Raw genomic sequence first — 72089 nt, 5'->3', positions numbered from 1 at the left:
GGACCCTCACAGGCACCAGAATTGTGCCGACCCTCCTCTCGCCACCAACCCCTTCCTCAGCCCCCACCCACAATGGCCCAGGCCAGTGGTCGGCAAACCGCGACTCGCGAGCCACATGCGGCTCTTTGGCCCCTTAAATGTGGCTCTTCCACAAAATACCACGACCTGGGCGAGTCTATTTTGAAGAAGTGGCATTAGAAGAAGTTTAAGTTTAAAAAATTTGGCTCTCAAAAGAAATTTCAATCGTTGTACTGTTGGTATTTGGCTCTGTTGACTAAGGAGTTTGCCGACCACTGGCCCAAGCCATCGGTCGGCTCCTTCCGTGGAGAGCGGCCCCATCACCCGCAGGCTGGCGGCGGGAGGAAAAGCCCAGAGGCAGGACCATGTGGAATCACTTGCAACCAGCCACCCCCCTCTCCCCCCGCCCACCCGCAGCACAGCCCACAGCCGGGGACAGCCTCCCTCACAGCTGTGCACGCTCTGAACTGTGGGGCCTCCCCACGCTCCAGGTCAGGCGATCGGGAGGCCCGGGGGCTGCAGAACTCTAGGTCAGGGATGGATAGAACTCTGGGTCAGGGATGGATAGAACTCTAGGTCAGGGATGGATAGAACTCTAGGTCAGGGATGGTTAGGACTCTAGGTCAGGGATGGATAGGACTCTAGGTCAGGGATGGATAGAACTCTAGGTCAGGGATGGATAGGACTCTAGGTCAGGGATGGATAGGACTCTAGGTCAGGGATGGATAGAACTCTAGGTCAGAGATGGATAGGACTCTAGGTCAGGGATGGATAGAACTCTAGGTCAGGGATGGATAGGACTCTAGGTCAGGGATGGATAGGACTCTAGGTCAGGGGTGGATAGAACTCTAGGTCAGGGATGGATAGGACTCTAGGTCAGGGATGGATAGGACTCTAGGTCAGGGATGGATAGAACTCTGGGTCAGGGATGGATAGAACTCTAAGTCAGGGATGGATAGGACTCTAGGTCAGGGATGGATAGAACTCTGGGTCAGGGATGGATAGAACTCTAGGTCAGGGATGGATAGAACTCTGGGTCAGGGATGGATAGAACTCTAAGTCAGGGATGGATAGGACTCTAGGTCAGGGATGGATAGGACTCTAGGTCAGGGATGGATAGAACTCTGGGTCAGGGATGGATAGAACTCTAGGTCAGGGATGGATAGAACTCTAGGTCAGGGATGGATAGAACTCTGGGTCAGGGATGGATAGAACTCTGGGTCAGGGATGGATAGAACTCTGGGTCAGGGATGGATAGAACTCTAGGTCAGGGATGGATAGGACTCTGGGTCAGGGATGGATACAACTCTAGGTCAGGGATGGATAGGACTCTAGGTCAGGGATGGATACAACTCTAGATCAGGGATGGATAGAACTCTAGGTCAGGGATGCATACAACTCTGGGTCAGGGATGGATAGGACTCTAGGTCAGGGATGGATAGGACTCTGGGTCAGGGATGGATAGGACTCTAGGTCAGGGATGGATAGGACTCTAGGTCAGGGATGGATAGGACTCTAGGTCAGGGATGGATAGGACTCTAGGTCAGGGATGGATAGGACTCTAGGTCAGGGATGGATAGGACTCTAGGTCAGGGATGGATAGGACTCTAGGTCAGGGATGGATAGGACTCTAGGTCAGGGATGGATAGAACTCTAGGTCAGGGATGGATAGAACTCTGGGTCAGGGATGGATAGGACTCTAGGTCAGGGATGGATAGGACTCTGGGTCAGGGATGGATAGAACTCTGGGTCAGGGATGGATAGGACTCTAGGTCAGGGATGGATAGAACTCTAGGTCAGGGATGGATAGAACTCTAGGTCAGGGATGGATAGAACTCTGGGTCAGGGATGGATAGAACTCTCAGGGATGGATAGAACTCTAGGTCAGGGATGGATAGAACTCTAGGTCAGGGATGGATAGAACTCTGGGTCAGGGATGGATAGAACTCTGGGTCAGGGATGGATAGAACTCTGGGTCAGGGATGGATAGAACTCTAGGTCAGGGATGGATAGGACTCTGGGTCAGGGATGGATAGGACTCTAGGTCAGGGATGGATAGGACTCTGGGTCAGGGATGGATAGAACTCTAGGTCAGGGATGGATAGGACTCTAGGTCAGGGATGGATAGAACTCTAGGTCAGGGATGGATAGGACTCTGGGTCAGGGATGGATAGAACTCTGGGTCAGGGATGGATAGAACTCTAGGTCAGGGATGGATAGAACTCTGGGTCAGGGATGGATAGAACTCTAGGTCAGGGATGGATAGGACTCTGGGTCAGGGATGGATAGAACTCTAGGTCAGGGATGGATAGGACTCTGGGTCAGGGATGGATAGAACTCTAGGTCAGGGATGGATAGAACTCTAGGTCAGGGATGGATAGAACTCTAGGTCAGGGATGGATAGGACTCTAGGTCAGGGATGGATAGAACTCTGGGTCAGGGATGGATAGAACTCTAGGTCAGGGATGGATAGAACTCTGGGTCAGGGATGGATAGAACTCTAGGTCAGGGATGGATAGGACTCTGGGTCAGGGATGGATAGAACTCTAGGTCAGGGATGGATAGAACTCTAGGTCAGGGATGGATAGGACTCTGGGTCAGGGATGGATAGAACTCTAGGTCAGGGATGGATAGGACTCTGGGTCAGGGATGGATAGGACTCTGGGTCAGGGATGGATAGAACTCTAGGTCAGGGATGGATAGAACTCTGGGTCAGGGATGGATAGAACTCTAGGTCAGGGATGGATAGAACTCTAGGTCAGGGATGGACGGCTGGGAGAAGGCTCTGGGCCCGGCTCCGGGCGATGCCTGTGCCCTGCTTTTCTGATTGTGGGGAGTCCTCAGATCCTGTCACCCAGCTCCCAGCTGCTACCCCAGTGCTAACATGTTCAGTGCCGGGGGCTGGCTTCAGCAATGTGCTTAAAGTTAAAACCTGCCTAAAGTACACGTCTTCTCACGCGGTGACTGAGGCGTGAAAAGGAATCATGTGGGACGAGGACGTGGCAGCGCAGAACGAAGAAACGAGCCCAGCCACACGGGCGCGGGGCTGCGAGCGGGGGACACGCGCTGGAGGAGCCGTCCCGGGAGGCGGGCCTGTGTTGTCGCGTGTTCTGTTCTCCTCCACCACTTCCTGCTCCCAGGCGGGGCTGTTTCCTGCCTCGGCACCGAACAGAAACCGTGTGTTTTAATTTGAAGTGTGAATCCTGAGCCGCCTTGGAGGTGCGCGTCGGTGCGACAGAGCCGAGTCCCAGGCAGGCGACAGGGAGAGGGTTGGCAGGGACGCTGGTTCGGGAAGATTCGGGGTGCTGGGGGAGACAGGGGAGGTGGTGAGGAGTGAGTGGCGCGCTGGCCTGCTGCTGCTCGGAATCGGGGAGCAGTACGACCACCGAAATAGCACTAACCCAGGCCCCTGGGAAGGCAGGTGGCAGCAATTAACAAGAGAACAGAAGGGGGCTTCGCATCGATGTTTCTGGAAGAGACACTCAATGTTTGAGCTCAATTAAGAGGATTCTATTATTAACCGCTTCACTTGCAAGGAAGAATACGTCCAGCGGACAGGCGTGGGCCGCAGGTTGTGGTGGCTTTGATCAGGAGTCCGGTCCTTTAAGTGCGCAGTCGCATTTTATAATGCGAGGAGGGCTTCAATGGTTTTCCCAAGACAGCTATCCGACGCCTCCTCGGCTGCTGCTGCCACCGAGGGGCCTGGAGGGAGGGGACCGGTGGCTGCAGAGGTGCCAGACCCGCAGCCCGTCCAGCACAACAAGCTCCTTCTCTCCAGGTGACACTTCTCCAGAGTCAACAGCTGCTCGGGGCTCAAATGCCACTGGCTATTTGTGTTTTTAAAATTTGCCCTGACCGGTTTGACTCAGTGGACAGAGCATCGGCCTGCGGACTAAAAGGTCCCAGGTTCGATTCCGGTCAGGGGCATGTACCTTGGTTGTGGGCACATCCCCGGTAGGGGGTGTGCAGGAGGCAGCTGATCGATGTTTCTAACTCTCTATCCCTCTCCCTTCCTCTCTGTAAAAAAATCAATAAAATATAAAAAAATAATAATATAAAAAATAAAATTTGTCATTTCCTTTTGCTTTTCTTTAAAAAAGAAAAGAAAAGAAATTTAGTATCCTGGGAAGTACATTTTAATCTCAGTGGGGAATGGCTATATGTCATATGTTATCCTAACAATCTATACCAGTGGTCGGCAAACCGCGGCTCGCGAGCCACATGCAGCTCTTTGGCCCCTTAAGTGTGGCTCTTCCACAAAATACCACGGCCTGGGCAAGTCTATGTTGAAGAAGTGGCATTAGAAGAAGTTTAAGTTTAAAAAATTTAGCTCTCAAAAGAAATTTCAATCACTGTACTATTGATATTTGGCTCTGTTGACTATTGAGTTTGCCGTCCACTGATCTATACTAATAAAAGGGTAATATGCTAATTAGAATGGACAGCGGAACAACCTTCTGGATGACGCTGGGGCTGCGAGGGCCGAGGCAAGCCACCGCAGCTCCGAGGGCCAAGCCCCTTGCACGAATTTCGTGCATCGGGCCTCTAGTATAATAATAACAGCATTTGTATTGTCCAAGAGGCTCCCTCCTCAGCTCTACAATAAAAATCTGTTTTCAAGAAGAGACATGATTCCTGAAATGACAGTTCTGTTTCAGTTTTTACTTCAGTAGAGGAGAAAGAAAGTTGATTCCCAAGACCTCGCTGAGCTTCTGGGGTGGGTAGGGGGCGTAGAAGAGGGTGAAGGGGATCAGATAAATGGGGCCGAGAAGACTTGTCTGGGCTGGGCACACAATGAAATACACAGATGATGTATCATAGAAACATACACTTGAAACCGGTGTAATTCTATTAACTAACTAGAGGCCAAGTGCACGAATTTGTGCACCAGTGTGTTCCCTCAGCCTGCCCTGCGAGATCAGGCCAAAACCAGCTCTCTGACATCCCCTGAGGGGTCCCAGATTGCGAGAAGGCACAGGTCAGGCCGAGGGACCCCACTGGTGCATGATCAGGGCCAGGGAGGGACCACGGGAGGGCTCCAGGGCATGTCCAGCCCCATCTCGCCTGGTCCCAATCGGGGCCGATCAGGGCCAGCTGGCCAGGGAGGGATGCAGGAGGTTGGACAGCCAGGGAGGGACTGCAGGAGGGCTCCAGGGCATGTCAGGCCCGTCTCCCTCAGGCCCAATTGGCCGGACCCCAGCAGCAAGCTAACCTACCAGTTGGAGCATCTGCCCCTGGTGGTCAGTACACATCATAGCAACTGGCCAACTGGTCTACTGTCTGCCCTCTGGTGGTCAGTGCACGTAATAGCAACTGGTTGACCAGTCAACTGTCTGCCCCCTGGTGGCATGTCACAGCAAGGGGTTGAGCGGCCTTAGCATATCATTAGCAAATTACGCTTTAATTGGTTGAACGGTCGACCAGTTGACTGGACACTTAGCATATTAGGCTTTTATTATATAGAATGTCACCCCAATAAACTTAATAAAATAAAAGGGGGAAAAAGATTCCAAAAATGTAGTGGATGATTTTTCAAATCCTACCCTGCTGTGTGTGGACAGTGTATCTGACAGAGCGGAATGTATGGACTCCCCAAAACAAAGACACCCTGGGAAGAGCAGTCTGGAATAAAGAGACGAAGCATCCCCGGACAGCAATGGGCCAGCTGTCCCTCAACCAGGCTTCCCGTTGACGGCACGTCTGCTGGACCTTTTCGGTAAACGGACTCAATTATCTACTAACCTCTCCTGAACCTTTCCCGAGCAGCTTTTCACTCCTATCTGTTACTTAGGACAAAGTGAGACAAATAGCCCAACAGGAGAAAAACACTCCATGGAACACTCACTAAAACTAAGGACTTAGAACTTTTCTCCTAAAAATGAATTTCACATTTTTCACCTCGTGGCTTTGGTCATTTACTATTTTTATTTAAGAACAAAGTGTAGAGTGAGTGGCCAGATTATGATGACCTCTGAATGCATAATAATCTGGCCACTCAGTGTTTGTCCTATATAATAAAAGGCTAATATGCCAATTGTCCCCTCGACCAGGAATTCAACCAGCAGGCAGGCTGGCCAACCGCCCATGTCCCCTCCCCCTGGCCAGGCTGGCCGGACCCCACCCATGCACGAATTCATGCACCAGGCATCTAATATATATACACACACTGAGTGGCCAGATTGTTATGCGTTCAGAGATCATAATAATCTGACCACTCAGTGTATAGAATCTGAACAATGTGCATGTATGTGCAAGTGGCTCAGAAACCGCGTATTTAAATTCATAGGTTCGATCTCTTCAGTGTTTCACATATTTAAAGCTCACATACATCAACAAATCTTGAAGTTACAGGTTTCTAGAGCAACAAGAATTTTTCAGCTCCTCCAGAATGAATAGTTTATACTTTTAAAGAAATATAAACAAACCCAAATTGAGAGATATCCTACAAAACAACTGGTTTATACTCTTCCAAAATGTCAAGGTTGTGACAAAAACAGACTGGAGATTGTTCCAGATTGAAGGAGACTTGACAGTTGAATGCAATGCGTCCTCTTTTACCATAAAACAAATTATGGGTAAAATCAGCAATTTAAATACTGTAGATAATATTATTATATCAATGTTAATTTCCTGAGTTTGGTGATTGCATTGGGGTTATGTAAAAGAATGCCCTTGCTTTAGGAAACACACATGGAAGTATTTAAAGGTATAGGGGCATCATGTCTGTAGCTTACTCTTCAAAATGCAGTTCAGATAAACTAACATAATGCCTATATACATTATGCACACATACACACAGAACAGGGGAAGTATAAAGCAATCATGGTGCAATGTAAAAATCTGGAGAATACAACAGAAGGGTGTACGGGAATTCTTTGTACTATGCTTGCCAGGCCTCCGTAACTCTGACACTACTGAAACTATGTCAAAATAAAGAAAAAATAAAATTATTTTTAAGTAAAAAGATACAAAATTAAACTTTTATTATACACATGCCTATATGGCCCTTAGCACTATTTAACTAGAGGAACATGGTAAAGGGTCAAGGCCTCACTAGGGTGTTTTACTCTAAAAATATGTATGAGGGAGAACTACTTTTCCAGAAGGAAATATCTGACAATGAGAAGTTGTAGGAAAGCCGGGATCATTACATTCACAGCTTGATATCTGGGAAGAGATTCTAGAATATGGACAGGTTTCCACTGGGCTAGCAATAAGTTGTTATAAAAGCCGAGGATTAGTTATTTCAGAAGAGGGGGGAAAAAAGTTATTATCAAAGGAAAGAATTACCCACCCCACCCACCCCAAATATCAGTACCTTTGAAAAGAGCAAGCTATCTCCCCACTCCCTACAATGCTGAACACAGAGGAAGCTGGTGGAGAGGAAGTTGGTGGGAATGGAATGGCAGTAGCAGCGCCCCTCACTAATAGAAGCCCCCTCCCCCCCGCACAGACAGGCCTCCGCCGGGTCCTAGACGTGGGCTCCCTGGGTAACTGCTTTCACAAATGGTTTTCCAGGCGCACGTAAGAGTTCTTCAGCCTCCTTTGTAGCCCTCAGTGGGTCCCTCTTGAAAGGTGAGGTTCACTCTCCCTTCCTTTAACTCCAAACCATAGAACAGAGAAAAATAACCGTGCGGATGAATATATTTGGGACAAAAAGTCAAGTAATGGACCTAGACCGCCTATAAATTCTGTGGCAAAAGCTAGGAGAGCATGCATCGCCTTGGTTGTTTCATGTCTTTAATCTTAGGGATTCGGTCAGAAACGTTACGACTTCTTTATTGTCTTATTAAATGGACTAGGATGACATTGGACAATAAGATTACACAGGTTTCAACTGTACAATTCAACGACCCGTGACCTGTATATTGCCCTGGGTGCCCACCACCCAAAGCCAAATCGTCTCCTGTCACCTTATATTAGACCCCTTTCACCCTTCACTACCCTGCTCCTCTGGTAACAACCATACTATTGTCTATGAGCTTGTGTTTGTTCTTGTTTGCTCATTTGTTGCTCTCAGTTTTATATCCCTCATATGAGTTCTTAACGTTTTCCGACTGACTTATTTCACTTAGCACGACCTTCTCAAGGTCCATGCTTGCTGTCACAATGGCAGTATTTCGTCCCTTCTCATGGCCGAGTGGTATTCCAGTGTGTATGGACCACATCTTCTCTATCCAGTCCTCTATTGAAGGACACTTTGGTTGTTTCCATGTCTTGGCCACCATGAATAATGCTGCAGTGAACACAGGAATGAATATATCCTTGCAAATAAATGTCTTAGAATTTTTCAGGTAGATACCCAGAAGAAGGGTTGCTGGGTCATACGGGTTTTTTTCATCATCCCAGTTGTTACATTAATGTCTAGAAGAGTGGGTTGGTCTCCTCGCCCTCTTAGATAAAGTTCTCCAGACTAAAATAAGAGCTCATCATAAATATGAATACTATGGCCACATTACCAAGTCTATATAGTTTTGTTCAGTTTTAGTAAAATCCCAAAGTGCTTCATTTTCTAATCTAAACATTTTATTAACATAAATATTTGCATTTCATTTTATGAGAACAAAAACTCCTCAGTAAGGAACAAAGCAAAATTAAACGTGAGCTCCCATGGTCTCTGGTTTAGTCTCACTGAGGGTCTCTACAAGGCCTGGGAAGCGTCATGAACTGTCTGAACGCCTGGACAGGGGCTGACGTTTTAGTATTCCCATCCAAGGAATACGAAGCGCTTTCCTTCTGCTCTGACTGCATTTTCCTTGCTCAAGGAGACCCCTGCTCACATTCGGCTTGACGTTATGGCTTCAACTCTTTGAGTTATAGAAGCCCAAGAAGGTCAGAGCGCTTCTTTTAGAGACGAAAGTGTGTTTTCATCCTCACATGACTCAACTATGGCTAACGTGACCCGCGGAGCTTTAAAAAGACTCACCCACCAGGTGGTCTGGAAAGTTTTCACCTGAGGAAACGTAGTCTATAACCTAAAACAAGACTCCCTGTTCTCTGGTAACATATGCAACCGTTCCTTCAACTCGGACTCTTCAACTCACAGAGTCTAAGAATTTAATACAATTATTGCTTGATTTTGCAATACCCTTTCTAGACTTAAAAAAAAGGAATCGATTCATGTATCAATACATTGATGTTTTAAGTAAAACTGTGCATTTGAACAAATATGACCATTAGTCATAGAGCAACTGTATTTGATCCCCACTCTCCTTTATTTTCCCCCCTCTCTGTTAAACCGGCCCTGTCTGGAGCCAGCTCATCCACTTCTTTGGATGAAAATTGGTGCAGGTTCCATAGGTATCAGGACACACTTAGGTAACAGAAGTTCCTGTGTTGAGTCTAGTCCCCCAGACAGTCTCCGTTCATTAATGAAATGCTCACCCCTTGCTACCTGTCCAATTTCCCAACTGCTTGAAGGTAAGTGTCCTTCCTGGTTCGGGCTGGGTGGCAGCGGTGGCAGCAATGAGCGGATTGCCGTCTTCATTTACTCTCCAGCACTAGCCCTCCCTCCCACACACCCAACTCAGCTCCAGCTAAGCCCTCCGGCCTCAGGGCTGCGGGGGGAGCGGGGGGGCGGTGGCGAGGAGAAGGGACAGAGCTCTATGGCATGGAACCGTCCCTGGCCCGGCACGGTGCTATTCCTGGCTCCGTCACACTGCTTGCAGTTCTTATGCTCTGAAGTTTAATAAATATTTGCTGGATGATTGCATTCATCTCCTGCTCCATGGAAAAATAGATGCATGCTTTGAGAAAAATATATTCAACTAGAGGCCCGATACACAAGTGGGGTCCCTCGGCCTGGCCTGTGGGATTGGGCCGAAACCTGCTCTCCGACATCCCCCGTGGGGTCCTGAATTGTGAGAGGGTGCAGGCCAGGTCGAGGGACCCCACTGTTGCACAATCGGGGCCAAGGAGGGATGCGGGAGGTTGGCCAGTCAGGGAGGGACCACGGGAGGGCTCCAGGGCATGTCCGGCCTGTCTCACTCAGTCCCGATTGGCCGGACCCCCGCAGCAAGCTAACCTACTGTTGGAGTGTCTGCCCCCTGGTGGTCAGTGCACATCATAGAGACTGGTCAACCAGTCAACTGCCCCCTGGTGGTCAGTGCACGTCATAGCAAGCGGTTGAGCGTTCTTAGCATATCATTAGCATATTATGCTTTGATTGGTTGAACGGCCGACCGGGCGACTGGACACAGCATATTAGGCTTTTATTACATAGGATTCCATCATTACAGTTGGCCATGGCTTTCCCCAAGCCTCGGCCTTGAGTTGGGTGGGCCAGAGGGTCCTCTAGGGGGCGGGACTTGGCGAGGAGTGGCTGTGGTAACACCTAAGGACCCAAAGCCCAAAGGCTTTGACATAGATCCCTGTTTATCACACACACTGTTCCTTTAGCACAAAACCTGCCCTCGGGAAGTCCCTTTTCTGAGGCCAGCGCCTGCGTAGGTCTTCATTCCATCATTATCCCCGAGGTGCTTCAGAAATGGCCTCACGGAGCCTTTGTCCTGGGCTCCCAGTACAAAGCAGCCTCTGACCCAGTGCCTCTGGGGGGCCTGAGTCGATGCATGTCAGACAAGCTCGCAGGCTGCGATGCTGGCCCGGGGACCACGCTCTGAGTGGTTGATCTAAAATTCGCGCGGGTCTGCAGATAAGACCTAGGGGACTGACGCAGGCCTGGATCTGTGGCGACGAGGCTTGAGCGGGGTGGCGGGGGGGGGGGGGGGGGGGGGAGGGGGGGGGCTCCAGATTCACGAAAGCCAGGCCTGGGGACTCCCACTCTGTGGGGGGGGGGGGGGACGTCTCAAAACCCTCTGGCCAGAGCCTGGTGTGGGCATGAGGCACCAAAAAGGCAGGGCCCCAAAACTCTGTTTTGCTGGAAGCTGCCTGGTTTAAAAACAAAAACAAAAAAACAGCCGAGGCCGGTTTGGCTCAGTGGATAGAGCGTCGGCCTGCGGACTCAAGGGTCCCAGGTTCGATTCCGGTCGAGGGCATGTACCTTGGTTGCGGGCACATCCCCAGTAGGGGGTGTGCAAGAGGCAGTTGATCCATGTTTCTCTCTCATCGATGTTTCTAACTCTCTATCCCTCTCTCTTCCTCTCTGTAAAAAATCAATAAAATATATTTAAAAAAAAAAAAAAAAACACAACTGTGCAAAGCTGGGTTCAGCCGAGGGAATGGGGGAGTCTTCTAATGAGCCATCGAGCTGCCCAGCACCCACCTGGGCGGGCCCGGTGAGAGCCTGGCGCCGGCGTGGTTAATGAGACCCGCTTCCCAGGCTGCCTGGACCCTCCGGGTAGCACGAGGGGTAAGCCCGCACCAAGGCGCACCTGGCCCCGAGGCGGCGGCAATGTTGTCTGACCGGAGAGGATCCTGGAGGTGGGGGCCAGGGTCGGGGGGGTGGGGGGAGGAAGGGGGTTGCGAAGTTGCTCTCAGGGAGCCTTCCGGCTCCTCACGCACTTGCCTCCTGGCAGCCAGTCCCGCCTCCTCCCTCCGTGGCCCTCCGCGGGCTCCGCTCCATCAGCCCGGCTTCATTTTTACCGGCTCCCTGCTGAGCAGGCTCAGAGGCAATTTTTTTAATTGGCTATATTTTTTTTTACATTTTGTACTTTTCTTTCTTTTTCTCTTCTTGCATTTACTCAAACACTGCGGCCCAAGGGAGATGAGTCACTGGTGGAACCTGAAGCTGTATTTGCTAGGACACGTTTCTGGCGCTACAGTGAGAATCCTCTTCCCTTTTCAAACCTCGGCAATTCGGAAACATTTCCTATTTCGTAATGACGGCGGATGTCTTTGTACGACAACATAAAGAAAAGCTACTTCTAAAACAGGTTCCACAACTATTGTCTGTGTAAAATTACATCCCTCATTACTTTTCCAAATAAGGTATAATGTTAATTCCTAGAAATGATCGCTACGCCCTCTGTGCTTATCTGGAAAACATCTTTTCTCTGATTGGGAAAAAGCAAATTATTTCCACTGTGATTTGTCACTCACCAGCTTGGGACCCAGAGCGCCTCTCATCTCTGACTTCCAGCGTCTGTTGACTCCGGCTTGCGTGTCGGCCACCTGCGATGGAGCCGGGACTGAGTCCTGGGGGTGGCAGTGAGGCGACACTGAGCCTCCTCTTCACCGAGAAACGCACCGTGTTGCTGCGGGCACCGCCTGCGGCCCCTCCAGCTCCGCGGCCCCGGGGGGAGCTCCCTCCTCCCCGCGCCGAGCCCGCGTTCCTCTCAGCGCCCCGCCGCGCTCTCCCGAGGAGCATACGCCGTCCATGGAACGGGCCCGGCTGCAACTTAATATCTTACGTTTGATTACCATCGGTGCATAGTTAAGCGTTGTCTTGCTCATCTTGTTTATTACATATATGTATTAAAAACTAATAAAAGCAAAATAATACAAAAAATGAGCATTCCGTCTTGGCACCCTCCCGACGACAAAGCCCCGCAGATGTGTGGCCGCCCGCGATAGGTTCCGGAGGATGGAATGTGCAACCGTTATAATTAAGCAATACCGTGCAGTCACCCGAGAGTAAATTAGGAGCTAAACTGGTGCTGTGTGCTCGGGAACCCAAGATTACGGGCTGAGATCTCTATTCAGCGTACGAAGTCGGCTCCCTTCAGATTGATTCTGAAATAAAAGGTGTTATTTCTATCCCCACCCTCAAAATACCTAAGTGTATTAACATGTCTCTAATATTGACTTGGCGTGCCAGTGGAGATCTTAAATTGTAGGGCGAAATGTTGTAGTAAATAGAGCCATTTCTACTTTGCTACCACGGCTTCGGTGGTAATGGGCAGGGGGAATGTGCAGGTCTGGATGCTTTCCAGGGAGTTGGCTGGGATCCACGGCCTCCGTCGTGGTTAAAAAAATAAAAATCAAGAGAAAGAGCGGAGTCCTAGCACGTGCTGTTGCAGTTAGAACAGTAAAGGTAACGACACGTCCCGAGTCCCCCTGCGTGACGCCGTCTGAGAGAGAGGGTCAAACCCCGACAACTGGAAGTACACATTGCCCACAATCTGAATAGGACATTGATGCAATAGTTGTCATCAATGGCAGCTTAAACAACCTGTAATCCAATATACTTAAAATATTAACAATTACATGTTAATTAATTACCTAATAAAATTAAAATATATAATCATTGACATGGCACCATGCTAAACTCTTTTTTTTTTTTCATATATTTTTATTGATTTCAGAGAGGAAGGGAGGGGGGGAGAGAGATAGAAACATCAATGAGGAGAGAGAATCATTGATCGCTGCCTCCTGCATCCCCCCTACTGGGGATGGAGCCCACAACCTGGGCATGTGCCCTGACCGGGAATCCAACTGTGACCTCCTGGTTCATAGGTCAACGCTCAACCACTGAGCAACACCGGCCGGTCATGTCAAACTCTTCTTTAACAACAATTCATGGCGACCAAACTAAGACATAATGGTCCAGCCCCTCAGACCATTCAAAGGATGGCCTTTGGGCCTAGCCCCTGGCTACCCAAGGTCTGACCTTTGAAGCAGTATTCTAAGCACAATCCGGGGACTGGTTGGAAATGCAGGATCTTAGCCCCAACAGGGCCTACTGAACCGGAACCCACATTTCAACAACACGCCCGGCGACTCCTTCCTGTGTTTAAGTTTGAGAAGCTCTGGCCTAGAACCTCTGCGTCCTTCCTTTTCTCAGGCACCTCAGTTCACAAAGCTCTTTAGTCACAGGCCGCTCCATCCTCTCTCTTCATGCCCACCTGTCAACCACCTCCTTGGCTTTCCCGACGTGGCTGAACTCCCAAAAGGCACCCTCCAGGAATCCTCCCCACATGCCCCTGGGCTAGAGGGTCGCATCCCCTCGGGTTCAGAAGAGCTGCCTTCCCCGAGCTCCGCCCGGAAGCGCCGACCAGCGCCGGCGGCCTTGCCTCTCAGGCCGTCCACACGGGCCCCCTGCACCTGAAGCGCCGAGGACGGCGGCTTCTCCCAGGCCTGACCGTGGGCCCCCTGACGCACAGCCTGCTGCAGCCCGGCAGCCACAGGTCCGAAGTGCCCTCCTCCTCCCAGCTTTCCTGCTCCAGGGAGCACTCTGCCCTCTTCATGGGCCTGGGTTGCATTGCTTTTGACCCCATCGGCTTCATGCCAAAGGGAACTCTTTGTCAAGTGACATTTGTCTCTTGCAGAAATGGTCAGTCAGCCGCGTGTCCTCCCTGGAATGAGCCCAAAGGCCTTCTCCCATGGCCTGCAGCCCCCACCCGTCACCTCACCCGTCCCCCTCACCGGTCCCCCCACCCGGCAGCAGCACGGAACAACGCGTCCATCCCCCAGGATTCTGCTGAAGGTCACAAAGGACATCGGGAGATGAGGGCACATGCTGTCTAATGATCTTTAAGAAAAAGAAAAAACAAAAACACCAGCCTGGCTGCCTGAGGTCCATTGCCTCAAGTTCATACAGATACACAAAAAAAAAGATTGAACGGCAAAGTCCAGTCGATCACTATGGTAACTAGTACATCGACCAAAAGGCCACGATCTGCTTTGTACGGAACGGGGAACACGGAACGCGGCCTCTGGAGCGCCCTCCTGCCTGGATGCACTGGCTTGGCGGCCGCCTCTGTGATTCCTCTCAACCCCCGACTCTGCCCAGAGGCTCCGCTTGCCCTCCGGGCGATGGCAGTGCCCGGCGGCTGCACAGTCCGAGACCGGAATCACGGGCGCAAACGCGGAGCCGATGAGCTCGTCCAAGCGCAGTCTCCGCAGCGCGGTCTTCGGACGGTTCTCACACCGAGGGACGGCTCCCCGTCACCTGAGACGTCTGGCCGGACCCACCCCTGGCCTCCCAGGGGCCTCCCACCTCCCACGGGGAGACAAACACTCCTCTCTCAGTATCTACTCGTGCCTGCTCTCCGCAAGGCCGGGAGAACCAGGGGCAGCCCTCAGAGCCCACGGGTGTCTCTCTGTCTCCCAGCCCATCGTCTCAGATCCGTCACAAGGGCCCCGCCCACGGAAAGGTCCCCGAGGCCCCCCCCCCCCCCCCCCCAGCTGTTCCCACCGGCCCTGGGAGCCATCTCAATTCAGAAGAGGCCGCCAACACTTGCCCGCTCCCACAGAGGCTCTCTCCCCAGCACCGAGGAGAGAGAGCGCTGGATGGCAAATCAAATATGATTTCAGCTAATATGTTTGAGTCCTCTCGGCTTAATTTTCGTCCTGCCCCACGTGGCCCATTGTTCAGACCGCTTCCAGCCCAACAGCTTCCCGGCCGCGTGGAGCTGCGTGTGCCGAGCGCGGGGACCGCAGGCTTCCTGAGCATCTCCGCGCTCCGCTCGCTGGGGGACCGCAGGAGGCAGCTCTGGCGCAGACGAGGGGAAATGTGCTTCCCTCCCTGTTCCCACACACGCAGCTGGTTCCCAACACGTGTGTTTCCGCTGGGGTGGCCGGTCATAAAGCCCCAGATCGCATTAAGGATCACTGGCCCCGAGGCGCATCTGAGAGACTCCTGACACCAGAGGGACTTGGACGGGACAAGGGAGGGGGACAAAGGAGGGGGCACGCCCGAGACCACCGCTCTGCCCCGAGCGCTGGGTTTGCACATCACCGGCGGAGTAGAGAGAGGAACAGGAGGGAACAAATATCTCATTTGACGAAAGCCCTGCTGGTGTCAGCTACCTGCTCCAATTCGGATTATGTTCCTATAGAGATTTTTTTTTAAACTTGGAAGCACTCTCCGTCCTATTTTCCTAAATGTTCCCTGGTAAATTCCTCTCTTTTGTAGGTGGTAAGTGGTTTTGTTTCCAGAACCTTCTAAGCTTCCCTGAGCTTCACGCGACCTCTTTTAGGAGATACCGTAAGAGGAAACTGCAAGCAGAAAAAGTTCAGACGACGGCTGCCTGATTCCAAAATGAAAGACAAATAGGATTCAGCCGTCGCTGCCTAGAAAAGCAAACCCTGTTGCTAACCCCAGGAAGCCTCTGCTGCACCCCACTTTATACTTTGCAAACGAGCCTGCCATTCGCGGCCCCCCCCCCCCGCCCCCCGAGGACTGGCGAGAAGAGTACCGGCGCCCCGGGAATGTTTTCCTGGCAGCCCCTCCCCAGAACAGCAAAGCCAGCGCCCCGTCCCCCCTCTCCAGTCCTAGGGGCCCGGGCTCTCATTGGTACCCAGCCAGGGCGCTTGGTTAAGGGCCTGGGGAGACCTGGGCGAGCAGCAGGAGCGGGCTCTCGGTGCCCCCATTTAAAGGATGCTGGAATGTGAGGTGCTTGTTTCAGAGAGGTACAGATGGATGGCGTGGTGTCCCGCCATCTGAATGGTCGTGGGAGCGAGGGTGCGGGATGGAGGAGGCACACGGGGACCCCTCTGCAGTGTCCCTCCCGCACGCCGTCTACAGGGACCCTCAGAAGCTGGAGCTGATTCTCCATCGCTCAAACCTAACACCTCACTTGGCGACACTGTAGAGATGCCCTGTATTTCAACGCGTCTCATCATCTTCGTCCACTTTTCTCCCCAAAGAAGGGGGCATGTCCAGCCTCTTTCGCCCCCACCAGCCCAGCGTTCTGGGTTCCTGACCCCCCACCCTGTTCCAATTCCGCGGAGCCATAAGAAATCGGATCGCCGTCTATACTTAGACCTGGAGCTAGAGAGTAGCCCGCTTCCATCCGGAACCCAACTTCGCTTCGGAATTGCCCTAACGGTCGCTGGATGCGTGGGATGCCGCCATCTGGGCATCCTGGCTGTGCGGACTGGGCGCAGGGTTTCAGAAACGTGTTCTGGGTCTCCTGAAACTACCACATATGTTTGGGTTGCGCCAGATTGTATAAGCCACGGAGCAGACTGTAAACACTTTTGGATCCTGGTGCACATTTTATAAATAATTCTGACAAAGTGTTAATTCTCTAGGACTTCAGGGCTTTGTTGCATTCTAGTTCCCGTTATTTGTTCATTTCCACGGGCCTCGTTTCCGCAAACATGACTTCCTGAAAACGGAATTAGGTCCAGATTCAGCAAACACGAAAAGATGGTCTGTGATCGTTCCCACCTAACCTGGCTCTGTGCAAAGGCGAAATGGGCTCATTTGAACTGAGTGAAGCATAATTGTAAATTTACACAGAAAAGGTGACGGGGACGTTGATAGGTTAACTCTCGCCAGTCTCTCCCGTCCCTACCCTGACCTTTTCGGGTGACGAGGCCTCTATCTGTTGGTCAGTCATGGCCAGAACCCCACGGGCCGTGTCCGTGACGGAGGCAGCAGTGACTAAGTGGCCGCAATGACAAGTTTCTCCCGACAGAACTATTTCTCTCAGCGGCTCCACACTCACCACCCGGGGCTGGATCTGCAGAGACTCGGGGGACAGGAAGTGGCTCGACCAGCTGATGTGAAATTACATGTCTGAGCGACTCACATCGTTACGTTCCCTCTGCCCTTGAAATGCCCTTCCAGCGGAAGTCATGACGGCTCCCCGGCTCCCCTCTTCCGGTCACTCAGCTGTCACCTTCTCAATTGTTTTTTGTTGCAATGGCAAACGGGATTGTTTATTTAATTCCTCTTTCTGAGAATTCCTTATCGGTGTATATAAAAGCCATCAATTTTTGGTTGTTGGTTTTGTATCCTGCTACATTACGGAATTCATTTATTAAAGCCAGTGGTTTTGAATAGGCAGCCGGGAAAGTCCTTGGAGGTTCTTAGGAATAAATTTAAGCAAGGAGGCAAAAGGCCTGTACTCGGAAAACTACAGGACATTGAAGACATAAACAAATAGAAGAATATACCGTGTGCATGGATCGGTAGAATCAACATCATTAAAATGTCCATACTACCCAAGGCAATCTAGAGATTCAAATGCAATCCCTATGAAAATACCAATGGCATATTTCACAGATCTAGAACAAATACTCCAAAAATGTACATGGAATCAAAAAAGACCCCGAATAGCTGCAGCAATTTTGAGAACGAAGAACAAAGTTGGAGGAATCACAATACCAGATATCAAGTTCTACTACAAAGCCACTGTAATCAAAACAGCCTGGTACTGGCACAAGAACAGGCATATAGATCAATGGAACAGAACAGAGACCCCATCATTGACCCAAGCCATTATGCTCAATTAATATTTGACAAAGGAGGCAAGAGCATACAATGGCGTCAAGACAGTCTCTTCAATAAATGGTGTTGGGAAAATTGGACAAATACTTGCAAAAAAATGAAACTAGACCACCAACTTAGACCATACATAAGAATAAACTCAAAATGGATAAAAGGCTTAAATGTAAGTCATGAAACCATAAAAATCCTAGAAGAAACCATAGGCAGCAAAATCTCAGACATCTCTTCTAGCAATATGTTTACCGATACGGCTCCTAAGGCAAAGAAAACAAAGGAGAAAATAAACAATCGGACTACATCAAAATAAAAAGCTTCTGCACAGCAAAAGAAACCATCAACAAAACGAAAAGAGAGCCACTGTCTGGGAGAACATATTTGGCAATGATACATCTGATAAAGGGTTAATAACCAAAATATATAAGAAATTCATACAATTTAACAAAAGGAAGACAAACAATCCAATTAAAAAATGGGCAAAGGACCTAAATGGACACTTCTCCAAAGTGGACATACAGATAGCCAAGAGACATATGAAAACATGCTCAAAGTCACTGGTCATCAGAGAGATGCAAATTAAAACAACAATAAGGTACCATCTCACACCTGGTCAGAATGGCTACCATCAACAAATGACAAGTGCTGGCGAGGATGTGGAGAAAAGGGAACCCTCGTGCACTGCTGGTGGGAATGCAGACTGGTGCAGCCACTGTGGAAACAGTATGGAGTTTCCTCAAAAAATTAAATATGGGACTGCCATTTGACCCAGTGATCCCACTTCTAGGATTATATCCTAAGCAACCCAAAGCACCAATCAGAAAGAACATATGCACCCCTATGTTCATAGCAGCACAATTTACAATAGCTAAGATCTGAAACAGTCCATGTGCCCATCAGTAGACGAGTGGATAAAAAAGCTGTGGTACATTTACACCATGGAATACGATGCCGCAATAAAAAAATTAAAAAAAGAAGGATCTCTTACCCTGTGAGACAGCATGGAGGGACCTGAGAATATCATGCTAAGTGAAATAAGCCAGTCAGAGAAAGACAAGTATCACATGATCTCACTCATATGTGGGATCTAAGTAACAAAATAAACTGATGAACAGAGTGGATCCAGAGACATGGAAAATTGGAACAGAGTGTGGAATCTCAGAGGGAAGGCGGGGAAGGGCAGGTGGGTGGGGTAAACAACCAAAGACCTTGTGTGCACATATGCATAACCCATGGACACAGACAATAGGGTGCTGAAGGCCTGGGGCGGTGGGGGGACTGGAGGAGGTTAGTGGGGGGGGGGGGGAAGGGGGACATCTGTAATGCTTTCAACAAAAAAAGAATTATTTATTTTTTAATTGCAACCCCTCCACCCCAAACCTTATCCTCCTTCTCTGCTTTCCTTCTCTCCACACACACACTCACACACCACACACATGCACATCACACACATGCACATCACACACGAACACCACACACACGAACACCACTGGGATGCAGATGCCTCGAGGCAAAGGAGTTCCATCGTTTCTGTTCACTCCTGTGGCCCAGCTCCTAGGCCGGCTCTGACACAGGAGAGACACGCTCAGCAAATACTTGGTGAGCAAACAAATGGATACAAATCCACAAACAACACGCATGTGAGCACTCTGACGCCCACGGCCTGCGGAAAGCCTGCCCTCGCGCATTCGCTTTTCCCACGGACTTTGCCTCAGAGACTGGGCCTGGACTTGACATTCTTTTAACCCGTCTTCATCTTGCAGAAGAGTTTTAAGGGGGAGGACATGCATTTCCTGAACTTGACACTTTCCCGGAAGTCAAGTCCGGCTCTCCTCTGACTAGTCGGTGCCTTTAGTTCCTCAACAGGCTCCCTCCCCAAGCCCCACAGCCCTGCAGTTCTTCTCACACAATCCTCAGCCACATGGCTCCCCGGTACCCCTGTGTTCTCTGGGCCACCCTGCTGGGCCATCCTGCTGGGCCACCCACCCTGCTGGGCCACCCACCCTGCTGGGCCACCCACCCTGCTGGGCCACCCACCCTGCTGGGCCATCCTGCTGGGCCACCCACCCCTGCTGGGCCCCCCACCCTGCTGGGCCACCCACCCTGCTGGGCCACCCTGCTGGGCCACCCACCCCTGCTGGGCCACCCTGCTGGGCCACCCACCCCTGCTGGGCCACCCTGCCGGGCCACCCACCCTGCCAGGCCACCCACCCTGCCGGGCCACCCACCCTGCCGGGCCACCCACCCTGCCGGGCCACCCACCCTGCTGGGCCACCCTGCCGGGCCACCCACCCTGCCAGGCCACCCACCCTGCCAGGCCACCCACCCTGCCGGGCCACCCACCCTGCCGGGCCACCCACCCCTGCCGGGCCACCCACCCTGCTGAGCCACCCACCCTGCTGGGCCACCCACCCTGCTGGGCCACCCTGCCGGGCCACCCACCCTGCTGGGCCACCCACCCTGCTGAGCCACCCACCCTGCCGGGCCACCCCAGCCGCCGGTCCTGCCAGGGACAGAGGCTCCTCCCCTGGAAGAGCAGTGGGATGCGCTGTTCTCACACCCAGCCTTCGAGACGGCCCGGGTGCGGTGGGCAAAACTGCCTTCCAGGGAGGGCGGGGCATGGGGGACGTGACCCGAGCTCCTGGAAGAAGGCAGACATGATGCACGAGAAGAGAAGCGTGAGCTCATGGGGCACCAGGACCAGTCGGAGCTGGCTGCCGGGTGAGGGGAGGCCTTGGCACGGTTCCTGCGTGGGGTTCGCTATTGAGACTCTCCCCGGCCAACCGGCCAACCGGCCGGGCTGTTCCTGAGGAGGCGGTGAGTCCCACAGCTGCTCCCCACAGCGGGCGGCCTGGGTCCGAGGCCCCAGGGGAAGCAGGGGGCTGACTCCTCGCACCGAGCCAGGCCCCGCACATCCATCGCGGCTCTCCCCACACTGGCATCGCGCAGAGCTCGCTAAGGCGGCCGGATTCTTTGGAAAACGGACGCTGACATGTTGTTGGAGTTTCTGGAACGGGAACGACGAAAACTCTGCGGCTCACCGGGACGGGGCCCTGACTGGGGCCGGCGCGCCCAGCGGAGGACCGGGAGCCGCTCCTGTGGCTTTTCCTCGGGGGTGGGGGGGGGGGCGGTTCGCTGTGAGAGAGACTCCCCAGAGTCAAACCCGGCCGGGGCAAGGGGTGCGGGTGTATTTGCTAAAGTATTTCTCTACACGAGGGACTCAGCCTTGACCGGAACACTGTTCCAACAGGAGGCAGGGGAGAACGCCCTGGAATCCTAGGCCCTCAGAGAACATGAAGATGAATTCATTACCGTCTTTGCCCCGAGAAAGGTGTAATCTAACGAGGAAAGACAGCCGGCGAGGGGAACTTAGGTGAGAGAGCTTCAAACGAAACAGAACATGGATTCCAGAGAGAAGGGTTGGCGGGGGGTAGAGGTGGCTGCATTCGAGAAGGTTCTTGGAGGATTTAACAGGACTGTGTCGATGGAGGGAAGAGGACTAGACGCTGGGAGGGCAGCTCAGAGGGCAGGGGGCACGGGACCCTCTCGCCCACGCCATGGTCCCCAACGTTGACCTTCAGGAGCGGCGGGCCGACCCCTGTTCTGAGGCGCCAAGCGGAGCAGCACGCACAGCGCCACAGATGTTGTAAATTTCACGTTTGAATCACCGCAGCTGTTGGTCACTAATCAGTAAGCACATTCTTCAGGTCATCCGGGCACAACAACCGAAAGAACCTGGATGAATCAAGCTGGCCGAGTGGCTAATGAGAATGTCCTGGACCTTCTACTTGGGATTCACTCTATTTGCCAACTGACCCCCAAGCCGTGGCTCAGAAATGCGCTGCGTGCAGAACTTGGTCCTCGCCTGCGAGTACACCGGTGCATGTGCCCCTGCCGGCTCTGCCGACAGAGGACCCCGCGGCCACGCCACCGAGAAACACCGGGAGCCAGTACTTACCGGGGAGGTGTCACCGCCCAGCGTCCATCTCTCCTTCCCGGGGACTTACTTTCCTCCCGCAACGCTGCCGAGAGACAAACAGGCCTGATGTGATCTGCGTGACTCTCACCGGGCAGAGGAACTAACCAGGACAAGCGCTTGTTCTTGGACAAACGGTGAACGGGATTTCCACTTGAACCCAGACATCCCCCGGGGGCCGCCTGCCGTGGCTCTCGGGGCGGCCCTGCCAGAAAAGCGGGGCTCCCTCAGCTCACCCAGATGACTCGCAGGCACGAGGCGAAGATTAATTACTCGGGGTTCGTGGAGGGCTCTCAATATGAAAAGCACGACGCAGATCAACAGCCGAGCGGTGACTTCGGGGGAGACAGTCAACAGCAGGCACAGATGAACTTTTAAAAAAAACAAAGAGCCTATTCTCATGTAAATGCTCAACGATAAAGGCCGCAAAAGAGAAAGCTACAGGAAAACAAAACATAAACAGGGTATTTTCCATGAGGAGTCAGCAGATTTTATCAAGTTAATAAATTATTACAATAGAGTATATAAAATCAAATTCCTGCAGAATCAGACCGGAGCCTCTAAGTGCGGCCGCGGGACTCCTGGCGGGAGAGATGCCATTGGCTTTGGGGGAGCTTAGGATCGGGCGGGTTTTTAATTAGGCGAGGAGGGCCCGGTGCGGGCCGGAAGCGCCCCGAAGACCCCCAGGAAGAACACAGCTCACACGTCATCTCCGGGGGCGCAGTTATTTTTAACCTTTCCGTCCTGCGTGACTTAAAGGGAATTTTGGAAACTGAATGCAAAAAAGAAACATTTTGAGAACTTCAATAGTCATCCCTCACTGTCAGGACCCTAGGATGATTGGAAAAGGACGGCACCGTTTACTTACAATGGAGCAGAGGCGTGAGGGAAATGAAGCTGAGCTTGTTTTTATTTTTGCCAGGGTACCCGGAAACAAAGTTGGGCGGATTTTCTCTTGGACTGTGATTCGACTAAGAAAACTTCGTACAAAATAAAGACATAACCATCAAATACAAAACCTACTAGAGGTTAAGTACGCAAATTTAAAATCAGTGGAAACATTATAGAAGCACTAAGAACTTAAAAAAAAGCTGAAACTGGTTTGGCTCAGTGGATAGAGCATCGGCCTGCGGACTCAAGGGTCCCAGGTTCGATTCCAGTCAAGGGCATGTACCTTGGTTGTGGGCACATCCCCAGTAGGGGGCATGCAGGAGGCAGCTGATCGATGTTTCTAACTATCCCTCTCTCTTCCTCTCTGTAAAAAATCAATAAAATATATTATTAAAAAAAAAAAAAAACACCCTGTCAGGTACAGGACTCCATTTTTATCCATTCGATTTTTTGCACCAAGGCTACCCACTGGGGTAGCCACTGACCAGATGGGGCTACTGAGCACTTGAAATGTGACTAGTCATCTACGGTGTGAAATAATAACTAGATTTCTAAGACTTACTAGAAGAAAAGTGTAAACTATCTCATGAATTTTCTAAATATCGAAATAGCATTTTACGTGGGTTAAGTAAAATATATCATTAAAATAGTTCCCGTTTCTGTTTTTAATGTGCCTACCAATAAACTTCAAATCACATATGGGGCTGGCAAACACATATGGGGCTGGCAAGAACAGATCTATACTCTTACTGTTGTCTGAGCCGAGTTCTGCTAGAGGTAGCTTAAAACTATGGTTTTGGAGTTTAACATTTTTGCTTGCAAATTTTCAATTTTTGTTCCTATGTTCCAAAGTTACTATATCTTAAATGGCTTTTTATTTATTATTTAGGATTTTTCTGTATTCCTATTATCACTTTTGCTTTAATTCTACTTTGATATTAATATAATGTATCTATTTTCTTTTTTTTAATCTTTATTGTTTATTGTTGCGAGTATTACAGATGTCCCCCTTTCTTCTCCCCATTGCCCTCCTCCACCCCAGGCCTCCACCACCCTGTTAGATGTCTGTGTCCATAAGTAAGATCTTTGGTTGATCTCTTCCCACCCCACCCCCCTTCCCTCTGAGATCCGTCCGTCTACTCCATTTCCATGCCTCTGGTTCTATTTTATTCACCAGTTTATTTTGTTCACTAGATTCCTTATTGGTTTATTTTGGTTTTTAGAGTCAATTGTTGATAGATATGCATTTGTTGACATTTTATTGTTCATACTTTTTATCTCTTTTTCTTCTCCCTCCTCCTTTCTCCGTCCTCCTCCTCCCCCTTTCCCCTTTTCCTTCTCCTCCTCCTCCTCCTCCTTCTCCTCCTGAAGAATACCCTTCAACATTTTGTATAATACTGGTTTGGTGGTGATGAACTCCTTTAGCTTGTTCTTATCTGTGAAGCTCTTTATCTGACCTTCAATTCTGAATGATAGCTTTGCTGGGTAGAGTGATCTTGGTTGTAGGTCCTTACTTTTCATCACTTTGAATATTTCCTGCCACTCCCTTCTGGCCTGCAAAGTTTCTGTTGAGAAATCAGCTGACAGTCGTATGGGTGCTCCCTTGTAGGTAACTAACTGCCTTTCTCTTGTGGCTTATGAGATTCTCTTCTTGCTTTAAACCTTGGCATTTTCTACCTTTGTTATAGTTTTAGTAGTATCTCCTAAAACAGTGGTCGGCAAACCACGGCTCTCGAGCCACATGCGGCTCTTTGGCCCCTTGAGTGTGGCTCTTCCACAAAATACCACGGCCTGGGCGAGTCTATGTTGAAGAAGTGGCGTTAGAAGAAGTTTAAGTTTAAAAAATGTGGCTCTCAAAAGAAGTTTCAATCGTTGTACTGTTGCTATTTGGCTCTGCTGACTAATGAGTTTGCCGACCACTGTCCTAAAAGGAATAATACAGTTAAGTATTCTCCCAATTTAATATCTTTTAATACCTATTTTTAATGTTTTTGTTTATTGTAACTATTGATATATTTATATATAAGTCCATCATCATATTTCTATTAGATAGGACAGTATTTTTTTTAATATCTTTTTGTTATTTCAGAGAGGAAGGGAGAGGGAGAGAAAGATAGAAACATCCACGATGAGAGAGAATCATGAATTGGCTGCCACCTGCACGCCCCCCCACTGGGGATCAAGCCCACAACCCAGGCATATGTCCTGACCTGGAATCAAACCCAGGGCCCTTCAGTCCGCAGGCTGACACTCTATCCACTGAGCCAAACCAGCCAGGGCTACGACAGTCATTTTTGCCACATTTTTTCTTCCTTCACTCCTTCCTTTCACTGGATTAGTACATTTTCTCTGTTTCTCCTTCCTTTTCCCTCCCCCTTCCTTTGTCTTGTTCTTTAATGTTGACTCTTACTTTTGGGGTTGTTGCTGCTAACCCACCAGAGGATGTTTTCCACTGCTTCTAGATGGAGAGGCAGTGAGGGAGGGGAGAGAGAAACATCGATGTGAGACCAGCACCTCCACTGGTTGCCTCCTGAACACCCCCCCACACACATACACACATACATACACGCACGCACATACACATACACACATGCATGCATGCATGCACATACACCCACATACATACATACACATACATACACGCACACACATACATACACACGCGCGCACATACACACGCGCACGCACACATACATACACACACGCACACATACACACATACATACACACATACACATACATACACATGCGCACACACATACATACATACACCCCACACACACCCCCACACACACCCACACACACACACATACACCCCCACACACACGCGCACATACATACATGCACACACACATACACCCCCACATACACACACACATACACCCCACACACACATGCACGCACGCACACACATACACACACATACATACATGCACGCACACACACATACATACACGCACGCGCGCACATACACACATACACACACTACGGCCAGAAAACGAACCGCAAAGCCAGGTGTGTGCCCCCGACTGAGACTCGAGTCTGTGATCCTGTGAGCTGGCCGCTCTCACCGGCCAGGGGGCTCTTCCGTTGTTGTGCTAACACTTTCATATCAAACTTGAGCTGAAAGTTCCCGAAAACGTCCACCGTTTTCCAGTCTCCCCGTCTCCTGACCACGCAGTCCCTTTGCGCACTCCACCCCTCCCCGGTGTCCTGGCCCGCGTCCTGTTCTGTGCCCCGTCTGCCTCCTGCTGCCGAACAGGGACTCCGAACCCGGGGCCGACGATGAACACGATCCAGCTTCAGAGACCAGCTCACCGGTCAGCAGCTCCGCACCTGTCCGCAGCGGGGCCGGCACCTCTCCCCCACCCCCACGGGAGCGGACGGGGCCCCTCCTCCCCCCACGGGAGCAGGCAGGTGCCTCTCCTCCCCCCACGGGAGTGGGCTGGTACCGATTGCGCTGTGTTGACTCAGCCTCCGGCTCTCCCGCTCCTTCAGCCAGTCAGCCGGGCAGGTCTCCACCAGAGGCAGAGGGTGAGGCAGAGGGTGAGGCTGAGGGTGAGGGTGAGGCTGAGGGTGAGGCAGAGGGTGAGGCTGAGGGTGAGGGTGAGGCTGAGGGTGAGGCTGAGGCAGAGGCTGAGGCAGAGGCAGAGGCAGAGTGGAGGCGGAATTGCACCTGCGCACTTACAAGGTTCCGTCTGAATCACATCAGCGAGGTGCCACTGGCCAATGCAAATCACAGCCAAGGTCAGAATCAATCAGCGCGAGGAGCTGCAGACTCACCTGGCGAAAGGCCCGAGCACAGAGAGGGGTAACGTGAGGTCATGGATGCATCAGCCATCACGTCGACCCGAACTTGTTGATGCATCAAATAAGGAGGCTCCTATGAATGCTATGGACTAACTAGAGGCCCAGGGCAGGCATTGTGCACCCGGGGGGTCCCTCGGCCTGGCATGTGGGATCGGGCCAAAACCAAGGGGTCCCGGATTGCGAGAGGGCACAGGCCAGGCCGAGGGACCCCACCGGTGCATGATCAGGGCCGGGGAGGGATGCAGGGGAGGTTGGCCAGCTGGAGAGGGACTGCGGAAGGGCTCCAGGGCGTGTCCAGACCATCTCGCTCAGTCCCAATTGGCCGGACCCCAGCAGCAAGCTAACCTACTGGTCAGAGTGTCTGCCCCCTGGTGGTCAGTGCACGTCATAGTGAGCAGTTGAGCAGCCTTAGCATATCACAGGCATATTACCCTATGATTGGTTGAACGGACGACCAGACGACCAGACACTTAGCATATTAGGCTTTTATTATCTAGGATCTTATGTATTCTTTTCTATGTTTTTATTGATTTCAAAGAGGAAGAGAGAGGGAGAGACAGAAACATCAATGATGAGCGAGAATCACGGATCACCTGCCTCCTGCACTCCCCACCCTGGGGATGGAGCCTGCAACCTGGGCATGTGCCCTGACCGGGAATCGAACCGTGACCTCCTGGTTCATACATCGATGCTCAACCCCTGAGCCAGGCCGGCCGGGCTGTAATCTCTCCTCTTCTTGGATTCTTATTTTCCGACACACATCTGCGGGTGAGGAGCTCTGCAGGTCTTCCTGTCGGAAAATGCTTTATTTTGCCCGCACTGTAGAAACAACCTTTAGAGTGACTCATTTCCCTCAGTACTTCAACCCTGTACTTTTCCTTGTTGCAGAAAAACCCCGTCTACACTGTATTTCTTTACAGGTAACGTACCCTTTCTCCCTGGTGGTTTTTAGATTGCTTCTTTCAAACACCATCACAATGTATCTGATGCAGATTCATTTTTCTTTGCCCTGATTGGATTTAGGGTGAATTTACTGAGTATTCGTAGAGTCAACTGTAGAAAACTGTCAGCTTTTCTTCTGCTCCCCTCCCCTCTCCTCTTGTTTTCTCTTCTCCTCCTCCTCCCCCTCCTCCTCCTCTTCCTCCCCCCTCCTCCTCCTCCTTTTCTCTCCTTCTCTCTCTCTCTCTCTCTCTCTCTCTCGTGTTGCTTTTCTGCCAATCCCTCCTTTTTCTTCTTCTGGAGCTTTTCTTATCTCGCCTAGTTTATGCCAATTAAGCATGTTTCAATGACTCTATTTTTCACTAGTTAAGATTTCTCAAACATTTTTGTACTTGTTTCACTTCTTCATGTTTTCATCGCATATCTATTTGAGGATCTATGTAAACTAATGAATTTATTTCCTTGAGCATCCTAAACATTCACAATTTTAAATGTCCTGTCCTGTAGAATTTTATGTGGTAGAAATACATGGTCAATCCTATGATTTTGTTGACGTATTTTGACATTCTAGTTTGTGGGTGTGAAGTAGGAGGTCTTACTGGTCTTTTCCTTTTTCCTCTTCCCATCCTTCCTTTTCCTCTTGTCCCTGGGCCCTCACATCACGCCCAGAGTCCAGTCTCGGAGGACTCCTCCCTGCTGGCATTTCAGCATGCTGCACCCGATCGTCACCAAGCGGCAGGCACCTTGGTTCGGCTCCAGATGGCGAGGCGTCTTCCACATCGTTACCCTCAGCGTCCTCACAACATCCGGGGAGTGGGCAGCAGAAGCGAGCTTAGCCGCCTTCCACGAGTGGGAACAGCGGGGGGTCAGCTTGATATCTTCAACAAACAAAAAGCTCCAAGACGTTCTAGGCGTTCTACATAAAATTACATTTCAATCCTTCTCTATTAAGAAGCTGGTCATTGTTTATACCTTTTGCATTTAGCTCTTATCTAATAAAAAACACCTTGTTGGGGGGGGGGGAAACTCACACCTTTGTGCCAATTAAATGAAGTTATACTTAAATGAATCCAGCTAGTCTTTAAAATGGCATAAATCAGACATGCCTTAACCATAGTTGATGTTTTAAATAAATAAGGTGGCATCCCTAATCATTGGTTTATTCAATAAATGCTATGAAACAACTCTATCCATTTAGGGAAAAAGTTAGTGCTCTAAACCATACCAGGTACAATGAATTTTTTTTAAATATAAGCAAATATGAAAACATTTTTACACATTTGGAACTAGGGAGGCTGCAACAAGAAATTGACTACATAAAATCTTAAAACTTTAACACAGTGATAAACATCTCAGCCGAAGTTAAAAATAATGAACAGACTGAAGACACGTGCAATACCCAGAAGAGATAAGGAACTGATGTGTATATAGAGAAAACCACATACAACTATATGTGTATGTGTACTTATATTGTCTCCCCTCTCTCTTAGACAATAAACATTCCAACAGAAAAACAGAATGTATTTCAGGGCAAAAAATAATGAAGTGTCATTAAGCATTTGAAAAGATGCTCAAACTTACAAATAAACCAAATGTAATTCAAATGAAATTCTGAAATAGCGTTTTTTAAAGCCTACAAGAATTGAAAAAATAACAGGACTAATAATATGGTGTTGGCAAGGATGTATCTTTTAGAAGGACACTTAAAAATGGATACAGCGCTACTCCCAACGTAACAGAAATGTATGGTCTAGAAATAATGCAACAAGCATACCAAAATAAATAAATAAATAAATAAAAATAAACCCTAGCCAGGTAGCTTAGGAAAGCGTTGTTTTTGCAGCAGTAAAAAAATTAGGAACAATAATATAGGAATAAAGAACATTCAAGATATTTCTAACTTTAAAAAAAAGGAAGTTGCAAAGTAGTATGGATAGCATAATTCTATTTTTATTTTAAAAAACAATAATATATGTTGGCTTCTATGTGTAATATGAAGTTGGAAGAAATATATCAAGCCTTTAATAATTGTTACCTTTGAGATATGAAATGATGGGAGAATGTTCACTTTCTGTATAATCTATTTTTGCTAATGTCCTATTTAACATGAATGACTTTAAATTGAAAGAAAAGACATTGATTCATACAATTTCTGAGATGGTTTCTAATTCAATGTTAACACTGAAAATACAAAATTTCAGACACAGGAAGAGTCCTTAAGTACCACGGTGTTTTTAAGAGTCCTTGTCTTTTAAAGGTACTTACGGAAATAACTAAAGGACAGGGTGTATTCTTCAACTGGTGGGTGGGTGTAGAGGCAACACAAGACTGGCCAGGAGCTGCTAAGTGGAAAAGTCGGGTCACTGGTACATGGGCTCGTTATACCATTCCCTCCACTTAGCTTTTTCTTAGAAACTCCCATGAAAAAATTAAAAACAAAACCACCAACGTGTCACCACAGTTCTACAAAATAATACCAACGTATTCTCAAACAACTACACTAACACAGTGAAGTATGTTTAAATGTTGATCAATAATCACCCTGCATTTCTTAGTGATATTTTGCTTCTGGAATTTTATGGGCTGTTTTAATAACCTCTTCATTATAATAATGCACATTTTGACAAAATACAAATTTCAGTTTTAGAATGTACTGTCTATACGGGAATGTCAGATGTGGTAGAAAGCTACTGGTACAGCTCTTCCTCCCAGGTACCCAAGGAGTAAGGCAATTCTTGTCACCGCCAATTAAAAACTTCTACGAAATAAGACTGTTATAAAACAATTAAAGCTTGCAAATGCACTAGTCTCCAGGAAGAGAGTCCTGGAGGAAATTCTGCTTATTAAAATTGCAATTTTAGTTTCCATTAAAAGGAGAATAAGACAACAGAAGATGGGTTGGCAAGACAAATTATTTCTTAATGTCAGTTGAGCTTCCTTCAAATGAGATAACGTATCTACACCAGGTTGGGTGAGTACAATGTTGCCTCCTCACTCATTTATCTCATTCAGTCATCCTGATGATAGCCGCATGGACTTCATTTTCAGAGAAAGAATTCTATAACAAACAGCCCACACAACATGCTGATTACTGAACAGTTAATTCTAATTAACTTGGGCATGGCAAGAGAATTTTGATCAAGTCCTAGAATACAAATCTAGTCCGCTATACTGGACGCACTTCTGTAAAATACCCACAGCAGAGTCTCCAGACAAAACAACAGTCAGAGAGATCTAATTTAAAGAAACAAATGAGAAAATTAAAATCACAAATAATTTATTCCTCCGTTAGAGCTGGTACAGTTTTAAATAGCAACCAAGTACACAGTGGTGGAAATTGGCACAGAACCGCGAGCATCCCAACCCGCCAGGCCGTCTGCGCGGTACCGCTCAGGCTCGATGTCCACTTCCTCCTGACCACGCTGAGAGTAAGACCTCTGACCCTAACCCACACGCCCTCTCGCGTAGAGTCACTGAGGTCCCTCTCTGACAACAGCGTGCTGGAGCAGTGGGTCCTGCTTCACTCAAATGAACGCACTCCCTCCGGTCGTTTGCAGTTGGAAGTGGGAAACCCATTCAGTGCTAAAGAGCACGTCTCGTTCCCTGGGCCTGGGCAGCCGTGATGGAAACACCAACTTACCTTTGGGCTAGATGCGTTCAGATCTGCTGAAGCGGCTGTGCTTACAACCCTCTCCATGCAGGACTCCTGCCCATGCAATGTCCCTGCACTGAGCAGAATGACCCGGCACAAGCGTCTCCACATGGTAACGACGCCCTGCTAGTGAGCAAAGGGATCCAGACGCACCTCCGTCCTTCCAGGACAGGTCCTAACTAGCCTCGTCAACAAGCATTTTCCTCAACATCTTTTGTGTTATATTCTCCAACATAAGAAAGGGAAAACTCAAGTGTCCCTTTATAAATGTAAAATTTCCAGTTAAGAACACTGAAATAAAGGTTTGTAAGTCTCCTGAACTATTCTAGTATATAAACCAACTAACCTGATGTTAAAATGACCGAATCAATGTTGACCCTTCTTTGACAGCGTTTATAAAATGCTTTGCTATTACTAACTTCCCTGATTAACAAGGTAAATGAACACTTCCATTTCCACTTACTGCTACTTTAAGAGAGGATTACCATTTCATTTACTTGAACCTATTACCAAGATTCTTCAGATCCAACATGAAGTAATTCTTATTACCTCACATTTTAAAACTGTATTATAAGTGATCTTTATAAAAAGGTTTAATCCACAAAACTGGAAAGCTTTAAAAAAAGTCTTTTTACCCAAAACTGCATCCCAGTGCCCTTGATCAGCTAGCAGGTAAGGGATCTGACTTCCTCTCGGGCACCCCCGGCGGCAGGCGGGCGGCCTCCCCGCTGAGACCAACACAATGAAGCGCCCACAGGCCCAGCCCTCGCCAATAGGACCGCTGATTCCGTCCCACACGCCGTGTGCCATCCGGCACATTCACCACATGAAATAAACATAATATACAAAATAGTGCTAACTGTGAAAAGTGTACATTTCCCTCTTCCCCTTACAAAAGAATCTGTGGAAAAGTATTAAATTCCCTCAACCTGAAAAACATACAAAGCTGTCCGCACCTTCCAGCCTGTAACAGTCCATTTGAGACAGTCCCGAAACCACTGCAAATTGGTTGCGCGTATTTTCTGTCCAATGTTGCCATCTAGAGTAGAAACGGGAAATTAAGGAGTATTTTGAGCTACTAAAGCCTTTACACAGCTAAGCCACCCGGCTGCTGGCTGAGGAAGCCCGAGCCCAGGCGTCTCCAAAAACGGGTGGAATGAAGTCTCTCCCGGGAGGGTCCACGCGGGGTGGCTGCCGGCAGGTGCTGGCCACTGGAATGTGAGAGCCTTCACTGCTGGTAATTTCCATACTGTCCCTAAAAGGTAAATTTTAAAATACAATTAGATAATACTTTGGCAAGAAAATCACAAATAAAGCTTAGCATTGCCATACTATAAAAGCTATTGCATTCATAACAAAAATTGCTAGTATTTAGGTACATAGTACCTCTGTCATTTCTTCTGATATTACATTCACTTGCAAATGAATTTCAGAGCTTTTGAGCATAGAACAGTATCTATCACATAGTGGAAGTTTCACTGTTTGGTGAATTCTGTTGGACTGATTTGGACAACACGTTCTGGCTCTAAATTCTGGTGTGATGTATTTGAGTATACAAATGTGATGCCAGTGGAACAACTTTGTGACTAGTTAGCTTATTATCATTACTGTTATGAATTAACACTGAACATATGTGGAATAAGTGCAAGGATGAAGAGAGATCTGGAGGGAAAGGAAAAAGAGCCTTCTAAAGACGCGCGCCTTCCCCCGAGGCCAAGCACTTCAGAGAGGCAGCTGGTACATAAAATCCAGGGAAGGAGAGAAACCAAGATGGCGGCATAGGTAAACACCTGAACTTGCTGCCTCGCACAACAACTTCAAAACTACAACTAAAAGACAAAACAGACATCATCCAGAACCACAGGAAGGCTGGCTGAGTGGAAATTCTACAACTAGAAGGGAAGAGAAAAGCACACTGAGACTCAGAGGAGCTGCGGAAGTAAAGTGCAGAGGTACGGAGGTGCGCGCGCGCGGAGAGGGCTGGCAACTGAGGACGCAGCTGGCTTTTTTCAATCCGGAGGGAGACACAAGCTCCCAACTGCTCTGAACTCCAGTTCCGGGCGAGACTCTGGGGACCTAGACTCATACGGGGAGGAAACTGGACTGTCTGGCTTCCGGCGGAACTCGAGGGCGGCTTTCTCTCAGAGGTGCTTGCAGCGATTACCGATTACCAAGGGACACTGAGATCAAGGGGCCTTTTAGGGCAGAGATGACGGGAAGCCATTGCTGTTTGCTCTGCCCTGAGACTCCGCCCCATCCAAGTAGTGCGCAGAGGCTTTTGCATATGAATGGCCTGGTCCTTTGAAATCTAAACTTACCTAACAAACTGCAGCTGAGTCAGAGAGACCCAGAACATCCAAAAGGCCCCACAGCAGCTTGCATTGCTTCACAGCTGGGCCTCATCTGGGCACCTCCAAAACCCAAACAAAGAAGAAAAATCTGCAGATCTCTCTGTAGCTCCTGCTGGGTGGCCTCAGGCAGAGGCTAAATTAGCACCTCCTTGGAGATCCAAGAGCCAGTGTACCCAGGGGTCAGAGTAGGACCATCCAGATTACAACTCCTCAGATCCATAAGGAACACACTCAGGGGGCAGACTCAGTGAGCACCAAAGCCCCACTGAAGCAAGTCTTGCCTCATAAGGGTGTCTCCAGCACAGAAGTTCTCCCATTGTAGACACAGCTGATCCTCACAGCCAATTGGCCTGGAGGTCAATTCCTCCCAGTGATACCAACAACAATCAAGGCTTAACTACAACAAGATTGTGCACACAGTCCACAAAGGCGTGCACCAAGAGCATCCACCTCAGGTAACTGGGGAGGCTGAGCCACTGGGCCCTATAGGACACCTAGCACACAAAGCCACTCTATCAACTCAGGGAAGCAGCCAAAATGAGGAGACAAAGAAACAGTTCACAAATGAAAGAAATGGAGGAAAGCAAAAGACTGGATATAGAGTTCAAAACCACAGTTATAAGGTTTTTCAAGAATTTTCTAGAAAAGGCTGATAAATTTAGTGAGACCCTTGAGGATATGAAAAAGGACCAACTAGAAATTAAGCATACACTGACTGAAATAAAGAATAATATACAGAGATTCAACAGCAGACTAGAGCCATGGTCGGCAAACTGTGGCTCACGAGCCACATGCGGCTCTTTGGCCCCTTGAGTGTGGCTCTTACACAAAATACCACGGCCTGGGCAAGTCTATTTTGAAGAAGTGGCGTTAGAAGAAGTTTAAGTTTAAAAAATTTGGCTCTCAAAAGAAATTTCAATCGTTGTACTGTTGATATTTGGCTCTGCTGACTAATGAGTTTGCCGACCACTGAACTAGAGGATCCCAAGAATCAAGTCAAAGATTTGAAATACAAAGAAGCAAAAAACACCCAACTGGAAAAGCAAAAAGAAAAAGAATCCAAAAATATGAAGATAGTGTAAGGAGCCTCTGGGACAACTTCAAGCGTACCAACATCCTAATTATGGGGGTGCCAGAAGAAGAGAGAGAGCAAGATACTGAAAACCTATTTGAAGAAATAATGACAGAAAACATCCCCCACCTGGTGAAAGAAATAGACTTGCAAGTCCAGGAAGCGCACAGAACCCCAAACAAAAGGAATCCAAAGAGGACCACAACAAGACACATCATAATTAAAATGCCAAGAGCAAAAGACAAAGAGAGAATACTAAAAGCAGCAAGAGAACAACAGTTAGTTACCTACAAGGGAGCACCCATACGATTGTCAGCTGATTTCTCAACAGAAACTATGCAGGCCAGACGGGAGTGGCAAGAAATACTCAAAGTGATGAATAGCAAGAACCTACAACCAAGATTACTCTACCCAGCAAAGCTATCATTCAGAATTGAAGGTCAGATAAAGAGCTTCACAGATAAGAAAAAGCTAAAGGAGTTCATCACCGCCAAACCAGTATTATATGAAATGCTGAAAGGTATTCTTTAAGAAGAGGAAGAAGAAAAAGGTAAAGATAAAAATGATGAACAACAAATACATATCTATCAACAAGTGAATCTAAAAATCAAGTGAATAAAAAACCTGAAGAACAGAATAAACTGGTGAATATAATAGAATCAGGGGCATAGAAAGGGAGTGGACTGGCAATTCTCGGGGGGAAAGGGGTGTGGGGGGTGCGGGAAGAGACTGGACAAAAATCGTACACCTATGGATGAGGACAGTGGGGGGGGGGTAAGGGCAGAGGGTGGGGTGGGAACTGGGTGGAGGGGAGCTATGGGAGGAAAAAAGAGGAACAATTGTAATAATCTGAACAATAAAGATTTATTTTTTTAAAAATCCAAAAAAGTTTGATTTGTTTTGTTGCGCTTAGCAAAGGGGACTTGGAAGCCAGCTGGCTGAGAGGCGAGGAAGAGTACAGATACTCAGCAGGAGGGGATGCAGCCAGATCCCACCGTGCAGGCAGATGAGTCCAGGATACAACTGCTAAGTTTACATTTTAAAGAGAAAGTAAAACAGAAGAAAAAAGGTAAAAGAAAAGAGAAACATACTAGAAAGTATGTACTAGTATTTCAACAAAAACTTCTTAAGATGTGTTTAAAGTGCTCATTAAAGCACCTGTTTTCCAAAAACAGAACTCACTGGAAAGAACATCATCAGCTGATTGCTTCCCTTGCTTAAATCCCCCTCCAGGTCCCAGTAACTACTTAAATCAGCAAAGTATTCTAGAGTTGAAATGCCTGCGCCCCATAGGACCTAGTACCTCAAGTTTACATTCCACAGAAGTGGATTTACTTGGAAAGCTGTTCAATGCCACGAGATATCTAATGGATTATTGCACTATGAACAGAATTAAAGTGCTTAAAAAGTCACTAATGTACTTTACTCAGTTATGCTCATCGTGAAACCCTGGTGAGAAGAGTGAATCTAGTGTCCTCGCCCAGTGTCAGCCTCCGTCCTCGCCGTGTCAGCCTCTGTCCTCGCCCTTGTCAGCCTCTTGGGCCTCTGCTCTCTCTCTCACTTCAGTGCAAGTGTCGGCACAAGGGCTGGAGGCCTGAGCAGCATGAGTGAGGGGAAGGCTCACGCCGGCATTGCTCATGAGCGCCGTACGAGCTGTTCCTCAAACCCGCAGCGGGCCCTGCAACCAGACTTGGGAAAACATAACCGGCTCTAGGTAGCTCCCACGGTGAACAGGCCAGATGATCCTCACCAGTCATTAGCAAACCTGAAATGCACCCGAAGAAGCGGCCAGCCGAGTAAGTCCTCGCTACTGTAGTGCCGAGTCTGTGTGAGAAGATTCACAACGTGCGACGGCACAGATGGAGCTGAGCAGCTCACTGCTGGGAAGAGGGACCTACAGACACTGGGCTCAGGGGAGCCGCTGCCAGGGTGAGAGCCACGCCTCCTCCAACTCGACGAAGAAGGAAAGGCAACGGGAAGAAAGGTCACCGAGCCCTGAGACCAGGGACATGCGCAGGACGGAGGCAGAGGCGGGTAACACCAGGAACTTGAACGAGGGGAGGCCCTGGATGGTAAGGACGTGTGGTGGGGAGACCGCGATGAGGATGGGAAGGGGATGAGGATGTGAACGAACGCTGTGCCTAGAGGAGACTGTTCCATGTCAGCGGTACTCTGATCCACTGTCTAGCAGTCCATGAAACAAGAGTTAAAAGGAAGCGGGTTTTTGTGGGTCAACTCATGTACTATGAACAGGAGAAGGAAAAATGAGCTTCAGGTGAAAATATTTCACCTAATCAAGGATGCGCAAGCAGTGCGGCGGTCACACGGCTGGCCAGTAACCCACCTGGTCGTATCCGTAAGGCCTCTGCTGCGGGGGCTGAGGTGGTCCGGGCTGCGTCGGCCTGTATCCCCCGTACTGCTGCCCTTGACCCTGGGGGTAGTTCGGATACTGAGGGCCGGGCCCACCCTGGGAAGGACCTGCAAAATAATCAGCATAAACAAGAGCCCAGGTAAACAGCTCTCCCCAGAACTCCAGAAGCGTTTGGAATGAGGTGTTGTATTTTAAATCTAAGCTAAAAAGGGTAGTTTGGAATCTTGATTTTTCTCAAATGCTTTTTGAAATCAATTCCAAAGGTCATAATAAGAGTGAAAGTTATTCAAGGATACCACTCCGTACCAGGTGCTTTGATTCAGAGTAACTATTGTGTTCTGCAGTAGCCATTACAAATGTGTATGTCAAATGAGTCAGAGATTCAGGAGGTGCAAGGCAGGCTCATTCCACGCTAAGAATATTCATCTGTTTGTGTTCAACGTGCTCAGAAAAGCACCTGTTTTGTGAGGAAGTAACCAGTGTAAGCAAGAGGTAAGAGAAAAGGCGAGAAGCCGGTTCAAACTAAAATACCGGACCCATTTCTGAACCGTTTGGGAATCAATGACGTCTGCAGCTGGAGAGCTCTAATGTGCTTGCCATAACGAGCAGAACCAAAAGCAATGAGCTGCCATGAAAAATCCAGGTTTATATCTGCAGTCACCGAGAGGGTACTATGCTCTGCACGGACACGCTATCACAGCGTTCCCAACAACAGAGAAGGCTGGTCAGCCTCAAGCTGCAGGTGGGAAGCCTGACTCCAGGATCACACCTGTGCCCATCACCTGTGACACCTCACTCCCAAAAACGAATGACTTCAAACGTCAAAGATGACGAGGGACTAATCAGGCCGACCAAACCCATATGGCTTCTTCACGAACTCTGCCGGTCCATTACAAAGCTCGCTTCCTAAGCAGGAGCTAACGCTCTGTGCTCAGACACGTGTCCCACCACAGCCTTTCCCAGCCTGCCCCGAGAGCACTGACTGCAGAGCAGAGTGCCGAAGAGAACAGTAACTTCTCAGGCTTAAATAAATGACATCAGTGTGTTACTTTACTTAGTTAGCTACACAGTCACTTACTACAACGCTAAGTTTTCTATTAGAAGGAAGTTGGATAACTGAAGTCTCTGGATAAGCAAAATGGGAACTTCTTCAGGGTTCCTGACATCCAGCAAAACCGCGGTTAGCTACTTAAACCAAAAACATGTCACTCTCTTTACCCTCTCCCCATTGAAAACAATTATTGCTCTTAAATCGATACGTTTGCCTGATTTAGCCACATCTTTGTTTCATGCAAATATAATAAAACCAGAACACTCTATTTATGCAAAGTACAAATACTCAATGGCCATTAAATGTTTCCATCTGAGAAGAGTCAGAAAGTTTCTTTGTAAAACCAGGAAACCCATGGGATATTCTCAGGTCACGTGTGAAACGGAGAAACCGGAACTTGGCCTGTTGGGGCAACGCCTGACTCCCGACACCGGCCTGAGTGCCATGTGAAGGCAGCAGAGGGCTGCCCGCGGCCCGGCTCCCAGGCCTGTGTCACCGTGGAGAGGCGCGGGAGCGACAGCAGCGCTTACACCAGTGAACAAAGGAGAAGACATCACTGATGTGAGAACGAGACCACGTTCGCTGGAGACGCACCACGCTCATAACCAGCTCCGCTCTCCCCCCGAAGCCGCAGGCCCCATTCCCTAACTGTCACAGTCGCCTGAGATGAGGGCTGCGTGTCAGCTCCTTGTCACCTCCCCTCCGCATCTACCCGTTACTGAAAGGCGGACGGCCAGCGAGCCCTGAGGGACACACAGCTAGGTCACTGCCTGTGGATGTGGGTGCCGATCTGCAGCGAACACTTTCTGTGTGATTCTGAGCAGACAAATGCTCTGAATTTGTACTTTAAAAACCAGTATTACCTTCCACAGTAATAGTCCCTAGTTTTTTTTATTCCATTTATCGGGGTGACATTAGTTAGTAGGATCATATAGGTTTCGAGTGTACATTTCTGTGACACATGATCCCCTAGCCATCAGGAAAACGCAAATCAACTCTACAATGAGACACCACCCCGTGCCTGCTGGAGGGCTGTTCTCCACAAGGCAAGCGCAGCCGGCGGTGGAGAGGTGTGAAGGGCCTCGCTCCCTGCCGTGGGAACAGACTGTAAGCACTACGGAAGGCAGTCTGGTGGTTCCTCAAAAAATTAAGAACAGTTCAAACAGTCGCCAGTGGTAGAAACAATCTGCTCACGGGGCTACGTGGACAAGGGCAGTGAACAGCCGCTCCCTCGGGGTCCCGGCACAGGCAGAGCTGGCGTGGCCGTGAGCACAGCAGGTCCCGGGTTCCTCGGTCCCGCCCTGTGCGTGACTCCAGGCGTCCCTGTGCTAACTGAGCATCCCTCGTTTCCGTTTCTTTCTAAATAGATTACTAGTTTATCTAAGAACACTTGATCTAGACAGATAGACTGAGGCAGAACTGTGACTTTCAGACGGGCAAACACCCATGTGCTGGCGCTGAGAAGGGAAGGCGGCGCTCACCGTAGGCCTGCTGCTGGCCCGCGTAGCCCTGCTGGCCCGGGTACTGCTGCTGCTGGGGCGCGTAGCCCTGCGGGGGAGGCGGGCCCTGGTAGGCCTCCTGCTGCTGGCCGTACTGGGAGCTCCCTGCAGGGGGACGGGAGAAGAAGGGAAACTGAGAAGTGTGCTTAAGGAACTCTTTCCTCTAAGATGCAGAGCCAACAACACAAGAACAAAATAAAATGCCATACTGATTTTTTAAAGTTAACAAAACAAAGAAAAAACTCAAACCAAACAGAAGGGTTTCGGCCAAACACACTGCAGTTAAAGCCAATTTGCAAGGTTCAACTGCAGCATTTCCAGCGCCTCTGCCATACGAGCATTACATTGACTGGAACATCACAGTCATAGGTCATGACTAAGCTAAATGAAATAAAAAGACAAAATTAAAGACACTACGAGAGCACACGCTAGCTACACGAGGTCAGCAAGCTGCTGCCTAAGGCACTACACTGTAGGTGAGACCATACACAGGGGACACACACGACACTGGAGAGCTGGGTTTGTGTTCAGACAGAAAATTCCCACGGAGGAAGCCATTATTTGTAGATGTTTTAGTCTTTTTACGGTTGTTAGAAATGGCAGGCCACGGTTACACGTGGTAAATATCTGTAAGGAAATGGTTCTGGTGGTTCTGGACTCCCTGTCATTTGAGACAGCCAGCGACTACGGCTCTACAAGAGCTGTGCACGGGACAAGGCTGGGCTCCTGTGGGAGGGCATGTGTGTGCACGTGTGAAGGTATAGCGATACCTCCTTCGTAGTAATGTTGTGAGGAATCCTCATAAGGCCTATCGTAGCCTTGCTCAGGATACGACGGTTGCTGATAACCGTGATCATTATGACCTACATCAATTCGACAAGAGACAGGGAGAAACGTTAATGGCCACTGAGTGAAAACCCTACATATATTTAAACTTTCAGATAAAACTGAAAAAAAGAGAGAAAGAAATGGAAATACATAAAAAATAATTTCAATTGCATTAGCCAAATATTTACCAATGTGATTGTTTTCATATCAAGGTAACTTGCAAATTTTCTTAAAAGCAAAAAACAGTAGTTTTAAAAACATTACCCTTAGTCTTAACTCTGATAATCCTCATTGAGAGAAAAAACTTTATCTTTCTTTTTTTTTTGTAAATAACTTGAATTAAATTCCAATAAACAAAGGAAACAATTATCATATTTTGTCAAACACCAGTTCTGGGTGCCAATGCCATAGCATATGCTAAATACTATAAAATACAAAAGAGCTTCATAAATTTTTTCCCCTGAAAAAAACTGAAACAAATTTTTCACTCTATTTACTTGAATATAGTATCTCAAAATATTTCTAGATGCAAAAATATAATGCTTAATGTTGCCATTCTAGAAGCCCACAGAAAATATTTCTAGGGTAACATAAACATACACCTTCATGAAGTTAATATTGTATCAAGTAGAGTGCACCTTTACTTTTAAGACACGATAAATTTCGCCTGCAAGATGACTGGAGTTTAGTGAAAATCGATCCTCTAGTCCTTGGAATTAAATTGCACAAAGAAATGCAGGGGCTAACCTTTCAGCGGGCGAAGGTCTGAGCTACAATTCAGTGGACTCCCTAACCAAGGAAGGAGGAACACAGGTATGAATAAGTGCTATACTCAGGGCTCTAGTATCCAATGTTCCTACACCATCTCATCAATATATGAACGGAGGGTCAGCGAACCGGGCCTGCAGTCTAACCCCGCCTGCCTGCTTATAGTTATAGCTGTTTTCATGCTGCGACTCGAGTCCGGTGGTTGAGATCAATAGCCCGTGGCACACAAAGACGAAGAGGTTTTCTCTCTGGCTCTTTACAAAAAATCTCCATGTTTACTGCATAAATATCCAAACAGAGTAAGAGCTGGTTGTGGTGGCTCAGTGGACGAGCATCAACCTAGGAACCAGGAGGTCACCGTTCAATTCCCGGTCAGGGCACATGCCTGGGTTGCAGGCTTGATCCCCAGTAGGGGGCGTGCAGGAGGCAGCCAATCAATGATTTTCTCTCATCATTGATGTTTCTATCTCTCCTTCTCCCTTACTCTCTGAAATCAATAAAAATATTTTAAAAAAATAAAAAATAAACAGAGTAAGAAAATATCCAATGATGTCTAAGAGAATTAGTCATTGTAAATGGAACAAAGAATCTACGTAAATGTCAGACAAACATATTAACACACACTTATGCAAAATGATACCGGATAACGTTTTAAATCCCAATGAAATAGGATATATTATTAATAGAACTTTAAAGTTCTGATATTTACAAAAATAACATCTATTTTGTATAGAAAGGTCCTATTTATAACATTACAAATTTCATATTTCACGACATACTCCGGACCAACCAAACTAACAGTACCAAATTCAACTCAATTACTTAAAATATATTTTAAAAGTTAAGCAAACCAATCATTTCTATTCAGCAAACTTCCTAATAAAATTTAAGAACCTAGATTTTACCTTTTTAAAATATCTATAGTCTAAGAAATTACTTAATATAGTGTCTACATGTACAACAACACTGAATAATTCGGGGCAATTCTAACCAGCATCACCCCCACATGTTCCCTAACACAGGTACCGTGTGCAGCTCTGCAGGCGAGTGCTGCTGGGCCTGCGTGGCAGAGCCTCCGTGGTGAGCCCGTGTCCTGCCGTGACGTACCTTCAGGATTCACACAGATAAAAAACGGCGGCAAAATGACTTCTTAAATACACCAAATCAGATCCTCTTGCTAGTTTGCATCGGCTCCCAGTAAATGTCCAACACTTCAGCTGTAAACACTTCAGCTGTAAATTCTTAGCTCCCCTCGTTTCCCTTCTGAAGGGGCTGACCTCGAACACACCGGGAGCGGACTATGTAAGTGAAGACTTCGGCAAACCCTCCTGTGCGGCGGGAGCCCTGAGGGGCCCGCTGTGAGCCCCTCCTCTTCACCCCTGCACTGCGAGCTGGCACACACGCAGGAAGCTGGGCGAGCTGGGCGGGCGGCCACAGGCCCCGGTGCCATTTTACTAGCCACCCTCAATGCTGCCTCCTACTAAAAACTCGCCATTCAGCCGAACACCTAAAATGAAATCTGTTTTCTAATACCTTTCCTCTTCCACTAGCTCCACATACAACTATATTCTGGGTATAATTTAGCCTCCAAATTTTTCCTTAAGTGCAAATGCTACTGTATACAAATCATAGTTCTTTAAGAAGTATGCAACATCAACTAAAATGATGAAACAAAAAAACTCGAGAAAGTCTATGCGTTTATACAATGCACAAAAGTAAACCAATAGACGCTTTATGGTATATGAACTGTCTCAATAAAGCTGGTATTTAGAAAAGCAAATCGATAACGTGAGTTTTGGTTCAAAGGAACAACTCAAATAGAAAAGGATCCACTTTTACAAACGAAAGGGCTGCAATAACAGAAGGCGACCCGACGGCAGAGCTGTGGACTATCTAACCAGACACGCGGACACAGACGAGGGCCGGGCGCTGGCCCTGATGCTGAGGTGGCCGGAGTTCTAAATGGAGAAGCAGCGTATCGTTAGTTTCTTCAGCCCCACGACATGTTGGGGAGCTTCCTGCATGAGTAAGGGCGGGACAGACATGGGAGGCGAGCGTCAGGGGAGATTACCATCAGGGTAATACTGCTGGTTCATGCCTTCCGGGGGACCCTGTCCGCCGTGGCTGTACTGGTCCCCGTAATAGTCCTCCTGGCCCGAGTACTGCTGGGGCGGGCCTGCAAACCACAACGGGAACACGTCAGCAAAGGGTCCGGGGCACCTAAGGCTTCTTCCTGATGACGTCACGGGGTGCATTTCTCCGCTGCCGAGTCCCCTCCCGGCTTCGGCATTCGTACACTTCTCACTCTCCTCATGCACACGTGTACAAACACACAGCCAACACCACACTCATTTCACAATAACTACTGCTAAGACCATACATGCAATATCAAGCAATACCAACTCAAAAACACAAACACTAGCTTCTTAAAAAGAGTGTCAAACTACTAGAAAATTAATTTCCTTTTTATTTTGATATTAGAGCAGTTTAAAATAAATGAGGGTTTGTTTCTGACCATATATTTAGTACATTCTCAAAAATAAATGGTATTTTCTGCTGCAAATGAGCTTTTGATATAAAATTTTATGATGTAATCTTTTCCCAGAAAAGATTAAAGGAAAGCTGAATACCAGGAAGTTTCTATCCAATTTGTAACCCTTTGTACCTACTATATCCACTACCTCTTCAGGAAAAAAATATATAGTGGGGGTTTTTTAAAACACACACACACACATAAAAGCCTAAGCGGCCGTTATGACTGGTTGACGGAACGACCGGTCAACCAGTCGCTATGATGTGCACTGACTACCAGGGGGCAGACACTCAATGCAGGAGCTGCCCTCTGGTAGTCATGCACTCCCACAGCCAACCTCCCACGGTCCCTCCCCCAGGCTGGCTGGCCCTGATCTGCCCTGAATGGGACTGGGCGAGACAGCCCCAATCACCGGCCAGGCCAAGGAACACCACCCATGCATGAATGCGTGCACCGGGCCTCTAGTCTGGAAATAAAAGCCCTAACTTTGCCTGGATGAAAGCTCATTAAAATGGAAAGCCTCCCAACCACTGTTATTTCTACGAAGCAGGACATGTCCAGCTGGGCTCTTACCCTGCTGGGGCGGTCTGTAGGGTGGGATCTGCCTCTGGCCCATCATGTGATTGCCTTGGCTGACCTGGCCCATCATCCCCATGGGCGGCTGCTGGCCCTGGTAGTGCTGCCCACCGCCCTGGGGCATGTTGTACTGCTGGGAAGGAGGCTGCTGGTGCATCATTGGACCTGGAAAAACACAAAACATGCACATGATCTTGTTTACGTATAATATTAACATCTTAAGAGAAATAGAAAAATCTTTTATTATCATACTAAAGGCCTATTGCACGGATTTGTGCACACTGAAAGGAAATTAATTAGAAGAAATATTTTAGAGGCCAGGGAGGGACCGCGGGAGGTTGGCTCCAGGGCGTGTCTGGCCCTTCTTGCCCAGTCCTGATTGGCCAGACACCAGCAGCAAGCTAACCTACCAGTCAGAGCATCTGCCCCCTGGTGGTCAGTGCATGTCATAGCAACTGGTCGAACAGTCAAACGAACGGTCAGACACTTAGCATATTAGGCTTTTATTATATAGGACTAGAGGCCCGGTGCACGAAATTCATGCACAGGGTGGGGAGGGTCCCTTCAGCCCAGCCTGCAAACTCTCCAATCCTGGACCCCTTGGGGGATGTCCGACTGCCAGTTTAGGCCCGATCCCGAAACTGGCAGTTGGACATCCCTCTCAAAATCTTGGACCACTTGTTCCTAATTGCTCACCTGCCTGCCTGCCTGGTCACCCCTAAGTGCCCCCCCCCACTGGCCTAGTCGCCCCTCACTGTCCCCCGTGCCAGCCTCATCGCCCCCAACTGCCCCTCTGCTGGCCTGGTCACCCCTGACAGCCCCCCCGCTGGCCTGGTCGCCCCACGCAGCCTGCTTGCTGTTCAATCGTTTGGTCATCCCTCACTAACCCCCCTGCCAGCCTGGTCGTAGGCAGCCATCTTGTGAGGGTGCAAGGGTTAATTTGCATATTAACTCTTTATTATATAGGATAATTTTCTTTGATTCTAAAGTATCAAAACTTAACTGAAGGTATTTTATTTTTCCTGAAGAGATTTTTTAATACATTGAAAATTTCTTCACTTATTTCCATCCCAATCTCTTTTGAAAAGTAACTTAGATTTCTTTAAATCAGATCCCTACATAGTCATTTTCTGAAGTCTTCTTTCTATTACAAAATTCATAAATTATGGGAACAAAGCAAAAAATAATGTAACAATTATAGTAAAAGAAAAAACTACACATTAGTACAAAAGATGACATTTTTAAAAAAGAATAGTCGGTCCTCAAGTTTGAAATGAACAATTCCTATGACTACAACTCCTTTCTCCAAAAATAATAACTATTCTCCTACACCCATGTTGCTGCTAGCATTATTTTCTTCTTCTTCAAATCTTGTATCATAGCAACCTATACAGCAACAACCTCCATTTTCTGTGTGCACGCTAACTTCTCAGCTCCAGTTTCTGAGAAGTGTGTCCACCTACCGCAGCTGCTGTCAGAGTCACTATCGCTTCGTGCTGTCTCCTGGCTGCCAGCTGTATGGAGAGACGTCTGAACTCCACTGACCTAACTGACCTAAGAGAAGGAAGCAATATTCCATCCTGGCACTACACTTGGGAGAGAAAAATGAAGCAAGCACCAGTTCTGTGCAGCTACTTTCACTGACAATTTATCTATTGTCTCCCTTTGTTTTCAGTATATCTCATCAAAGTTACAGAAAATAACTCGTATTAATATTTAAAATTTAGAATATATTATTTCATCACAAAGAATTATCAACAGATTAACATTGACTTCCTTTATCTGAATTCACTTTAGTGATTTATCGTAATCAAAATCTAGAAAATTTTATAGCAAATACATTAACTCTATCTTATACTCGTAACCTCACCACATTTCATAATTGAGAAAGCTTCGGGCTGGCAATATGCCCAATGTTTAACAGGCAATTAGCAGAACAGAGCGCCACTTACCGGTTTCTAGCTATTATTCACAAGAATACTTAAAAGAGGAACATGGTAACAATTCCATTCTCTGAGACTGTAATGAACGCTAACGGACTTCACACCACTCCACACAAGAAGAGAGCAGCACCTCCACTAAACGCTGTCATAACAGATTACGTGACAATTATCTGTAAATGCTGAAACGCGGCATCAGAACACATCCATGTAAACCAAGGGAAACCCATACAAATTAATATATCCTTACCAGGTGAAATGAGCCACAGAGTAGGTGAACTGTTGGGGGTTGTACTTACAACAATAAAATTCTATTTTCTCAATTTTTTAGCTCTAAAGCTTTCATTGATTAGCGTTCAAATTATTCATTGATTAACTTTTTTTATTTACAAAAAAATCCGAAAACACAGAATCTCAAATAAACTATCAAAGACATAAAAATAAATAAGCTTACATAAAAAGTTAAATTAAGCAATTTAATTTCTAAATGTAAAAAATAAAAGTATTTTAAGCTAATTTCAAACTCAGCATTCCTTTTAATTGCTACTCACATCCAACTTACATTTTTCTACATCAGCTAACAACCTGAAAATGTTGTTTTCCTTTCAGAGGCTGCTGCCGCGTGAGCCCGCGCACACACAGCTCGTTACCTTGGTTTGGCTGCATGTTCATGTTTGGTCGGGGGCCGTAGTTCCCCATGGGCTGGCCCTGGCTCATGGTCATCTGGCTCTGCACGGGCATGCTCTGGGAGGACGGCACCGCGTGGCTGTAGCCGCCCATGGACCCGTGGCTGCTGGCGGGCATGCTCATGGAGCTGTTGGTCAGGCTGAGCTGGCTGGGCCCGGGCCCCTGCATAGGCATATGGTTGGGCCCTTTGAAGAAAGTGGTCAAAACCAAAATGCGAAAGTTAAACAGGGTCTGCATAAAAGGACCTTAACATTTTGGGTTTTGAGGTTTTTTTTGCATTACCATAGTAATAATACCAAACAATAACTTTAGTATTTAATCAATAGTAAACTAGGAAAATGCTTTACATGAATGAGAGCAGATACTGTGAGGTGAATGTTGTTATTCCCATTTTACAGATTAAGAAACTAATTCTTTTGAAAAGCCGAAAATATCTGAAAAAGAGAAACAAGAGAGGACTAATTTTATAAGAGAACAAAAAAATAAAGCTGGTGGAATTAAAAGTGTGTAGCATTTGCCCTAACTGGTTTGGCTCAATAGATAAAGCGTCGGCCTGCGGACTGAAGGGTCCCAGGTTTGATTCTAGTCAAGGGCACATGCCCGGGCTGTGGGCTTGATCCCCAGTGGGGGGCGTGCAAGAGGCAGCCGATTCATGATTCTCTTTCATCATTGATGTTTCTATCTCTCCCTTTCCCTTTCTCTCTGAAACCAATAAAAATATTTTTAAAAAGATAAAAGTTAAATTTCATTTAAAAAAAAATATTTGTAGCATTAGCACATAAATAAACTAAAAGATCAATAAACCCAGAGCCTAGTCTAAAAAGAGACCCAAATGCTAATTCAGTAAATAATTATAATGGTGATACTAAGTATCGGTGGACAAAGGAAAGACATTCACTAAATGATGTTGTCACAATTGAGTAGCCACCTGGAAAAAAACAAGTTGATCCCTACCACATTACTTCCATGAAGACTAATTCCAGATGACTAAAAAATTCAACTTTAAAAAAGAAGAAAGGAAAAGAAAAGAAACCATAAAAGAAAATTTTAGAAAGGAAAATTTTTTAAATAATGAAATGGAAAGGCCTTCTTAAGTTTGCCAGGAAATCCAGTCATACAGATTGATAAATTAGACTACATGAAAATAAAAAATTTGAACAAGACCAAAACCAAAATTAAATAATAAAAATGTAAACTGGGAAAATGTTCTAATAAGTCATATCACAGACCAAACTAGTAAAACACCACCAGCAGTAAATGAAAGGGCAAAGGACATGAATGACCATCTCACACAAAAACGACAGGAGGCCATAAACATAGCAGACGGTTTGCTTTGCTTATAATATAAAAAGGCAAGTTAAAACTATGAGACCCATTTTCCATCTTTCAGACTTGCAAAGATAAAAGTTTTGACCCAACTATTATGAAGAAGTTCCTTCATACATTGTTCAGGGAATATATACATGAAAATGCATGTAACTTGAACTCAGCAATTTCAGTTCTAGGAATATATATATATATATATATATATATACACACACACACACACACACACACACACACACACACACACACACACACATAAATAAAAGCCTAACATGCAAAGTGTCCCCTCGGGAGTTCAACCGACCAGGAGTTCGATTGCTCACTATGACATGCGCTGACCACCAGGGGGCGGCGTGGAAAGAAGGAAGGCCCAGGCCAGCAGCTGGCAGACAGGGAAGGGAGGCCCCGTCGGCAGCCAGCAGCCGCTAGGGACCCTACCTGTGCACGAATTCCGTGCACTGAGCCTCTAGTTTATCTTATAAATATACAAGCTCTTTTGTGTGCATGTGTGTACACATACAAAATTGTATGTTTACTTATTTTCTTATATTTTACAGACATATTTGCAGCAGCATAATTTTTAATACTAAAAGAATAACCTATATTTCTACCAGAAGGGAACGGCTCACATAAATTAGAGGCATCCATAAAAAAGAATGCAGTGCCTCACCAAAAAGAAAGAGGCGCATCTATATACTGAGTGGTCTCTAAAATAGGTCTTTATGTTCTCGTGACCGCTAAGACACACCTTTAAGAGGGGAAGAAATGACATGTAAAACTACCTAATGTCTGCTCCTGTTTCTGAAATAAGAATAAGAGGTTCCCACAGAGAGCACCTGGTGACGGGCAGCCAGACGCCAATAACCCGGCACCGAGTGTCTGGTGAGGCAGAGACTGCCTCTCATACCTTCCAATCTGGGTACCAGAGGCCTGTACTATCTATTCTTTTTTTAAAAATCAGTTAGTTTTTAACAAAGAAACCTGAGACTGAGAGGTTATTTGACCAAGAACAAGCAGCATATAAATAGTTCTGCAACTTAGATAAAATATTGAAAACGAAACTAAAATAGTAAAAGCCTAGATATAAATTTGTGTGAACAGAAGAGTTGGATAAATGCTCTAAAGAACTTATTAAATAAAGAAAATAAAGTAATCGGACTTCTAACTTCTCCCCCTAACTATAGCTCTCTATCAGTACACTGTTTGGAAGATCTGCAGTATTGGGGCCAGCCCGGGTCATAACCAGCTGAAATTCTCTGGCTTGTAAAGACTGTCACTGCTCCAGGTGGCCTCACACACAAACCAGAACATCACGTTAACAATAATCACACTGCCGCTCAACTGCTTCTTCGGATTTAAGGCTTGAATGTTATATGGAAAAGTTAAGTCAAAATCCTAATTAAAGGGACCGCAGTTGCCTATATTACTAATTAAAGGTATGCAAAATTAAAAATAAAATAAATCACAAAACTTCTAACTTGCTACCTCTCCGTTTTAAACACACTGGGTCCTGATGAACTAAGTGTGGATTCAGCAAAAATATTCCTCCTGCCTGCACCCTGGGCAGCAGTCATGTCCTTCCTCCTACCTCCCTGTCCCTGCGTGGGCACCGGCTGTGGCAGGAAACAGAAGCAGCCCCCGTGGCCACCGCCCCAGCCCCATCAGCCTCTACGGACGAGGCTACGTCCTCTTCCGCTCGCTGCCCTGGTCATTCCTTGCCTGCCCCTCACCCCGGTCACCAAAGCTGCCAACCAACACAACCAGCTCAGAGGACGCTCTCCTAAGGATGCTAATTATTAATTTTAAAAATAAAGTATTCTGTTACTTTAATTTACTTTCATTATTGATATTTGTATGATACTTTCCTTTGTTAATGAAAATAACCTTTGTCATGAGAAAGTAAAAATAGTCTCATATTAACTGTAGAAAACACCCCACCAAAAATTATGGTCATGGGCTATGGCTGTTATAAAACAAAATAGTTTGAAGATACCTCTCAGATGAAAAATTCAAACCAGCAAAAGGGAAGTAAATAAGCACCAATGGCCGGAAATATATCCTAAGTGCCTCTGAACTTAACATGAGTAAACAGTAAAGGAAAGGGCTCACGATGTAAGAAAACTGACATTCTTTCTCAGCTTGTAACCTGGCTTTAATATCAGCGTCCGTGTGTGTATTGTTATCACACACACACCTGTGCCAGCTCCCAGCACCGGGGAGGGCGCTGAGCCTCCGCCCGCACGCGGCTTTGTCTCTTTCCCCGGTGCTCCCAGCATCACCGGTTCCGAGACCAACACGTTTTAAAACAAAACTCAGGCAAGCGTTAGGACGCCTTTTCATAAACAGACCTCGATGCCTGAGCCATGCACAATGCCTTTTTCTTCCAGAAAGCTCCACGGCCAGCCCTCCTGCCCGGCCCAGGCCTAAATTTAGCAGCTCTGTGCATCAGAGGGCCTGCGTGCCAGCGCGGGAGCCCCGGGCGGCCTGGTGAGCACTGAATACAGGTCACGTAGCTCGGCAGCTAACAAACTCCGAGAGCCTGCACCCGGGGGCATTCGGAGCAGTTTTGTCATCAACAGTCTAGGGTCCCTGGAGCCCCCATGTCGTTTCAGTTGCTAAGCAACTCTGGTGTTAATGTCTTAGAGGAGAAAACCTTACCCGGCATCTGGCCGTTCATCTGGTTCTGCATGTGGGGCGCAGGGGGCCCCCCACCGACCATCCCATCTGAAGGCATGTTGTGAGCGCGCGGAGGGGGCGGGGCGCCGCTCGGGTTCATCCCTCCGGGGCCCAGGGGCATGTTCTGCGTGGGCGGCTGTGAGAAGACAGTTGGGAAACAGGAGACGCTGTTAGACGTGGCACAGGAAGGGAGCGCACGGGACCGCAGTTGCCCACATCACTAACTGGAGCGAAAACAAGTGCGTTTCCATTTATTTTAATGCATTCTGTCATGGGCTCATTAACATATTTAATATACGCGCAAAACTTCACAATATCATTAGCATGAACATGTCACCTGTCCACCTCAGACCACAGGAACACAATAAAAGTATATTTTAGTTTATAAAACCCCAGTGATGAAAATAAAAATTCTAACATTCTATACAAAAACCATTTCCATTTATTATGTGTAAGGATCTCTAATGTGTCCACTGTTGTTATTTAAATTGTCTTAAAGATTAAGTCTCCTTTCATTATAAATATATTTAGATGTGTTTACTATTAATGATAAATTTTACCTGGAAAGAAAAAACAGTAACCAAAAATTATTAAAGAACTAGAAGACCCAAAATGTAACACACTTCCTAGTGCTGGGGGGGGGGGGGGGTGGCTCTGGCGGGGAAGTGCTTGAACCCGCCCAGACTGCGTTCGCATTCAGCCCGCACGCTGTGCCGCCGGCTCCGACCGGAGCATTACTGATGGCCTCCGCGGGGAGGGACAGCTGCCTCCGAAGGGCGCCTCTGGCAGCCGTCCTAATGGCGGTGCGAAGGCATCACTGCCTGACCTTGAGAGTTCACCGAGGGCGACGGGAGCAGAGACCACCTGCTCCCTGCTCGGGGACATGGGCTGGGAGAGAAACGGTCCGTCTCCCTCCAAGCCCCTGTGAGCAGGAGGACAGGGCGGGGCGGGGTTTGTTCAGGGGATGGCAGCCTTCCTTCTCTACTTCTCTGTGCCCTGAGCGCAGCGTCTGTCCCTGTAACAGTCAGCCCATGGCTTCCAGTCCCCACAGCCAGTGAGTGACTCGGTCTGCACCGCCCACACACTGTGCACAATCCCCCAGAATGCTGTTGTGCAACCATCACACGGGACACTCAGCTCTCCGACTACAGTTAGTGACTCGAACAGCCAAAACGACCAGCCTGCCCGAACAGCACTCACCCACACTCCCCACCTCGGCCTCGTCACTACGAGATCCACACAGAAGTGCGCTTCAGTCCGTATTTTCTCTGAATTCTCACCTTAAGTTCTTCCAACACCTACTGATCTTGTTCAATTTTCAAAAAAATTACCAAATATCAACTCAGTGTCACATATTCTTCATTTTAAAGTACCCTTTATCATCCTTCAAATATGGCTGACCTGGACCCTCGCTTGAAAATAAAAATTCTTCCTCCTACTGTCATATCCAAATTTCCTATTGAAAGTTCATGTTCTCACTCTCAATAGGCATCAGTTTTTCCCTTTCCTGTGATTTGATTCATAAAACATAAGGACCGCAGTTCCCATAATAATAAGAGAGCTTCTATTTAACCCTCCTGCTAATAAAGGTTATCTAGACAGACGTGAACACAATGCCCGCAGAGAGACAGGAGGGTTAGGGCCTGGAAAGGGGGAAGCCCAGCTCAGCTTCAGGATCCCCGGCTCTCCCGGCCCCGCTCTCCCGGCCCCGCTCTCCCGGCCCCGCTCTCCCGGCCCCGCTCTCCCGGCCCGGCTCTCCCGGCCCCGCTCTCCCAGCCCGGCTGTGTAATGGGAAAGTATGGAGCACCCGTGGCAAGTGGCAGGCCTGCACTGAGTGGAAGACAGTCAGTCTGGGGACCAGAGAGCTGGAGACTAAAGAACCAGGGGAAGCGGGGGGGGGGGGGGGGGGGGTTTCAAGAAAACAGCAACTGGGAAGCGCGAGAGCTGAGCAGAGGTTTAGCTTCTGCCCAGGACGAGGGGGGCAGAGACTGCGGTTTAGGCCCCATGAACAACCCACGCTCTCTCCTGAGACGTCCAAACAGCCTTCCCACAGATGAAGGTCAAAACTGAAATAGATCAACCCTAAAACGTTTTATGGTGAACCCTCAAAAGGCTCCAGGGGATCCGCTAGCGCTTCGCCTACCAAAGTAAAACTTAACTCTCGGAGAAATAGCAAATAGAATCCCTACAACTGCTCATTCGTAATGCCTGGCATTCAATTAAAAACTACAAGGCATACTGACAACAAGAACAAGTGGTCAGCCCAATTAGGATGCTTATAACAATTTTAAAAAACTACAGGAAGTAACAAGTATGGGCAGCTGTGGAGGAAGCGAAACTTTCGTCAACGCTATTGGGATTGTTCCTGGGACAGCGCTGTGGAAAACCATTGGGCAATTCCTCAGAAAGTCACAGAGCTACCGCATGATCCAGGTATAGATCCAAGAGAACTGAAGAGATACATTCACATACAACTTGTACACAATGTCACGGCAGCATCCTATCTAATAAAAAAGTAATATGCAAATTAACCATCACTCTGCTACACCCACAAGCCATGCCCACCAGCCAATCAGGAGCGAGTATGCAAATTAACCCAACCAAGATGGCTGCAGCCACGGAGCGAGCAGGAGGCTTGGGTTTCCCCGGCAATGGAGGAAGCCAAGCTTTCCGCACACCATGGCTGGCCCAGGCCTCCACTCAAGGCTACAAAGTTTCAATTATAGAAGATAAATAAATCCCAACAAAAATGGTGGCAGCCACGGAGCTGGAGAGAGCAGGAGGCTTGAGTTGCCCCAGCAATGGAGGAAGCCAAGCTTCCACAGCCCTGGCCTGCCTTGGCCTCCGCTCAAGGCTACAAAGTTTCAATTATAGAAGATAAATAAATCCCAGACACCAGGGCCTCCATTTGGGTCGCCAGGGGGTGTGGCTGGCCTGCAAACCACAACAGGCCCCTCACCCAGGCCTCCCCACGCCCCAAAGGGACCCCCACCCTGATCCGGGACACCCTTCAGGGCAAACCAGCTGGCCCCCACCCATGCACCAGGCCTCTATCCTACCTAAAGACTAATATGCAGATTGACCATCACTCCAACACACAAGATGGCTGCCTCCATGTGGTCAAAGATGGCTCCCCCCATGTGGACACAAGATGGCCACCACAAGATGGCCAGCAGGGGAGGGCAGTTGGGAAGGACCAGGCCTGCAAGGAAGGGCAGTTGTGGGCAATCAGGCCAACAGGGGAGGGCAGTTGGGAGGGACCAGGCCTGCAAGGGAGGGCAGTTGGGGGCGATCAAGCCTGCAGGGGAGGGCAGTTGGGGTCGACCGGGTCTGCAGGGAAGGGCAGTTGTGGGGGACCACGCCTGCAGGGGAGGGCAGTTAGGGGTGACCAGGCTTGCAGGGGAAGGCAGTTAGGGGTGACCAGGCCTACAAGGGAGAGCAGTTAGGCATCAATCAGGTTGGTAGGGGAGTGGTTAGGGGTGATCAGGCTGGCAGGCAGAAGCAGTTAGGGGCAATCAGGAAGGCAGGCAGGCAAGCAGTTGGGAGTCAGCAGTCCTGGATTGTGAGAGGGGTCCCAGACTGGAGAGGATGCAGGCTGGGCTGAGGGACACACCCCACCCCACCCCACTCCCTGTGCATGAATTTCATGCACCGGGCCTCTAGTTATTCATAATAGCCAAAAAAAGTAGGGGGGGAAAGATACGTGTCCATCAACTGATGATGGACAACAAAATGTGCTGTCTATATCCATACCATGGAATAGTACTCAGTCACAAACCGGAATGAAGGACTGACACATATTACAACACAAACCTGGAAAACACTATGCTAAGTGAAAGAGGCCGAACTCAAAAGGCCACACACTGGACAACCCCATTTACATGAAATGTCCAGAAAGGTAAAGGCCAGAGACAAAACACAGGTTGCAGATTTGTTGCTGGGGCACGAGCAGCCATTGACAGCCAACTCCAGTCTGGGATGATGGAAATATTTTGGAATTTCAGGTAGAGATGACCATTGCATCGAACTATGACTATACCAAAAACCACTGAATTATATACTTTAAAGGGTTAAAATTTAATTTGAGTTTTTAAAAAAGTGAGTAAATGGACAACCATGAGAAATAAAAACTAGAAAAAGACACACTGGCCATTCACATGTTGGAGTTATCTGAGAGACTTTAAAATAACTGTGACTGATACGTTCAAGGAAAAAAAAAAAACACGGGAGATGGAGAATTTCAGCAAAGTCTTAGGATTCTTAAGAGTCCAATAGAAATTCCAGACCTGAAAGCATCATCACTGATATTAAGAACACAGTAGTTTAGCCCTAACTAGTTTGGCTCAGTGGATAGAGCATTGACCTGCAGACTGAAGGGTCCCAGGTCCGATTCCAGTCAAGGGCATGTACCGTGGTTGCAGGCACATCCCCAGTAAGAGGTGTGCAGGAGGCAGCTGAATCGGTGTTTCTCTCTCATCGATGTTTCTAACTCTCTATCCATCTCCCTTTCTCTCTTTAAAAAAATTAATAAAATATTTTTTTTAAAAAAAAGAATACAGTTTAGTTTGAGCAAAAGTGAGGATTGGTGAGCTGAAAACACACATATAGAAGCACATGACATGCCCAGAGAAAGTAGAGAAAATACACAAAAAGTGTAAAAGATGGTGAAAGGGTCTAATGGAATATACCAGTACATCTAACTGAGTTACAGAAGCAGAGAAAATGAAGCAGCCATAATGTGTGAAGAATAATGGTAACGAATTTTCCAAAGCTAATAAGACAGGAGTCCCTAGCAAACATGGAAAGCTCTACAAGCTTCAGCGTGATAAAAAAGATGGATCTAGAAACATCAGTCAAAGCCCCCAAAAAACAAAGTCAACGAGAAAACCTTAAAAGCAGCCAGGGAAAATAAAACACATTATCTTAGGGTGACAGCAGTAAAACTAACAATCAAAAAAACAGAATAAATGAAGTTAAACTATTACACGTTTTCTGTATTTTTCAAGGTGTTAAATTTGCCCACGTTGGCCACCACCTCGGCTACCACGTGGCCCAGCTACCGCCAGCATGTCTCGCGCTGACCGCTGCAACCGCCTCCCAACTGGACCCCTATCCCTCCACGCTGCCCACAGTAAATGCTCCACGCGGCAATCAGGATGAGCATGTTAACATCTACCAATTCACTCTTCTGCTCAAAATCCTCCCCGAGTTTCCGATTTCAGAGTCCAAACCAAAGTCCTTACCGGACTGGAGGAAAAGCCTACAACGGAGGACCTGTGGCCCGGCCGGGGTCGGCGGCTGCGGGAGCATCATCCCCGGCACCCAGGGCCGCAGCAGGAGGCAACCAAGTGATGTTTCTCTCTCCTCCATTTTCTCTCCCGTCCCTCTCCCTGAACCGGTAAAAACGTACCCTCGGTGAGGATTAGAAACAAAGGTGGGGCCTGTCCACACAACTTCCTTAGCGCCCACCCCCCCGTTCAGTCCCAGGAACCTCCCTGTTCTCTCAGCGCAGGCCTGGGCCTCAGCACTCCCAGGCCGGCTCCTGCTTCAGACACTCCCGCCGGCCTCTGCCCAACGCCCCTGCTCAGGGAGGCCGCCTGCCCCTCTCCTCTCCTCTCCTCCCCGCTGCAGGCCCTCCCCGCTGCAGGCCCTCCCCGCCTGCCCCTCTCCCCTCCTCCCCGCTGCAGGCCCTCCCCACCTGCAGGCCCTCCTCCCCGCTGCAGGCCCTCCCCGCCTGCCCCTCTCCCCTCCTCCCCGCTGCAGGCCCTCCCCACCTGCAGGCCCTCCTCCCCGCTGCAGGCCCTCCCCGCCTGCCCCTCTCCCCTCCTCCCCGCTGCTGCAGGCCCTCCCCGACTGCTCGCTTTTCCTTCTCTGCAGCCCTCACCACCTAACGAGGTGTGCGAGGCTTACTCCCTACGCCGCCATGCTTGTGGGAGTACACAACCAAGGCAGCAGGAGTATTCGCCTGGCTTGTTCGCTGATGTTTCAAAAAGCACCTAACTGCTCCTGCCTGTCCCATAGCGGATACTTCATATTTAGTAAATCAATGAAAAAACTCCATTAAATGATTTACCACAAAACTAAAAATTCTTCTCACAATAACATTATTTTAAATGTTTCTTTAAAATGTAAAATATCACACTGCAAAATACAACTTTTAGTTCAATAATCATTATCTACTACTATCGTTAATACAGGTGTCATTAACAGAGTTCCCCACAAGGAGGCACCAAAATGACACAAGGTAAGAAACGTAAAGAGCAGCAATAGGAGAGGGATAGACACACTCCCACCAGGCACTTCACACAAACGGGAGCCCTCACTAGAGCCAGAACAGCTGCCAACGCCCATCAGCATCACTAGCGTATCCGCCTTACCTGCCCGTCCGAGGTCAGTCTCCCAAAACCGAGTTCTCCGCACATGTGAAACGTTTAGGAAGATCTCCGGGATTTCTCACTCACCCCACAGAAATGGCAGGATGCATCATGGGTAGCCTTGAATTTATTCAGGCTTTCACCTTACCAACTCACCTCCTCAGTGTCATCCTCTCATCAGCTGTCCTGTCTTTTTGCCCCTCCTCCCAATAGCGAAGACAGAAGTCAGTCCTGCTAAGAACCTGACAAGCTAACTTTCCTAACTAATAATTAGTCCCACTTGTTTTCACAGCACGATTTTCCAAATTTCCTCAGAAATTAGGATCCAAAATGATTCACCTGCTAACAGTACGTTCCCAGGTTCCCCATTAAATCCGACCTTTCTTTTATGCAACAGCAAACACTCCCACGATAACAAGTGGACACTGAACTGCCTCAGCTCTGGCCCTGGCTGGTGGCTCAGCTGCTGGAGCATCGTCCCGCCAACCAATAAAGGTGGCAGGTCCGATCCCAAGGCAGGCATGTCACCAGATTGCAGCTTTGACCCCCAGTGGGGGAGCATATGGGAGGCTACCAATCCATGTTTCTCTCTCACACAGATGTCTGTCTGTCTGTCTCACACACACCCCTTCCTCTCTCTCTCTGAAAATCAATAAAAACATATCCTCAGGTGATGGATTCAAAAACACTTCCTGGGCTCTGAAATACTATGATGATGTTAATCACCAAACAGTCTCTCCAGATCCATATAATCTTATAGAACAAAAAGTAAGTGCCTTCTTCCCAGACCAGGAGAATTCTCTGGACTATACTTCCAGAATATAAAAAATAAAAACAAGACAACTAACCCCCGCCTGACGCATGGGGGGGACAGACGCTGAACCTTCCTAAAGATAGTACAGCACCACCATCCGTCAAAAACAGGAAGATATCATGGCTTACTCTGAATGTATTTTTGTATTATTTTTACATTTATGCCAATCTGGCTAAATTACAAAAGTAATGTGGTCATTAAAAAAAAAAAAAAACAGAAAAATAATGAAAATGGGAGTCATTGCTAAAAGCTTCATATGCATACCTCCAGAAAGTTTTGACAATTCGTGTCTGTGTCAGTGTGTGTGTGTGTGTGTGTGTGTTTAGTTTCTGACAGCAGGGTCACACTCCTCTGATTTCTTTTGTTCTACTGTAGGCATTATTCTCTATCTGTACATAATTCAACTTCATTCAAAGTATAGAATTCAACTGTGTAAGTTGTAACAGTTTTAATCCACCCTCAAAACTTGGTCCTAGTCTGTTTTTCCCTAATAGGAACAATGTTTAAATTAACAGCCTTGTACAAATCCTTTTCTGTGCTCATCCTATGCAAATCAGAGGGAATCCTTCATTTCCAACAGCAGGTCCTTTTTCCTGCCACACAGCAGGAACGCTGCTCCTGTAGAGCGGAGCTACATACGTTGTTTTCAAGAAATGACAGGGCAACCTTCCGGTTCCTGGACGTAGGCTGCTCTCTCTCACCTAATACAGATCTGCAAGAACAAGTTCACAATCACACACATACACATGCATGCATACAGACACACTAACAGCTACATTCCTCATGGTAAGAGGTATCCGATCTCCTTACATCTCTGGACTCAATTAGACAGTCTTCTGAATTTCCTATGTAATGCCCAGCAAACAGTTAACATGACTTTTTATAGAACTGTGAAAAAACAAGACAGGCGACAATGCTGGCAAAATGCTACCTGTGATATATGAATCAGAGGAGTGAGCCCCATAAACCAATTCTCTACAAAACAGTTTACCTGCCCTGGAAAATGTCCCCAACAATCAGAACTGATCACTTTCTGTGTTGCAAATGTGCTCACATATACAGTATTCTAAAATACCATGTATTATATTACACCATGTGTTGTCTTTAATCTCATTTATAAATCTTACAGGCATATTAGATTTTATTTTACATTTTTGAAAGAATCAAATCAGTATCTTCTTTAGTTTTCTCCTTTTTCTCAACAAAGCCTTCCTTACCTCAAGATAGTTGAGGTGGTAATTTGTACTATGGGTGGGGCAGAAGTAGGCTTACAAGTGTTTCTATGGTAAATAACACAATAACTAATAAGTAATGATATGAGAATGCACTGTTTCATGCATTCACAACTGCAAACCTACTCTGCCCACGGCTGCGTTCACAGCGGCTTTTACATGCATAGAAAGCAGGTAGAAGATAGAGGACAGTAGGACTCCCTAAGACCTTTCCGGAGCTTTTGAAGTTCTAACCGAATCAAAATACCACGTATGCTAAAAGTTAAGTTACAATTTATAAGTGAAAAACAGATGAACGCCATACGTCCCGCTCGTCTTGGAGGCGAGCCACAGGGAGCCCCGCCCTTCCCGGCCCGGTCACACCTGTGAGCGGGAGCGCCACGCACCGAACTCAGCCCCTGAAGCACCTGCCCGCTCCACAGCTCGGCCCGGCCTGGGCCCGACCAGCGCGTCCCCGCTGAAGCCTGTGCAGCAAGCGCAGCCAGGTGCTGCCCACGGTGCTCAGGATGTCAAGTGAGCCAACCGAAGGACGTGTGTGCGTGCATGTGAGCACACCAATGCACACAGACATTGGGGGGCGGGGGGAGAGGGCATGCGACAGGGGTAGGGGAGGCTGGGGGAAGGCCAATGGGGAGGGGGGGGGAAGGAGATATATGCACTACTATGTGTAACACTTTAAACAATAAAATAAAATTTAAAAAAAGAAAAAAAAACACGTCAAGCATAGGCAGCATCGCCAAAAAATGCAATTCAGAAAATAAGAACATATAAAATATAAAGCTTACTATAAATCAACTTTCATTAATAGTACAGGCTTCAATTTGTTGTACAGAACATCTACTGAACAAAACTATCTTAAATAAATTTAAATTTTAATAAGTACGTATATCTGGTTAAATTAGGGATTTTTTAAAAACTTACATTCATAATGAATTAAGTGAAAGCCAGATAAGCAATTCCAATCAGCTTTGAGCCTGTCTCACAATTAAGAGACATGTTTATACACTCAATCTCAGCGAACGGCATCATATCAGTCAAGTTTCAAAACTGATCCTCCATACGTATTCAGCGACTGGAAATCACTGTATTACTGACGGCCACAGGCAGCAGTTAAAAAAGAAAAGGTCATTTCTACTTAAGAATGTACTTGATGAAGCAGTAAAATTACTCATTTATTAAGTGCTCCACGTCAATTAAACATTCTGTGTGACGAATGAGACAACAACAACCACGTGTTGCACATCAGAGTGGGGTAAGAAAGAGCGCACTGAGCCGCTGCCTGCTGACCTAGGCCCGTGGTCGGCAAACCGCGGCTCGCGAGCCACATGCGGCTCTTTGGCCCCTTGAGTGTGGCTCTTCCACAAAATACCACGGCCTGGGCGAGTCTATTTTGAAGAAGTGGCGTCAGAAGAAGTTTAAGTTTAAAAAATGTGTCTCTCAAAAGAAATTGCAGTCGTTGTACTGTTGATATTTGGCTCTGTTGACTAAAGAGTTTGCCGACCACTGAGTCCTAGGTCGTTTTCACGGATCAGCACCTTTACAGCACCTGCAGCCAATGATCAGATTAGACTTTTCAAGCAAGAACTGGGAATTTGGCAAATTTACTAGCTACTGTCTGGAGTTTCAAGTATCCTAACACTAGAGACTTTTCTGATGAGACGGTGGTAACTTGGTGATTTACCAAATGTGGTTTTGGGTATCATATAATGAAATATGTCAATGTTTAGAAAAAGTGCATACTCAGTGGACTTATATTTTCTGAATGACCAAAGCATGATGTTACAAGATCACGCATGAGTAAAAGACCCATCCAAAATGCAAGACAGACCAATGAACTTTAATGTATCAGTAAGAATATGATTTCAGGTTTCATACTTCAATTAACCTTAAAAAACACATCTGTTGGGATCTGCTATACTATCAGGTTATTCACAACAATCTGAAAAGGCTATTAAACATTCTTCCCTTTCCTACTCCATCTGTGTCAGACCAGATCTCACTCTACTGCAACTGAAACATAGTAACCTGGATTAAACCCAGAAGGAGACGGGGCAGTACAGCTGTTTTCTATTAAGCCAAACATTTAAAGGAAATTTGCAAGCTTACTATAAATAATGTCATTCATATTTCACTACATTTGTTCTCAAGATATAGGTAAATTTTCCTTTAAAGAATTTTATATTAACACGCAATAAGTTTATTGTTCATTTTTTTATTGTTCATTTTAAGTGAATAAATACCTTTTCAACAAATATCTCAATATATCTAGTCTACATAAAGCTGTGTTAGCCTCAATAATGTTTAAATGTAAAGGGGTTCTGAAAACAAAAAGTTCTGAGAAATGCTACAACAGAGAAATATCAAAACCAAAGCTTCTCTAAAAAAGACTTGAAAAAAATGTGATAAACACCAAGCAAGAGGGATAAAAAACATATTTTAAAAGAGAACGTACAAATAAACTATGTTAAAACAAAAAAAAGAAAATATCACTACATATTCTGAGGATATTAAATAATAACATTATTTCATAAACTTTATGCCAACAAATTTGAAAAGTTAGATAAAATGTTCAAAAGCACAATTTATAAAAATAGGCAACTCATAAAACACAGGAGTATGTCAATGACCCCTAACAAGGAAGGAAATGAAGTAAAGCCTGGTCACCACGAAGAGCCGGGCCCAGGAGGCTTCTCTAAAGAACTACCGACCACTGAAGACCCGCAGCTCCATTATGCAAATTACTCCGATGAAGAAAATGAGGGAACTTCTCCACTCAGTTTATGAAGCCAGCATAACCTCACAATAAAGACCAGACAAAAGATTTTTAAGAAAAAAAATGAAGGGTCAATTGCACTCATGAACAAAGACATAAAAATCGTGATCAAAATGTTAACTAACTGAATAATACAATTTTTTAAGACCAAGACCAGAGAAAAAGTATGTTAATTACAAGAAATCAAGATTGATTGACCATTTAAACGTAAATTAATGTAGTTCACCATTAACGGATTAAGAAAAACTTGTGATCATCTCCTTAGATGCAACAGAAAGTATTTAAACAAAATTTAACATTCATTCAAGATATCAACTCTTAACAGAAACCAAAGGGAACTTCCTTAACCTGAGGAAACATCATCTGGGAACACTACACCAAGCATCGCACTTCCTGGCCAAACAGGGAAGCTCCCCTTTGTGGTCAGCCCAAGACAAGGGTGTCCTCTCTCCACGTCTACTCGGAGGACCTAGCCAGAGAAGTAAGGCGAGAGAGAGAGAAATAAAAGGTGTAAGGATTAGAAGAAAGAAGCAAAACCAACTATTCATAAATAAGATGGTCGTGAAGACAGAAAACTGAAAGTATCTACAGAACCATTATTAGAAAGAAGGATTGAACAAGACTGTGAAATTCAAAATCAACTGCATTTCCATGTAAACAGCAATCAGAGGAAATAAAACTTAAAACGCAAACTCTATTTGCCTCAAAAAAAACATGAAGTACCTAAAAGAGATGCGCAAATCCTCTCAGGAAAACCCTAACACTTCATTGGTGGATATTAAAGGACTAAATAAATGAAAACATAGACAATGATCATGATTTGAAAGACTCGCTATTGTAAAAGTATCAATTCTCCCCCACCTGACTGAGAGGCAAGGGAATGTCAAGGTCACGTTGAGGATTATGTTGGGCACGCTGACATTTAAGTGTACATGGAAGCGCAAAGCACTAACAGTCAAGTTATTCTGAAAAAAATAAGGAATGAGTAAACAATTCTCTAATACATTCAGACTTACTAGACTATGCCACGTGTGGCAAGACTGTGGAATTTAGAAAAACAGACCAATGAAGCAGGAGACAGAGATCAGACAGACATATGTGGCCGCCTGCCATTCATGATCTAGGTGGCATGACAAACAAAGGCAGGATACGCTGGTGTGTCCAGTAGAGAATGCTGGGACAGAGAACTATCCACGTGGAAACAAATAAAATGGAACCTGTTCCTCACACAATTATCAACAAAAATAAATTCTACTCAGCTGGTAACCAAATTCATGTCAATCATCACACAGAGAATTATTTCAGATTCAAAACAACATTTACTAATTATATATCCTTAGTAGGCTACATCTTAAGGAGAAGCATCTTACTGCTAGTGGTAAACCTGGTAGTGTTCTACTAAAATCCTGTTTTACTGATAGTGGTATAGAGCAAATAAACAACTACAATAATGTCATAGGTACCGAGATTTTGAGAGTAAGACAGAAGAGATACTAAGTAAAAAACCTTCCCTGGAGGGGAAATATCACTAATCCAGTATTTTATTTCTTTTTCTAAAAAAATGTGTTTCCTAGTTCTGTCCACTGAAAACACCTAAGAAACAATGAAAACGCAGTAATGATGAATGCCGCAAACATACAAATCGTGGTCTCGAAGTATCAATTCCCACTGAAAAAGGACGGCGCGGGAAACAGCGTGGGCAGAACAGTTCTGGGACAAACATATGATCGATCTGATCTCTCTCAAATCCTCAAAGCGCGGAGTCGCCACAAGATCCAGCAATCACCGCAGGCGGACCCGGAGCCCCTGGAGGGCTCCCACCCACCACAGACGCCGTCCCGAGGACCAGAGAAGGCCGCCATGGCTTCAAACACATTAAAAACACAGAACTCTGTAAGTTTGGACTTCCCATTGCCAAAAACGGGACAGCCACGCACGCCCTCCTGAGGCAGGCCATCCACAGCACCCCCGATGAACCACAGAACCAAGCCTGCCTCTCACGAAGCTCTAATTATTAGCTTCTAGGAAAGAAGAGATGCGACGGACACAACCTGTCACAGGACCATGAAGGCAGAATCAGCCGAGTCCAGAATGTGAGCGATTCTACAAAACGTATGGCCCCGTCTGTTCAACAAATAAGTGGAGACTAGAAGACACCTGAACCGACGGAGGGAGACTGAAGACACAGCAATCGATGCACCATGTGGACTTTGTTTGGATTCTATGGCGAACAATTATGAAGACATCATAATTTTTTAAATAACTGGTGAAAATCGTAGACCGTCTAGGTATTACAAGACATTAAGAAAATTTGGCTACTTTTGTTGGGTGGGATAATAGTCTTATCTGATAAAGAGGCATACTGAAGTATTTACAAGTAAACTTATAAGATATCTGGGATTTGCTTTGAAATACTACAGATTTATTCATAAATTAGTTGTGCAATTACATATTAAAATAAATAACAAAACACGTAGATGGACAGGTGTATGGGTGAATGGGTGGATGAATAGGACTTCCTCAGGGATGGATCGATTCTAGGTGAATTAAATCAAATACGAAGGCAAAACATTCAACCTTTTAGATCATCTAGGTCCGTGGTCGGCAAACTGCGGCTCACGAGCCACATGCGGCGCTTTGGCCCCTTGAGTGTGGCTCTTCCACAAAATACCACGGCCTGGGCGAGTCTATTTTGAAGAAGTGGCGTTAGAAGAAGTTTAAGTTTAAAAAATGTGGCTCTCCAAAGAAATTTCACTCGTTGTCCTGTTGATATTTGGCTCTGCTGACTAATGAGTTTGCCGACCACTGGTCTAGGTAAACAGTTTCATGTTCTGGGGGCAGGGGCCGCATTTAAACAAACTTCAAAAAGCACTAAACGAAACTGAGCCGGCACACGTAGGCCTGCACAGACCCCGTGCCCTGTCTGAAGGTACTCACTGCTGGCAGCAGAGACTGCATGTTTTGGTTCGAGTCTGCTATCGTGGCCAGGTAGACCAAGTTCGTGTGCAGCATCTGTTGGTACCTATTAAAACAAAACAAGTATCAGCAGAAAATAATTCTTCCTACGTGCTTAAATACAACAGCATCATAATCATTTCTCAAAGCTAATGAAAGATTTGCTACCTGAACATCAATACATTTCACTGTTTCCTATTTCCTCTGCAAAACAATTCCACTAACTACCTTTAAAGAGGAGAGAAATGCAGAGGTTCCCTTGTGCTCAATGTTGTTAGTTAGTTTTACATACTTCCATATCTCATTTAATCCTCAAACCAACACTACAAGTAAAAGTTCTTCTTTTCGCCACTTTACAGAGGAGGACACAGTGCAGGGCGGAGCCTGCATGCTGAGTCAATGAAGCAGCCGAGTACGGACCCCTCCCTAGCAGGGCACACGCTTTCCTGAGAGGTCTAGAATGCAGAGGTCACGCAACTGTGTGCTTATTCCTGCCCCTCTGCCATTTTCATGTTGTCAAAACCGCAACCCCACGAACGGCCTACATGCTCTGCGAACGTGCAGCGAGGAGGTGGGCCCACTCTTCCTTCTCCCTCGGCAGCAGTGACTGACAGGATTCGCCAGCTGCAGTTACTACCCACCTCTCCAGACCACGAATAGGTGTTTCCAGGTACACACTGAAATGTGACCAATCCAAAATATTACCCTATATAATAAAGAGGTATTATGCAAATTGACCCTCACACCCTCACACAAGATGGCCGCCCCCATGTGGTCAAAGATGGCCGCCACAAGATGGCCAGCAGGGTAGGGCAGTTGGGAATGACCAGGCTAGCAGGGTAGACCAAGGCAAAACATTCAACCTTTTAGATCATCTAGGTCCGTGGTCGGCAAACTGCGGCTCACAAGCCACATGCGGCTCTTTGGCCCCTTGAGTGTGGCTCTTCCACAAAATACCAGGCCTGCAGGGGAGGGCAGTTGGGGGGGACCAGGCCTGCAGGGGAGGGCAGTTGGGGGCAACTGGGCCAGCAGGGGAGGGCAGTTGGGGGCGACCAGGCCTGCAGGGGAGGGCAGTTAGGGGTGACCAGGCCAGCAGGGGAGGGCAGTTTGGAGTGACCGGGCCAGCAGGGGAGGGCAGTTTGGAGTGACCGGGCCAGCAGGGGAGGGCAGTTGGGGGGCGACCGGGCCAGCAGGGGAGGGCAGTTGGGGGCGATCGGGCTGGCAGGGGAGAGCAGTTGGGGGCAATTGAGCTGGCAGGGGAGCAGTTAGGCATAGATCAGGCTGGCAGGGGAGTGGTTAGGGGGTGATCAGGCTGGCAGGCGAGTGGTTGGGAGCCAGCAGTCCTGGATTGTGAGAGGGATGTCCGACGGTAGGACATCCCCCAAGGGGTCGCAGATTGGAGAGGGTGCAGGCTGGGCTGAGGACACCCCCCTCCCCCGGTACACGAATTTCGTGCACCGGGCCTCTAGTTATTAGAATAAATGCACAATGGATTTCAAAGACTTAATATGAAGCAAAAGAATGTAAACTAGCCCTAGCCAGTTTGGCTCAGTGAATGGAGCATCGGCCTGCGGACTGAATGGTCCCGGATTTGACTCTGGTCAAGGGCACATGCCCAGGTGTCAGGTTCGATCCCCATTAGGGGGTATGCAAGAGGCAGCCAATCATTGGTTTCCTCTCATCATTGATGTTTCTATCTCTCTCCCTTTCCCTTTCTCTCTGAAATAAAAAAAAAAAATTTAAAAAACAAACAATGTAAACTATCTCATTAATGTTTTTATATTGATTACATATTGAAGTGACATTATTTTTAAAATAAGGAGTTAAATAAAATATATTATTTAAATTAATTTCTCCTCTTTCTTCTTGTTTAACATGTCTACTAGCAAAGGTAAAAGTACATATGTGGCTCGCAATGCATTTCTACCGGATGGTGTTGTTCTAGACCAGTGATGGCGAACCTATGACACGCGGGTCAGTGCTGACACGCATAGCCATTTCTAATGACACGCGGCCGCATGCCGAGGATGAAACATTTGCTGCTCCTGAGGATGAAACATTTGCGACTAGAATCTTGGAGTTAGTTTTTTCCTCAAAGTGACACATTACCCGAGTTATGCTCAGTTTTTTGGTGAAGTTTGACACACCAAGCTCAAAAGGTTGCCCATCACTGTTCTAGATGTTTGATAAAATATTCAACTTGTTCCACTCCAGCAGTCTCTTAAGGGATACTGTTTACTTCCGACATAACACTTCAAACTGGGTTCTTCTGAGTGATGGCCAATTCTCTACGTATTAGATCTGACCTGTGCTTCCTCCGTCACATACATGGATAGAACTGAAGGTCCTATGTATGTGAAGGCCTAACTTTTCCACAAATCAGACCTCCACAAATGCGAAGTCCTTATGTTGTGATGCAGGAAAAGAAGCGTAAGAAAAATTAATACCCACTCCATTCCCGAGAACAAATTTTCCTTATGGAAAAATCAAGGACAGTCACACAAAACTGGGTACACTAATGTTCATAGTAGCATTACTCACAATAGCCAAGGAAACAACCCAAATGTCTATCACTGATGGATAAATGTGGCATAGCTCTTGACGAGAGACTGTTAGCAATGAAAAGGAAGTACTGATTCATGCTTCAACATGGATGAATCTGGAAAACGTGCTAAGTGAAAGAAGTCAGTCACAAAACACCCCACATTCTGTGAATCCATTAAATTAAATGGCCACACCGGGCAGATCTACGCAGTCAGAACGGCTAGTGGTTGTCAGGGGGTAAGAAACTAGGGGCTGGAAACCGGGAGTGACTGCTAATGGGGATAATGAAAATGTTCTGAAATTGATTAAAGTGACAGTACAACTCTATGAGTATTCTAAAAACCCTGAATTATACACTTTAAAATGGGTGAATTGTATGGTATGTGAATTAGATCTCAATAAAGCTGTTATTAAAAAGAAAAGTAAACCAACGCAGAAAAATTTAAAAATTTTTAAATTTCGAATCAATCTTACTGAGAACACTCCGAGGTCTTCCCTTTATTCTGATAGTCCATTATACACTGAATGAGATGGTTATTTTCATCCAACATCTGAAATAAAATTAGAAAAAGTTTATTGTCAACCTCGTGTATCAAGTAAAACATTTTAAAATCCTTCAGATTTCTAGAAATGTTTATCTAGACAGGAGCTGAACCCACTCAGGGCTTTTAAACCTTATTTCACACCTCGGGCATAATGCCACGTTTCACCAACAATTTTCAGTAACTATTCCAGTCACTCTCCCTCTGAGTTGTTACCTGCAGCTGAGAAGGGAATACTTAACCACCTCTGCTAAACGTCACGGAAGCTTTGGCCTGGGAAGACGACAAGTTGAGTCCAAGTTGGCTCTGTCTCATTCAAACGCTTTTTAGTTAAAAGATTCCCCCTTATCCAGAATGAAGCGAAGACAGGAAAACTGCAGCCCAAGGGGCTGGAGGAGCTGGCTAGCTGCTAAGCTTCACACATCATGGTTTTGTGATTCTCTAAATATGGAGTCAAATACAATTTCTGTGTCTGTGTAACATGCATTGCTGACTTTATGAGCTTACCTTACTATGAAGTTGTCCCAAAAGTTTAAGAACAAAAGCATATGGGTTTATATCATCCTAGCATCTTATAACAACTTGAGGCCATTCTGGCGTTAGGGGTTAAATAATTCATCCCAGCAAACTGGCCCTCTGGAGAGGGTCGGGATGCAGCAAGAGGCCAGTTAGTTTCAGCGCTCAGTCCTGTCCTTCATCGTGCGGACACTGTCCTGTGTTCCCCACCCAAGGCAAGTCTCCTTTGCTGTCCTGTGCAAACCGCTGGAGATGTCAGGGCCTCAGATTTATCTGAGAGCCAGGGGCAGGAGTAACTGATCTCCGGGGCCCGCCTCACCCTTCCACCAGAGCTCGAGGTAGAAAATGCCATCGTTTGGTTAGTGCAACCCTTTTCATGAAAACACGAACATCGATTTAGCATTAACTGTGACTTTTCTTTCTGAATGTGAATCATCATCTGCACTTGCTGGGGGGAAAAATATATATATATATATTAACATTCCTCTCTAAAAAGTGCAGTTATTTCTTAAATAGAACTATTGAATGCCAAAAAACATATCCTTAAAATGCATTAGTCCAATCTAACAATTTCACAACATATCTTCTCAGCAGATTCCTCAACCTAATGAACTTCGTTGGAATATCTGTCTCATCTTTAAAATCAATCTCTCACACTACAGAATGGGGGCACTTAATTTGGAATCCATTTCTCCTTCTCATCTGAGGATGAAAACTAATTGACCAGCATCTCCTAAATTAATCACCCAAGAGAAATACCTTAAGATGTACTAGTATGTAAGAGTAACTGTAGGAAAAAGAGAGACATACTCAGGACTTTGCTACAGTCCAAAAATAAAAATTCTCACCCCGCCCCCAAATACGCTGTGTGTGCGTCCTTAGAGCTGTTGGCCAGGCTGCAAACTTAGCCCGGTTCACTCTATGAAAACACTGCCTGTATAGACGCTGCCAAGCCTGCGGGTTCGTGAAACAAAGCAACAGTTAGGAAAAGGTCAGGTGCCACCCTACAAGGAACCTGGCAGTCAACAGAGGCCGCCAACAGACTGAGATGTCAGAGGAGAGGGAGGCTGTGGGACTCGGAGAAAAAGGTGAAGGGATTAAGCAAAAACTACAAACAAACCCGTACAGACAACAGTAGGGGGGGAGGGGGAGGATAAAGGGTGACTCCAGGAGACTCTGGGCGATGAGCACAGTCCATACACAGACGATGAGTCCCAGAACTGTACTCTTGAAACCTGTTCATCTTATTAACCAAGGTCACCCAGTAAATTCAATAAAAAAATGTCGTAAATCTATGTAGCGGCCAAAGCTGACTTTTCTCCCACTTCCATCCTTGCTCCAGGGCATACAGCAAGCCGAAGTGTGGACGGTGGCCGGGAAGTTCCGCCGGGGCTTTTCCAGGGCGCACAGGCCGGGGGCGGCAGCGACAGGGGCAGCGCTGACGCAGCAGCTCCCAGTGTGGGTGTGACCCCAACTGACCCCAGCGTCCATCAGGGCCCCCCGCCCCCCAGCTGTCAGCTCCAGGAGGCAGGGCCCAGGCTCCATGCACATCTGCCGCAGATGTACTGGGTAAGGGGCGAATCCGGAATGGAGAAGGGGACTCGGTCACCCCCAAGTCCCTGAGGCTCTCCTTCACCGCCCTCTCACTTTACTAGGACTCCTGCCGCGTCCTCACGTCCTCCTGGGAGCTCCCCAAGTTCTCCAGGGAGCTCCCCAAGTTCTCCTGCAGCGTCCCCCAAACCCCCTAAGGACTCCCCAAGTTCTCCTGCAGTGTCCCCCAAGTTCTCCAGGGAGCTCCCCAAGTTCTCCTGCAGCGTCCCCCAACCCTCCTAAGGACTCCCCCAGTTTTCCTGCAGTGTCCCCCAAGTTCTCCAGGGAGCTCCCCAAGTTCTCCTGCAGTGTCCCCCAAGTTCTCCTGCAGCATCCCCAAGTTCTCCTGGGAACTCCCCAAGTTCTCCTGCAGTGTCCCCCAAGTTCTCCTGCAGCGTCCCCCAAACCCCCTAAGGACTCCCCAAGTTCTCCTGCAGTGTCCCCCAAGTTCTCCAGGGAGCTCCCCAAGTTCTCCTGCAGCGTCCCCCAAACCCCCTAAGGACTCCCCCAGTTTTCCTGCAGTGTCCCCCAAGTTCTCCAGGGAGCTCCCCAAATTCTCCGGCAGTGTCCCCCAATTCTCTAGAGAACTCCCCAAGTTCTCCTGCAGCGTTCCCCAAGCCCCTTAAGGAGCTCCCCAAGTTCTCCCGGGAACTCCCCAACTCCGCCAGAGTGCCGCGCGGCCTCCCCTCGGCCTCCCGCGACATCGGTCGGGTCTGCGCGGAGCGGCCGCGGCGCGATGGGCGGGGCGCCTCCAAAGTAACTCGGGGCGACAGGCCAGCCTCCCCGCGCCCCGCGCCCCGGCCTCCGGGCCAGCCTCCCCGCGCCCCGCCGCCCCCGCCCCGAGGGGCCGGTCCTGGGCTCTGGCGCCCGAGGAGGAGCCCGACGCGAGGTCTCGGAGGACCCGTCCCGCCGCCCGCCGCCGCCCCAGACCCCTCTGCCCGGCCGTCTCGGCGGGGAGGCCCGGCCGGCCCGGCGGCGGTCACCTTCTGGATGGCGGCGGGCGTGATCTCGCCCTTGCCGCGCTGCCGCGGAGCCGCGAACGCCACCGACATGCTGCCCGCCGCTCCCGGCCCGGCCGAGCTCCGGCAGCGGCAGGCGGGGAGGCGCGGCCTCCGGGCCGAACCACCGCGGGGCGCGGGGGGGGCTGGCGCGGGGTGCGAGTCCACGGGCGCCGGCCCGGCTCGGCCCCGGAGGCTCAGCCCGCAGACGGCCTCCTGGGCAGGTGCCCGGTCGCCCGGAACCCCGCGGCCCGTCCCTGCCCGGGCCCGCCGGCCGCCCCCCGGCCGCGCTCTCCCGCCCCCCCCCCGCCCCGTGGCGCGCGTGGTGCGGCCGCGCCGCCCTCCCCGCCCCCCCCTCCAGCCCAGGAAATGGTCCCGCCGCCGCGGGAGGAGCAGGGCGCCCGGCGCAGGAAATGCGAGCGGCCCGGCCCGCCCTCCGCGCCCGGCGGCCTCCTCCCTCCGCGCGCGCTGCCCCCCGCGGGGCGCCCTCCCTCCGGCGGCGCCGGCCCGGGTCTGGCGCAGTTCCCCAACTTCAGCCTCGCCTCCCGGGGGGCCGCCGGGCCTGTCCGTCCCGGGAGCGGAGGGAGGAGGTGGCACCGGGCGTCCGTGCCCACCGGGGGCACCTGCCCGGGAGCCGGGGAAGGCGCGGGGCGAGCGCGGATTCGCCGGTTCAAACGGCTCGGCCCCGCCCCGAACGCGCACCTGGTCGGCGCC

The 72089-nt window shown here is 47.9% G+C and overlaps 1 protein-coding gene across 2 annotated transcripts; it reads right to left on the bottom strand.

Annotated features, from left to right (window-relative positions):
* Window positions 1–30967: 30967 nt before the first annotated feature.
* On the bottom strand, window positions 30968–71550 carry SS18 (SS18 subunit of BAF chromatin remodeling complex). 2 transcript variants are annotated; one of them, XM_079784489.1, is made up of 11 exons: window positions 71361–71550; window positions 68204–68280; window positions 65168–65252; window positions 51020–51173; window positions 46999–47220; window positions 44406–44573; window positions 43371–43475; window positions 40474–40566; window positions 39686–39808; window positions 37127–37260; window positions 30968–32614 (listed from the first exon to the last, which is right to left on the bottom strand). In XM_079784489.1, the coding sequence occupies exons 1-11, from the start codon at window positions 71427–71429 to the stop codon at window positions 32588–32590; spliced, it is 1257 nt and encodes a 418-aa protein (XP_079640615.1). In that variant the 5' UTR covers window positions 71430–71550; the 3' UTR covers window positions 30968–32587. The 2 variants fall into 2 exon arrangements, with proteins under 2 accessions (XP_079640615.1, XP_079640616.1); XM_079784490.1 differs by lacking the exon at window positions 40474–40566 and having other exon boundaries at window positions 71361–71538.
* Between the last annotated feature and the right edge of the window lie 539 nt (window positions 71551–72089).

The sequence above is a fragment of the Cnephaeus nilssonii genome (assembly GCF_951640355.1).
Source record: "Cnephaeus nilssonii genome assembly, chromosome: 11".
NCBI lineage: Eukaryota > Metazoa > Chordata > Mammalia > Chiroptera > Vespertilionidae > Cnephaeus > Cnephaeus nilssonii.
The sequence above is the reverse complement of the archived record's forward strand: the minus strand, read 5'-3'. Positions and strand labels throughout refer to the sequence as shown.

Coding starts and splice junctions, on each gene's coding strand:
- SS18 (XM_079784489.1), bottom strand. CDS start 71,429: ATGTCGGTGGCGTTCGCGGCTCCGCGGCAGCGCGGCAAGGGCGAGATC. Junction 40,567..43,370: donor CCAGCAGTATTACCCTGATG/GTAATCTCCCCT, acceptor GAATTGATGTAG/GTCATAATGATCACGGTTAT. Junction 37,261..39,685: donor GGGCCAGCAGCAGGCCTACG/GTGAGCGCCGCC, acceptor ATTATTTTGCAG/GTCCTTCCCAGGGTGGGCCC.